This window comes from Lynx canadensis, chromosome D1 (genome assembly GCF_007474595.2).
Source record: "Lynx canadensis isolate LIC74 chromosome D1, mLynCan4.pri.v2, whole genome shotgun sequence".
NCBI classification, from domain to species: domain Eukaryota; kingdom Metazoa; phylum Chordata; class Mammalia; order Carnivora; family Felidae; genus Lynx; species Lynx canadensis.
This window is the reverse complement of record NC_044312.2, coordinates 8,571,402-8,643,490: the sequence shown is the minus strand read 5'-3', so window position 1 is coordinate 8,643,490 and position 72,089 is coordinate 8,571,402. Positions and strand designations below refer to the sequence as shown.

The window sequence follows — 72,089 nt, the reverse complement described above, 5'->3', positions numbered from 1 at the left end:
GTATGCTCAGTCTTTTAAATTTTTAAGATTTGAAAGATGTGTAGTAGTGCTGCATTGATTTTGATTGACATTTTTCTAATAAATTATGTTGAGCATCTCTTCATGCACTTACTTTTTTCCCTGATGAAGTGTCTGTTATGGTATTTCCGTTTTTTTATTGAGTTGTTTTATGGAGTCTAGGATTTATTTATAAATTTGGACATAAGTCCTTATTCAGATATGTGATTTGCAAATACTTGCTTCCAGTCTGTAGATTGACTTTTCATTCTATTCACTGTATCTTTTAAAGAAGAAGTTCTTAATTTTGAGGCAGTACAATTGTTTTCTTTTATGGGTTGTGCTTTTGGTGTCAAAGCTGAAAAATCTTTGCCTAACTCAAGGTCCCAAAGGTACCTCCTATGCTTTCATCTAGAAATTTTATATTTCTAGCTTTTACATTTAAATCTATAATCCAATTCAAGTTCATTTTTGTTCACAGAGCAAGTATGGACCACAGATCATATTTTTGCATATGGACACCAATTGTTCCAGCACCATTGGTTGAAAATCATCCTTCTCCCACCAAATTGCCTTTGTGCTTCTGTCAAAATCAACTGACCATATATGCGTGAGTCTGTCTTTGAATTCTGTATTCTGTTTCATCGATCCATATAGCTGTCTTTATACCAGTATCACAACATCTTGATTACTGTAGATGTATAATACATCTTGAACTAAGGTAGTATAAGTTCTCAAACTTTGTTCTTCTCCAGATTGTTTTGGCTATTCTAGATCCTTTGCATTTCCCTATGTGTAGGACTACAGGAGGGTGAGTCCCTAAGAATTGGTAGAAATTTTCCAGTGGACCTCCACAGGCAGCAAAACTAATGTTATTATGTTATGTTAGTATGGTAATATGTTCTAGAAAGTTACTACCTAGATCTCAAGGGCTGACAGTGCTTCTAGTGACATCAGGGTCGTAGACAGAAAACCCCTTCCAGGAAAAAGCAAGCCCCCTCACCATGTCACCTCAGATCCGGAATGATACAAGTGGCGTAAGTCTAGCCATAGCACTTCAGAAAATCTGTTCACCTCTACTCCACATGATATGAGGCCCTATAGTACTGGATCGCACCTCATTTCCTAGCAACTAATGATATGTGTGCACTCCGCCACCTTATAATCATACCCAGGTTTGAAAGATTGCCAGCTATGAAGTTGGGGAAGTCTTTTTCTTTCTCCTCCCGTTTTTCTTTCCTTCTTTTTAAATGTAAGTCCCTTTCTGATACATTGATTGATATAAACATCCTGCATCCTCCTACCCATCATCCCTCCAAGATTCTGGTGTAACCTTGGAGGACACATGCCTCTCAGTGATCACTCACACAGAGTTGCACCAGGTTCGAGGCTCACCTGTCTCTACTTGCTTCTCAAGCCGTGGAAAAGACTGCTGACTTCTGACAGTTGCAAAATTTTTCCCTGTCTGTACTTTTTTATGTGGCCAGTCTCAATTGCACAATCTCTAGGTCAGCCAGGGTAAAGGCCGTTCATAGGACAAGAATTCTGTTTTATTTTTCAGTAGTTCCTTTGCCATGGGATGGACTTTCTATAGCTACTACCTTCCTTGCGTCCATTAGGAACTAAGCCACAGAATGACAAAATTCATCCTCCAGCGAGGACTTGGAACGCTCCCTCAACAGAGGAGCAAAATGAGCATGTAAACTACAGCCCCCTAAAAAAGAACTATCTTGGCCTATGTTCCTCGCCCCTTCCTTCTAGGAATGATTTTGGTTACTTACAAAGGAAAGCATTCACCTTGCCCTGAACCTCCTTTAGGACAGGGCCCGGGCATTCCCTGGAAGTCCTCCTGCCAGGATCCAGAGCCTAACCTGAAGCCTGCAGTGTGGACACTGGTGCTTTCTGAACCAAAACACAGGAAGGAAGGTACTTCCTGGTACCTTCAGGGCGTTTGTCCTGACTTTAACTTACTCAACATTTGTGTCAGTGACTTGCTGGAAAACAGAAAATCATGGAATTAGATGGTCAATGTGACAGAAGAAAACCAGTGCTCCCCAAATATTTCTTGTTTCCCAGCCTCCCTTGAAGTTAGGTTGGGGTCATGTGACTGGTTCTGGCCAATGGGTTGTGAGCCAGGCACCTTCTCTGTCCTTTTTCTTCCCTGGGGAGGCCTCCTGTTTCAGGTGGTCCTGCTACAGGACAGAGGGGGGCAGCTAGACCCACACTGGGTTTTATGTAAATGAGAACGAAGTCTTGGTGTGTTAAGTCACTGAGGTTTAGTTAGGGTTTGTGTGTTAGGGCAGCTACTGTTAACTTTGCCAATGAACGCGGTCAACTTCTTAACGTGGTTGAGAAAAACAGTCTCTTGGTGCAAAGTGGAATCGGGGGGATCAGGGCTGTCAGCCATCAGCTGCTGTTAACTAAAATGCGGGGAGCCCCTGGGGCCACCTTTTTCGCCTTGGGTTTGTCTGACCAAAAGTGAAACTGAGCTCACAGACACCACTCCGACAACTATCCCCAAAAGGTAGTGGAAGCAGCCTTCCCGTGAATTTACTACTGAGGTCTTGAAACCGGAACTTCAGCAGTCCCTCTAAATGAGAACCTTGTCCCCTACGTGTTTACTGTGCTTTGAGGCACAGACGTGGAGGTCAGAAACCTCCGCTAGTCCTCGGGCAGAGCCCAGATAAGGACGCTTCGCCTCACAGGCTTATGGAAGGGTCTCCGTTCACGCCGAGGGGTGACATCAAAACTTCTCTCCGCAACAAAGAGAAGGCAGTGTGGTACCTGCCTGCTCACCCTGGACAGTCTCCAGCTCATCACGAAGGAGGAAGGAGCAGCCTCCCTCCGCAGGAAGGCCGGAGGTGGTATTTATCTGGTGCAGCAGTTACACCATACTGTCTCCCTCAGAAATTCCGGTGAAATGGGAATATCAGCAACACCACCAAAACTGAATAAAGAAGGAAAGCTGTCTCTGGCTCCAAGCTTACCTAGATTTGCCTCCTGGGACCACAAGGAGAAGGTAGGAGACTCCATCAGGGTGGGAGTCCTCTTTAAGAGGAACAGATATTCATGTACAGAGAGAACTTGACGTTGCAGCTTGACCATATTTCCTTTTTTACAGGACTGCTCCCTTTTTTGGAGCAGCAGTGACCCAATCCATTTACAGCTAATTGCTTTAATAGCAATGTGAGCTCTGGGAAAAAAGAAAAGGAATTTTTGAACAGCACAATAGTCTCAGAATGGCAAAAGCATCCATGTCTAAAGGAGGAAAGATAAGGGCACCTGGGTTGGCTCAGAGAGTTCAGCATCCGACTTTGGCTCAAGTCATGATCTCACGGGTCATGAGTTCAAGCCTTGCATCGGGCTCTGTGCTGACAGCTCGGAGCCTGGAGCCTGCTTGGGATTCTGTGTCTCCCTTTCTCTCTGCCCCATATCTGCTTGCGCTCTGTCTCAAAAATAAATAAAAATTAAAAATAAATTAAAAATTACAAAAATAAAAGAAGGAAAGATACTCAGGACAGTTGTCAGCTCACTTTAGAGCTCAGGTGTTTTAGAATTCTTACAGTTTGAGGATACAAAGAACTTTTGACAATGAGCCAAAATGACAGCCTCATGTGACAGGATCAAGTGATAGTTTGGTCAAGAATGTTTTGTGGTTCTTTGCTGTTAAAGGAGACCAGTTCTAGAGGGGTCTTGGTGGTCTTGGAACAGTCCCCAGGAAAGCATGCTGGTTTCTGCTAAGCAGCTGTGGCAGTGTGGCATGGGGACAGTTTCAGGTGTGGAGGCAGGCGTGTCCCGGGAGAGCCCCTGGCTTGGTCCTGGCCCGGAGTAGTCATCGCAGGCATCCAGATGCAATCAGTCCGCACAAGGCCGAGGCCAAAGAATTTCCTATTACGCTGCCCGTTGGCCCGGCCTTCTCAGGTGGCGAACAGGGTACCTAGCCTTGCTCTTCCTCCAACCCCAGTGTCACTTGCAGCCCATGGTTTCAGCTCATCAGGGGGCTGGGAAAGTGGGTCAGAAGCCGAAAGACAGGATGGCGACAACAGGCAATGTGTTCCGCTGTGTTTCTTGTCCGGAACCAAGTTTGCTTACCTATTAAAACAACAGCAGACGAAGCTGCCAAAACGTTATAAAATATATTGACAGATGACGTGAAATTGTATCTGGGGTTTGCTTGAAAAGAAGCAGGGTGTGGGGTGGGCGCGGGATGAGGGGGATGGCAGGGGTTGAGGTCAGAGAAGAAGCAGGGATCGCTAGGAGCTGGTATTTGTTGAAAGTGGGTGGTGGGTATATGGGGTAGTATTCTCAGAGGACGGCCGTCTAGCTATGGATGCACAGTGCTCAACAAACAGTCACCTTTACCCCCACTTTACACTTGAGGATGTGACTCTCGGAGAATGAAAGTCACTTGCCTGAGGTCTCATCTCTAGGAAGCAGTTGAGCTCTGTCTCTGAATCACACCTATCCCATCCCAAAGCCTGTGCTCTCAGCCTCTCTTCTTCTTTCTACCCTACCTTTTTTCCCTCTCCCCTTTTACAGTTTTCTGTGGTTTACCCCTAGTTGGCTCCTGTTTTCCCTTGCGGAGTTGCATGTGCTTAATCCCCCGCTCTCCCGAGAGCCCTGAGTGGACCCAACCCTGGTTATAAAGTCAAATTTCTCAATAACTTATTCAACTGACAGGCATAGAATGCGGTGCTAGGGTGGATGAGGAGAAAGACCCAGCTCTCAAGGAGCTCACAGTTGTGGACAGAGGCTGATCAGTAAAGGATCCTGGAGCACCCGCCACACGCCAGGCTTTCTGGCAGAAGTCTCGGACGGGCGTCCACAGATGTAGAGCCTGCAAGATCCCTTGCATTCAAATGAGGACTCCAAGGTGGAGGTGAACAGGACGAAGCAGAACGCGGGATGGTGGCAGGTAAGCCAGTAACTGTAACCAATCTTGGCGGGTGCCGTTCCTGCGTTAGAAGCCGGGGCAGGGTCTTCAGAAACACAACGCAGGGACACCTGAACGGAGTCTTAATGCACGGGAAGCCCGGTGAAGAGGGATGTGCGGCCTGGAGGGTGGGGTGCAGAGCCATAGGCAAGGCCCTGGGGCAGGCACCACAGTGGGTGCATGTGGGTGGTATGTCTGGAACCAAAAGTGTGAGCAAGAAATGGTGGCATCCGAAGCAAGGTCACAGAACCTTCGTCTGCAGTCCTAAGGTGCTGAGGCTCTACCGTGTTGGCCTGTGCATTTCCTACACTCTCCTGACAAAAATCACGCACGGCGATCGTTAGAAGCTGCTTTCCAAGTTCAAAATCAGGCCTACTGCATCCCAGTCTTGGGAGGAGAGGCTTCGAATGAGCCATTTTTAACAAGCCCTCAGGTGGTTCTCGGGATCAGGCAAATTTGGGAAGACAGCCTGGAGGTGATGTTGGACAATGGAATATATTGCTTCTCCTTCTTTTTCACATTTTTTCCCTCTCTTTTTATCAGGTTACGAGGGCTTGTGTTTGTTTGCATTGTGCCCTAGCTGTAGACCGAATGCCGTGACGGTAAGTGGGGTGGAAGGAAAACAGAGGATGCGTCCTGGAGGGTGGGAGTGGGGAACAGAAATTTTTACGGGTCAGAAAAATTATGTTTGCAGCCATCTGGCAAGCGGCACTAGAACATGCCTTGATGAAGAGACGGATACCGTCTCCTCGCATTCTCAGGAGTGCTGGCAGAGGCTCTCACTCAGGGAGAGTGGTGAGTGATTTGACAACGCGGATTCCACACATGCGGTGTATAAGTGGGCTAAGGATTAGGCTTCATAATGCCAAGTCAGGGCTGCTAAAGCTTCCCGGGATGGAAAAACGCTCCCTATGTTAAGTATCTTGGCTTTGGACAGTTCAGAAAGGATTAGAGGGAAATTCGACTACAATTCAGGGTTGATACAAAAAAAAAAAAAAAAGAGAGGGTGTGGGGGAGGAGGAGTGGGGAGAGACAATGCCAAAAAATGAAAACTCATTTTAGCTCTTCTATTAAAGCCAGATGTATTTTAGGCCCTGTTTCTAGGCAACTGCATAATGGTAATATTCTCGAATCCTTTTTTAAAAGATTCACAACTGTCAGAGTCAGTAAAGGTCGGAAGGTAATTATAAAGCAATATGGACGACATACTTGTGGCCGGATCACTCCAGCATCGCTGGGGAAGTGGTGACGTTTTATATTTTACATTCATTTTCAGAAACTCCAAGGTCTTCCTTGGTGCACTTTGGCATGCCCCTTCGGCAAGACCGCTGACCCAATCAAACTTGAATGTGACAGTGGCATTTAACCTCTGAAATCATCCATCCGGCATTGATGAAACCCCCACACCCACCCGCCATGTGCACAACCTTCCGTGGGTTGTCCAGAGGGTGTAACAAACGTGTAAGACAAAGTAGAACCAATAAGGAAATTTCTAGCTGGAAATTGCCTTAGAGGGCAGTCCAAGAGCTCAACATAAAGATAAGGAAACTGAACCCAGAGATAGAAGGCAGAAAAGGAGAGAAGAAACTAAAATCTGTTAAGTGCATGGATGTGCTGCTGGGTGGTCACCTTCTATCTACTGTTGCCTTCGTTCGTAATTGTGTGTGTGACCTTGGGACAAATTAGGAAATTAACATTTATTGAATTTCACATACATTAGCATCTGATTTTCACAATAATTGCATCGGGTTTATAGGTATCATCCCTGTTTTAAAAAAAATGAAGCCAGGGCTTACAGAGGTTAAGTCTTCCTGGCTCCCCAACTGAATGCTTATTTGATCTTGGAGAAGGTCGTGTAAGTCTGGGTAAATAAGGTTGTGTAAGTTTGCACCGACAAAGTGATGATAGTAGCCCACCTTGCAGGGTACTTTCCGAGATTAAGTGAGGTAGCTTATTGAACACCTAGTACAGCGCTGGGCATTTGCTAGGTAAAATTGCTGATCTCAAAACCTTCCATTCCACGGGAGGAGAGCCGAGACCTTACCATGGCCCTGCGGGGCCTTCACCACCTGGAAACTCCCCTTCTCTACTTGCTGACCTTTCTGACCACCCCCCCCCCCAGACCTCCCCTGGTCTCTGCCTGCTCCCTAGGCCCTGTGGCCCCTGGCACGTGTTACACCTCAGAAACCACCTAATTTAAAATCGGGTCCTTACTCCTCCCTCTCCCCCGTTCAGCACCTTTATCCCTCCTCTCTGGGTGACGGATCTCCAAAGCACTTACCATAGAAAATACACTATACCTTCATGTGTTCTCTGTGTGCCCCACCAGAAAGTAAACTGTAAGGACAGTGATGTAATTGTTTTGTTTTGTCTTTGCAGAATCCCCAGCACCCAGTAGGTGCTCAATAAATATTTGCTAAATAAATAAATGGATATTACCTTCCCCCTCTCCTTCCTCTTCCAAGGTCGCACACTTTATTAGATCAGAAGCCTCTGCCCTTCCAAAGTATGAAAAAAAGTAGAAAAACAAACAAACACAAAAACTTAACTGTAAGGAACTATGAAGCACATTTAAAGGTCTCCAGGAGAAAAAACATGTCCAAACCAGGGACAAGTAATGTTACAAGTAAGGTTATCCACGGTGTAACTCCTTCCTGAGTTTGGGATATCTAGGACTTTATGTTCGGGGTGTGTGTGTGTGTGTGTGTTCCCATGTATTGTCCCGTGGGCATGAAGACACCTGCTCTCCAACATTCTAGTACAAGTATCTCTTGACTGACTAGGGCGTGTTGAGCACCAGGCTCTGGGCAGGATGATACACAGGATGTGTGTATAGCTCGGTGGTGGACACAAAAGCCAACAGCCAACCTCACTACACTCTAATATGGTACATGCTAAGAGGGAACTATATTCTGGGGGGTCCAGAAAGGGCGCATTTCACCCCAGATGGGACTTCAGAGAACATTTCCCAGAGAAGCCTAAAAGAGGATCAAGAGTTAGCCAAGCAGGGAAGGGGCAGGAGCATGATCCAAGGATCGGGTTAAGCAAACACAGAGTTATGAAACTGCACGATGTATTCAGGGAACTGCAAGGCTTTTTGTGTTACTACATCATAAGACATGAGGTTCAGGATCTCTTGAGGCTTGGACTTCACTTGTGGAATGCGAAGTGATCCAATTTGTTTTCAAATAGATCATCCTAATGGAGGATGGCTTTAATCCAGGCTTAAAGGTTTCTTCTGTCTATTAAAGCAAGGCTTGGCGAGATCTTGGACGATACACCAGACCCTTTCCATGTGGTGACGGGAGAGGATACAGACCCTTCAGAAAGCCTTGCAGCCTAGAGGCTATCTGAAAATCAGGCAGATACCCTGGAGAGGCTGGATGATCTACTCCAGTCCCGGGTCAGTCAACAGGCTCACCCCAGGTCTGGCCAGCCTCCTAAGCCCAGAGAGCCCTTTAGCAGGTGAATGAATTTTGAGGTACCTTGAAAGTCAAAGTCACTGAAAGAGACCCAACTGGACATTTCAGAGCCTTCTAAGTATAAATGAAAGTCCTAATAATCTAGGACTCAACTAACCCACTTCTTGGGTCCTCTAAACCAGAGGATCCAAGATGGCAGCCCACTGTATCTGCTCATGGCTCTTTTATCCATCCCATATAATATTAAAAACAAACTAAACTTAAAATCCTTGCAAACATAGAACAATCAGGAGATCTCACATAAAAACTTGGGTCCCAGCTTCTCTTCAGGAAAAAAAAAAAAGTCTGAAAATACTGAAAATGCCAGGCCCTACATGGAACTTTACAGGTAACCCCCAAGTCTTCAGAAGCTGACCCTCAACATTTCTGAATGTGTCCTCCTTGTTTAAAACCACAGCCCCTCCTCTCCAGTCTGGGTTTATCAGGCGACCAAATGAGCACATTCTTTGAAGACAAATGAGTTCCACCAACAAACTCTCTCCTGCTAATTACTCCGTGCTAGTGTTTGGTTAGGTGTGGAAGGTATCTTGGAACAGAGGGACACAACAGGTACCACACAAAGGGGAAGACAGAGAACAGGGTAGTGTCAGGTGAGGAGTGGGGGGAGACAGAGCACTCCTGAGAATCAGAATTCTTTTTAATACTTACCCAGTTCTTTCAAGGCTGCAAGGCTTCAAGGCTTGAAGGAGCTGGGTAAGTATGAAAAGGGAAAGACATGAAAGGGGGAAGGGCAGGACAGAGGGGAGGGGCTAGAATGGAATGAACATCTTGGCAGGACCTGTGAGAGGGGTAAGGAGAGATTCCTCTCCTTTTCAAGGCTCATGGATAAATGTTTAAAAGAAAAACATTAATAGCCATGCACTTCTAAGTTTTATTGCTAATTAGAATGTAACATGCTTGGAAGTTTTGAATGAGGTGTTAAGTGCAAAGTATGCTACCTTGGGCAGGGGTGAGCTTTTTCTAGCTCAAAACTAATGTCCCTACAAAAAAAATTAAGGCTAATGGAATGCTTCACCCAGATGGTTTGGCTCTTTGATATCTACAAACATTTTGAAAACACTTAAAATATTTTTGAACTTTTCTGTGCAGTTGCATTAGGTGATGACTGTTGGCTTACTTATTTCCTGTTTAGTTTTTCCTTTGCTCTCTCTCCAAACAACTTTTGGTTTGGAAGACTAGTCAGTTCACAAAATTGGACTTGTGGCATAAAAAAGTTCTGTAATAATGGAGACACATGAGTGCCAACAGGTGGCTTCATAATCTAAGGCCTTGTGGTAAGTTCTGTTACCCTGCTGCTTGGCACGAATTCTGAGCTTGATAATGGATATTTTGAGGTGTGCACATTAACCACATCAAGATGAGGCTCTCACCCCACTAGGATGGGGTTTCACTGGGGCTCTGGCAGAGCCCCAAGGCTGTGCATGATTCCTGCACAAATGTAACCAGCTGGTTGGCCAAAAGCTCATAGAACAGTTAGACGAAGATTTTAGTTCCTGGTGGAGTACAAAAAGGCCAGAAAAATCTGCTTTCTAGGGCTACCCTCGCTTTGCCCTTTACAATAAAAGAAACCTCCCTACTCTAAAGGTCTGATCATCAAGCATTGCCCTCGACACACAAGCAGAAGCTGGTAGACGTGAGTGCCAGGTCAAAGTATGCCCACCCCACTGCTGGGTACATGAGTGCTTTGTTTTCAGTTTTGTGAAATCTAGCAGCATTCTCAAAAGAAATAATCATTTTGTCCTCTCAAGAGTTCAGCTGTCTGGCAAAAGTAACAGTGACTTACAAACACTTGAAAGTTTGACTCCTCATCACCCTGATAAGAGCTATAACCCAAGACTTTAACCTTGGAAGCTGTTGATGGTATAAAAACCTTTGATTTTCTTTATTTAGTTTAGCAACTCATTTCACATAACTATGCTTATTAATCCAAAGCTCTAACCCGAGATTTTCTCCTCTCACAAGCCCCTGCTATTTTATCCCACAATCGGGAGACAGTGGTGGGCAGGCCAGTAGATTTATTTAAAAATTTCAGCTAATACTGACTGACCACCTACTGTGTGTCAGATACTTCTCAAGGCATTTGGAAGATGACATGAATGAAAGAGATTGGATTTTAATAAAAGACCACAGGAACTGTCACTTTTGATTTTGTAATTCAAATCTGATCGTAGGTATACCACATCACCTGAAATTACTATATACACAGGAATCTTTCTAGCAATTTCACTTGGTTGTACAGCACACAGCTCACCACTGAGCACCCAGAGCATGCTACTTCCCCAGAGCAGAACTATGTTAAATGGACCTTTAATGGGATTATTAAAACTTCCTCCAAAGTGTTTCAACTTGTGCCTCCAAAAAGGCATATCTATCATGCAAGATCTATCGAGTGATCACTTGAAAAAAATCAGGTTGGGCTGTCAAGAAATACGTAAAAAAAATTTTCTTTTTGAGCTTGATTAATAAAATATATTTAAACTCGGAGAGGGGAGTGCTATTATCCTTTCAAAACAGATTTGCAAAGGGCAGTGTGTTCTGGAGTATCACAAGGAACCGTGCTGTGTGGAAGGACGGACATCCTCGAAAAAGGAAACGGTGTGTATTTCCATTTTCAGCCACAGGTATTTCCCTTCTTTGCTTTTATCAGAATTGCTCCTTATTTTTTTCTTTCAATAAAAAGGCACTGAATTATTTCCAGCCCATGTTCAAAGCTGTATTATTATTTGCTTCCTTTTGTAGTTAGGACAGTCTAGAAATATCCAACTCATTGCTACTTCTGGAAGATTTAACAGAGGTGGTTATCAATAGACCATTTCTCTCACATAAAAGATAAAGCACATTTATTTTAGTGCATTCATCAGATGGGTAGTTAGGCTTAAGATTAAGCCCTATACACATCTGCTTTTTAAAAATAACTATTCTAAATAGGAAAGTCAAAGAATCGAGTCTCAGTCTGCAATTCTTACATAACAAGTATTCTACCCGTACTTTATTACCTAACGTCTAGATTTCGTCAAGAAGCAACAATCAATAATGGCATAATGCTCTACAGTTAAAAATGTTTCCACACACCACCTTATAATTGAAAAAGCTATAAAACATTGTCCAGTGGATATGATTACATGGATGAGACAGTAGTTTGGCTGAGGTACTGGGTCTAATTATCTCTACTTAACAGATATGTAACCAGAGGCTTGACTACCTCAAGAGAAAACATTTGTGAGGAGGCACAGAGGGGCCTCAAGAGGCCACTATGTAATTTTCTATGAGTTATAAAGGATTCTCGTACAAATACATAGTGAGCCTGTGGCAAAGATTTACTTAACTCATGAATGAGGGGACCAGCAGAAGGACAAAGTTGGTTCAGAGAAAGACATGAGGAACTAACACACAAACACACACACACACACACACACACACACACACACAGTGGAAAAAAGAATGCTGTAGGAAGACTGCAGAGATAAACATCAAACAGGATAATGCCCTACAAGGCAAGAAACCATAACTCTCAGAGTCACCTTTCCTACCGCAAAGAAAACCTCTACAACTTAACAAGCTTTTCGAAGTTACTTAACATCTAACTTTAGAAGGACTGGGTCCAGGTCAATAATAAGTACCAAGTCAAAGTTACCTCTCCTAGAGCATGGGTCAACAAACTTTTTCTGTATAAGGCAAGACAGCAGATATGTTAGGCATTATGAGCCATTTGGTCTCCGTCACAACTACTCAACTCTGCTGTTGTCAAATGAAAGCAACCATAAGCAATAAGCTTGAGGTGGGCATGGCTGCAATTCCAATCAGGCTTATTGACAGAAAACAGGTGGCAGGCTTGATCTGACCCATAGGACATAGTTTGCTAATGCCTCTATCTTAGAACATCAGGTGATCCTTGGGTGCCCAGGTAGACAGTCCTCTAAGTGCCACCTCAGAGTGACCTGCAGGAATCTTTTTGATTTCCAAGTTTTAGATAATTTTTAAAACAGTACCCAGGTCTTCGAACACTAAGTCCCATGCTTTTCCCTCACTATTTTGCTATCTCTCTGAGGCTTACTCAGTCTTTGGAGTTCAGTTAAGAAACAAAAGACTCTACTAAAGAAAGGACATTAAAACAAAATTACTAATCCTTCTCAGTCTTTTGGTTTGCTTGGTTTCACTGCCCTGAGGAATTCTCCTTAGGACCAGTGGGAAGTCTAACGCTGATGAAAAATCACTGAAGCCTGCAGAAATACATGATGGCCGACACTTCCAAGATGGAGGAGCACCCATTTGGAGGCTTGGTCATGACAGTGTCACGTGACTCATGGGGCCAGAGACCATCTATCACCCTCAGGACCTCAGCACTATGTATTTGAAGAACAAAGACCGGCAGAGGGACCTAACTTCGGCTCATTCAAAAGCTGTTTCATTCAAGGTATGTTTAAAAAAGATGACAAGTTGAACACAGTCCTCTTTAATAGAGTGGAAATTATCTGACATCTTAGGAAAATAATCCTGTGTGTCCTGATTTCTGTTAAGTTGGAGTTAGGAGGTAGGCTCAATACATGGGCTTATCCTGGGCTCATGCAGTCTCATCTGTAACAGACTACCACAGAGCAAGATGCTAGAAACATATTTCTTATACGACCAGGTTTTGACTAACTCAGGTTTTATTGTATACTTATTGTGGGTAAATACCATGATAGACACTGCACTTACAAAGTTGAACACAACCCAGTCCTGATTCTTAAAAAGCATAGTCTGTTAGGGAAGAAATGTAGTCAGTGCTCCATGTGATAAGCACTATATAAATGCTATAGGGGCGCCTGGGTGGCGCAGTCGGTTAAGCGTCCGACTTCAGCCAGGTCACGATCTCACGGTCTGTGAGTTCGAGCCCCGCGTCAGGCTCTGGGCTGATGGCTCAGAGCCTGGAGCCTGTTTCCGATTCTGTGTCTCCCTCTCTCTCTGCCCCTCCCCCGTTCATGCTCTGTCTCTCTCTGTCCCAAAAATAAATAAACGTTGAAAAAAAAAAATTAAAAAATTAAATGCTATAAAGGGCGGTCCGGGGCAAAGTACTTGGGCAGATGAGGGAGGGATGGAGACTACTGGGTAAATCAAGCTGAGCAGTCACGGTTTTGGTAACGGCTAGCAGATGAAGGGGACCGGAAAGTCACAGAGGCTGTGCTTAATTTTATAACATCAAATCAAGTCTAAAAATAAGGAAAGAGGAATAAAGGCATTGATTAGAGAATGTATTACTGCCAGTTTCTGCAGAAGTAACACCTCTCACTACAGACATGTTTTCCGTCCACTTCTCTCCTCGATGGCCTCTAGTAGATTTAAACTATCTTATAACTCCTTGTTTCTGTTCTGAAATAGGAACTTTGTGTCTGCAAGTGGTCATGTCTTCCCCTTGCCAGCTGGTTTTCTAATTGTTAAGTTTCTAGAAACTTATAAACAAAAGAAAATCTGATAAAAACAACTTGATATCATGTGATGTGTTGACACATAAAAGGAATCCTGTTGTTGCTTAACCAAGACCATCTTTCTATTCTTAAATATTTCTCTAATGGGAAACAAAGTATGCGTGTAATGTTTGAATACCTTTGAATAGTTTACACTTAGAATAAAGTTTCATATACTATTTTTGGAAATATACATACAACACATTATTTCTATTTTTTAATTTATAGGGTGATAAGTTATCCTATAAATAAGAAATCCATCTAAAAAATTCTGATCCATAATATGGTTTAACACAAAATTTCAGGGAGTTTAAGGGCAGGAAAAGCATTTAACAGAGTTGTAAAAAAAAAAAAGAAGAAGAAAAAATGGGAAAATAAATAATGAATCTAAGTTCCCCTTAGAAAACATTTTTTTCAAGCAAAACGTAATTGCTCTAATGCTAAATGACTATGATAGAAACCACATGGATCACCATGTGATACTTAAATATTATAAGGAAAATAAGAAAACTTTCCTTTAAGACAAAAATTAGACAATATTTTCACAATGAAAGTTAGGCAAAAGGTTCTCAAAATTCTTAGAATCGGTCACTTGAAAAACTAATTCAGCAGTTTTGAGTTACTTACATAATTATAGGTTGGTTTTATTTGTGAAAAGCAAATACAATATTAAGTATTAGCATCTAACCAACAATTACATAGACTATTATACCAAAGGAAGCTGCCTTTCTTGATGGAAAAATGCAGAAAAATGTAAACTAAAATTATACAACATTGAAAAAGAACCCACCATTATTCCCTCTGATTTTAACCGAATGTCAAGAAGAAAACTGTGGGAGTTATAGAATAAAACCAATGAACCATCATAAAAAAGAAGACACCAGAATCTTTCAAAATGCAGTATGAGAACGAATCCAGCCCTTCTCAAAAAAGTTTAGAACACTGTTGGTTAAAGAGACAATTTTCATAGGCAATAATGTGCCTGCCAGTAAGCTAACCTGAAAATAATGGTTATTGTAGTGGCGTTAAGGCATGTCTGCAAATTCTCTGACACCCCTCCCTTCAAGTGATGGGCCTGACTTAGTGCCTCATTTCTAATGAAGAGAACAGGCAGAAATGATGCTGTGTGACTTCCATAACTGGGTCACTGAAAGGATACAGAATCTACCTGGCACAGGAGCTCACTCTTACAGCACAGGCTCTCAGAAACCAGCACTGTGCTGTGAGGAAGTCCAGATACTTTTCAATGAATCAAAATTCTGAAATACTATTTAGAAGGCAATAACTAGTTATCTTTGAAATGAAGCAGTTTACGGAGTGCTTAGTTTTGTCCACTTAATTACTGATATAAACAAGATATTCATAACTTCTCTAGTTTCAATCTGAACATATATGTTGGGTTAAGAAGATGTGGGTTCTAGTACATACCTTCTAATTTGGTCCATGGCCCTAGATAAGCCATCTAGGGGCTCTGTCTTTACCCACATCTAACAGGGAAAATATCTTTTTTTAACCTAACTTACAGGTAATTAAGGATAAAATTTATGTGAAAACATGTTGCTAAAGTTGCTAAACAAACCTAAGGTAAAATATGTAAGGTTTTATAATATTAACTATTTTTCTAATATTTGATTTGCTTTTTATAATTTAACCAAAATAAGGATTGCATACCTTTAGAACTACAAAATGCAGTAGTTATGTAAGGTCAATTAAAGTAGTAAAGCTAATCATCATAATAAACCCCTTCACCCATGTTCTCATTTCATTACATTAAGAAATAATAACTATAAAAATAGGTAGAATTTTGTGAAAATATTCCAATTTATTCTAGCTTAGGAGTTCTTGCCCACATCAATGGATTGCCTGGCATCGGCCACCACGTCAGGTACTCGAACGGTCATATTGTCCATAGACTTTGTCAAACAGATTTGGCAGCCCAACCGAGATCTGTGTAAGAGAGGGAGAGATGTGGTTTAGGGTCAAGTATAGATTATTCACAAGGCAGTGCAGCTGGTTGGATATTTTCTTACCCAAAGCAGTTAGAGATTCACTTACCTTTTAAATTCCCATTGCCTCAAAAAGACATACCCAACCCTTTCAAAGCTAGAGGGTATAGAGGGTAGAACGTAGATATGAAAAATGAAAAGCGAGGTGTTGCCAAAGCACTTTAATCTTCAGTTTCTGTCATCTACTACAACCACTGGTTTATGCTGAGAGGGCTGGCAAGCAGTGAAATGATCAGAAGGCACAACATTGGTGGAAAGAATAGAAGTTTCAGCAACACCAAGAGAATGACTGATCAATCCCCCAACAGTTAAAACCATATAGACTATAAAATAAAACTACACTTTTTTTTAATGTTTAGTTATGTTTGAGAGAGAGAGAGAAAGAGAGAGACAGAGCATGAGTGGGGGAGGGGCAGAGAGAGCTGGGGGACATAGAATCCAAAGGAGGCTCAAGGCTCTGAGCTGTCAGCACAGAGACTGATGCGGGGCTCGAACCCACAAACCGTTGAGATCATGACCTGAGAAGAAGTCAGACGCTTAACCGACTGAGCCACACAGGCAACCCAAAGCTATACTTTTTAAAACAAGAAATTTGAGATAATGCGTAGACTTAAGTCATCAATTATGAGATGCATATTTTTTGCCACATTTTTGACATCCCTGAAATTGAGATGCATCTAACCATCATAGCCGTGCCAGGAGCTGTGTCACATCACAGCTATGAACTCAGTGACAATGTTTTATAGGTGTCTCTTCAACTGAGTTGAGGGAAAGATGGTAATACTACATGTGTGAATTTAATTACCACTCAAAATGAGTTCAAATGGATTATAAAAGTTAAGAATACAGAAACATACACAGCAGGACATAAATTTGATATTAGTAAAGCAAATATGTGTCATCAGAAGAACGATAATTCCATTTTTAAAAAAAATTTTTTTTAACGTTTATTTATTTATTTATTTATTTTTTTAATTTTTTTTTTCAACGTTTATTTATTTTTGGGACAGAGAGAGACAGAGCATGAACGGGGGAGGGGCAGAGAGAGAGGGAGACACAGAATCGGAAACAGGCTCCAGGCTCTGAGCCATCAGCCCAGAGCCCGACGCGGGGCTCGAACTCACGGACCGCGAGATCGTGACCTGGCTGAAGTCGGACGCTTAACCGACTGCGCCACCCAGGCGCCCCAATATTTATTTTTGAGACAGAGAGAGACAGAGCATGAACCGGTGAGGGTCAGAGAGAGGGAGACACAGAATATGAAACAGGCCCCAGCCTCTGAGCTGTCAGCACAGAGCCCGACGCGGGGCTCAAACTCAACGGACCGCGAGATCATGACCTGAGCCGAAGTCGGCCACTTAACCGACTGAGCCACCCAGGCGCCCCCGATAATTCCATTTTTTTTCAGGATTACTACCAATTTTATTTTATTTACATCTTACTTTTTTTTTTTAATTTTTTTTTCAACGTTTATTTATTTTTGGGACAGAGAGAGACAGAGCATGAACGGGGGAGGGGCAGAGAGAGAGGGAGACACAGAATCGGAAACAGGCTCCAGGCTCTGAGCCATCAGCCCAGAGCCCGATGCGGGGCTCGAACTCACAGACCGCGAGATCGTGACCTGGCTGAAGTCGGACGCTTAACCGACTGCGCCACCCAGGCGCCCCTACATCTTACTTTTTTAACAGTGATGTACAAATCTATGCTTAGACAAATCTATGTCTAGCTCTTTTGAGATGCACAAAATGCTGAGTGATAACTGTGTACCGTATTTTAATCGGCAGTGCTTTTTGCTTTCTTAGAGGCACATAAAAATATTAGTCTTGCAGTCAGATTGTCTACAATTTGGTGGAATGTGGCATGCAGGTCTTTGTTTGGTTAACGCAGCCATCGAGCACTTACTGAGCATCTGAAGGCACAGCACTAAATGTCAGTGAGTAAGCACAGAATAGCAACTCACTTCAATCTGTGTTGGACACTTTTACGTCCTAGGTACCAGGGCCGCAGTACAGAGGCAGCAGTGGGGTTAGAGCCAACCAATCAGTGGTCCAGGATCCAGCACTGAACGTGGCATGTTCACAGGCAACTTTCTTAACCTGCCAGACATTAATTTCCTAGCCTAACCCTAAAGATGAATAATAAATGAGCTCCTCACAGGGCTGCTGTGGAAATGATTTACCAATACCAGTATTGAGGAATGTACTCTCAATCAAATAGAAGAGAGGAGACACATTTGCAGATAATGAACATGGGAGATTGTGACCAATACCACAGAGAGAGAAAGCCAAAAATTCTGAGAAGGAAGCACTTAATTCTGGCCAGGGGAGATGGTGTTTAGAACAGGCTTTAAGGACGGGGAGGAGGTAACGTTTAATAAAAGATAAAGGAGAAAGGCATTTGAGGCAAAGGTAACCAGGATTCAAGGCACATCTGAGGTGATACGGGTTTTTAGCTTGGCTCGGCTGCCATGAAAGTAGGGAGATGGGTTGGAACGGCCACCAGGCCACAGGCAGCTCTGAACACCAACAGAAGAGCTTAGGTTTTAACCAGTGAGCAATGAGGGACCACTGGGAAGTTTTTGATTAAGGGAGTAAATATAACCACAGGAAATCTTGATTTCTCATAGAAAAAAAAAATCCCCTTCTACCAAAAATTCCTATTTGTTGACTGCAGACGCCTTCACGGTACTCAATTATGCATTTAGCTCTGTCTGCAAGAGAGAAAATGTGGCAAGCCATCTTAGACCAATTCCTCAGGGCTGTGGAGAGTCCTACCTAGAGAGACTGCTGGTGATTTCCCGCTGTTCATATAAAGAGAAGATAATGCCAGTCTCCGGAGGCACTTTTAATTTAGTAAGAGAAACAGAGATGGAAAGAGCGGTCAGTGAAAAGGGGCAGAATACAAGAAGTGCCGTGGAAGTGCAGGAACAGGAAGTGTGTGTTATGGGAACCCAGAGAGGATTGGCCCTGGAAGACCGGGCAGTGGGGGCCTGTGGCTGTTTTCTCAGTCCCTCCTTCCTCTACCCCCTTGTTCTAGGTCTCCCCAGCCTAGAAAGTATCTGGTACCTGCAGACAAGGACAGATAGCAAGGCAGCCTTGATTTCACTATTAGTTGCATAAAATTCTGACACTGTGCCAACCCTGAAGGTATTTTCTCCAGTCACCTTTGCCATTTTTACCTGACAGTGCAAATATACTGGGGTATTGTATTTATACTTTCCTCCTAAGGTTTGGTTTTCAATTCAGAGAAGCAGCTTGAAACAGTGCAAGATCAAGGGCTTTGGGGCCCAACATAACTGATTCAAATCAAGGCTGTGTTATTCTCTAGCTGTGGGGCCTTGAGAAAATCTCTGATAATTAATTAAACCTTGTTTTCCCCTATGAAATGGTGACGATACTGTCTAACCCTGAAGGTTAGAAATCGCCTCTGTAAAGTACCGAGGCATTATAGTAAGTATCTGGCATATAAATTGGTATTTTTATCATTACAGTGCTAAAAGCTATTTAATGAGTGCTTTCCCCCCCAGACCCTGTTCTGAAAAGTTCACAAACAACCCTACCAGGTAGGTACTAATATTATCCTCATCTCACAACTACAGAAACTGAGGCCTCTAGACAAATTATCCCTGGAAATTGGTGGCAGCGAGCAATGACTATCATCAAATACAGATTCACAGATAATTCCTGAATTTCTCCTTCTATCGACCACTAATTCCACAAAGAGCTGGTGAGGCCCTATTGTGAATCGGACACTGGAGATACGGTGAAGAAACAGACACGGCACCAGCTGTCACACGAAAAGAGAGACAAGTAACCACTACGGTAAGGGCCAGATGAGCCCATGTGTCACCAGTGGGTCAATAATCGTGGGTAAGGACACCCTACAATAAACATTAAAACAGTGGTGTTTTAGCTTAAAAATTTAAGACATTTACAGAGCACTTAACTTTAAAATACATGTATGAACCAAAAGGCTGAACTTCCTTGTTCCTCTGTTTTGGAATCCTTTGTATATGGTACCCTAGAAACAGTTTCTGTCTATGGTACTAGGTTTGAACAAAATTATTTTCGTTCCAGATGTGTCCAAGTGTTTTATCACTGCTACCTGTGAGAAGCATCCTACTCTTTCCCCACAACAGTCATTGAGTGTACTCTATGTGTCACTCTTCGTGGGGGAGAAAAAAGGTGTTGACAGAGAATATGGCACCTGAAGGTGTGAAGGGGGACAGGACGATGGCAGCCACAGCCCGCTCTGCTGTGAAGTCTACAGAGATACTGCTTTCCCGGCTTCTCACTGCCACCACGGGAGAAATGAACCACAATGGAATAAGGTGATTCTTCACCTCTAAATAAATACTAACGAGCTAAGCAATTTTGTGAGTATTAAGTAAGATGATCTACGTTAAGGAATTAACACAATTATGGTTATATAATACACAAATCAAGCTATTATTATTACTATTACTTTTAATTTTTTAAACAACTGTTTTTCATTAGGGTCGCCAAGTTATGGTTAGACACCAAAGCCAACCTGAATTAAGCCAGCCCTCATTATGTTGTCCTTTGAAACAGTAACTCAACTAGCTACCTCCTCTAACTCCAACCAAAAGACGAGGTAATTTTTTTAAATAGATATTTTTTAAAAATATCACTTGATATCACCTGTTACTATAAATCTGACTACCTTTGAGAGGAATTCCACCCGTTAATTAATTAACAAGAATAAGCTCTGAATAAATTACTATCAGGTACACTTAGAAACAGGACTATTCATTTTAATATAGTTGTTATTATACATTAAGTTTGTTTTAAAATTCTGTTCTTTGAAGTAGGTAAAACTTCCCATGAAAATTTCACCCAATTTTCAAATCTGTCCTTCAAGAACACTGTAAAAAGCATTAAATTGAATCCCAACTCATTAAATTGTGAAAAATATTAATCCCTGGGATAAAAAACTGACTAAAGTAGATTTATCAGAATCTAGAACTTGTATCTCCAATACATTCAATTGTTTTTTTTAATTTTTTTTATTTTAGCAAAATGGAAAGTTTCACAAGGGTGAAAACTGTAGAATAGTGAAAACAAAAAGAAATGTCACATATTTGATATTCAAAGTTCGTGTCTGTCATCTATCTATGCCAGGAGATCACTCTTACATGCATGAGGCTGGTCTTAGGTAGATATGAACTACTAAAACCTTTATCTTCCCAGATTATTAGTACAGTTGAAGTCATCCTAAAATCTTACCTATCCGTTAGCCCGTACGCCAGATCGAGCATGTCATTCTCCTCATCAGTGACAGCATCTAACTTCTCAAATATGTGGTCTTCAAAGATGAGGTGACACGTAGAGCAGGCCAAGGTTCCTTCACATGCACCTATAAAGGCAACAGACATTGAAGACACTCTCCCCTCCATTACACAGAATTCGAATCTAGTTTTAATTAAAGTTAATTATTTCTAAATTTTAGAATCCACATTAGTATACAGACTTTGTTTCTGAATAATAATGAGTATTAGGGACTACCCTCCCCAACCCCTCTACCTCCCAATCCCCCTTATCCCTCTCTCTCCTCCCCCCCAATATAAAATCACTTTCACATATTGTTTCAAAAAGGTTCTGGGTTACATGCCATGAAGAGAAACACAAAAATACAAGATCCTGATATCAAAGAGCTTACAAGTTAATAAACTCAGACATGCATGCATATACCAATATGCATTTTTAAACTTACATGGTAATAATTTTTATGATAGCTATATAAGTTATTTACCTTTATTCTGGAGAGCTCAACACAATTTATGAAGCCTTGTGGTATATGAGAAGATTTAGAAAGCAACCAAACATATGCCTATATCAAATTAAATACTCTTCTCTATCTTTCCCCGTAATTGAGAGAGAATCAAAGAAGTCATTTTAAGAGCCATTCGTTTTTGAATAATAAGATAAGAATATTTCTCTTGTTCCATTTCTTTTAATTTTGTTTTTTGTTTTTCTAATGTTTATTTTTGAGAGGCAGAGACAGAGCGCGTGTGGGGGAGGGGCAGAGAGAGAGGGAGACACAGAATCTGAAGCAGGCTCCAGGCTCTGAGCTGTCAGCACAGAGCCCAACGCGGGGCTTGAACCCACGAACCACGAGATCATGACCTGAGCCAAAGTCTGACGTCCAACCAACTGAGCCACCCAGGCGCCCCTTTTCACAATAATTTTTAAAGCCTTTACACAACTTTAAAGATTATAGAGTCCTAGGAGTAACTTACTTGGATTTAGATTTGGTTTTGGTCAATAAACAGTACATTAAATACAGAACTATTATCAATAACTAGTAACCTTCTTAATTTTCCTTGAATGAATTAATCATTTTAATAAGAGTTATTCCCTTATAATTTAAACATTTGTTAATCACACTTTATTATCTAAAAAATTTAACAGAGGAATGAGAAACTTCCTTAAGTGTTCATTTTTACTAAATCTAATTCAAAGCAGTAACGGGATTAAGAGAAGAGAGGGCACAAATTATGGAAAGAGCCTAAATGTCCATCAGCTGATGAATGGATAAGTAAGTTGTGGTTTATATATACAATGGAATACTACTTGGCAATGAGAAAGAATGAAATCTGGCCATTTGCAGCAACATGGATGGAACTGGAAGGTATTATACTAAATGAATTAAGTCAGGCAGAGAAAGACAGATACCATATGTTTTTACTCTTATGTGGATCCTGAGAAACTTAACAGAAGACCATGGGGGAGGGGGAAAAAAAAAGTTAGAGAGGGAGGGAGGCAAACCATAAGAGACTTAAAAAGTGAGAATAAACTGAGGGTTGATGGGAGGTGGGAGGGAGGGAAAAGTGGGTGATGGGCACTGAGGACGGCACCTGTTGGGATGAGCACTGGGTGTTGTATGGAAACCAATGGACAATAAATTTCTTATTAAAAAAAAAAGAGAAGAGAGAACATTCAGTGGAGCATAGGAGTTACAGGTGAGTTCTGGAGCCAGACTGTCAGGCTTCAATCCTACCTGCACTTTGTACTAATGGCATCACCTTGAGCTACTTTAACAGCCCCCATGCCTCAGTTCCCTCAGCAGTAAGTATACCAACCTCACTCGGTAGTTGCAAGAATTACATGAGTGTTTACTTAACATGTGTATTGTAACCATGACTGGTAGGTAGTAAGCCGGATACAACTGCATTATTGTTGTTGTTATTATTATTCACATATTAACATTATTATGTATTAATAGTATTATTTGGAAGTTACAAATAATCGTAAAGTAATTCTACTTTCTTTTTAAATACAACAGGAAATAAACCCAAGAAATTAAATCAATAGCCTAGAGGTCATATTGCTAGTTAAGAGAGAGTCAACGGCTTCAGCTGAGTTTCCCAGTGTCGAAGATAACTTGTTCCTACCACTCCATAATTTAAGTCACCTTACCTAAATATTAAATATATAAAAATATATTTATATACAAATGTATATATATATATAAATATATATACATACACACACACACAAGTATATACACACAGCAGTTATTTGAACAATAGTTTCCTATTCTATTTTTGTGTAAATTTGAAACATTTCACACAAAAAAGTAAATGGATATATTTTACTTAAAAGGGAGGGGGGCTTCATATATACATCTCAAGTTCAAAAAGTCCTGTGTTAAAAGGAAAATTGCTGTAATGGGACCCTGAAGACTTAAGCACACTGTCTCCTGTGTCCCAGGCAAGTCTCACAAGGGCCTCGGTTTTTTTCTCATCTGTATAATGATTGAGGTAGATGATCTCTAAGAGCCTTGTGCCTCCAATATTTTATGACTCCACAGAGAAGAATTACAATTCTTTTTTTTTTAATTTTTTTTCATGTTTTTTAAAGTTATTTTTGAAGGAGACAGAGCATGAGCGGGGGAGGAGCAGAGAGAGAGGGACACAGAATCTGTAGCAGGCTCCAGGCTCTGAGCTGTCAGCACAGAGCCCGATGCAGGGCTTGAACCCACAAACTGTGAGATCATGGCCTGGGTCAAAGTCGGACGCTTAACCAACTGAGCCACCCAGGCGCCCCGAGAAGAATTATAATTCGTAATGGGCTTGTTCACTAGTATCCAATAAACATACACTAAATCTTGATCCCTATTTTCATCTCATCAATACCCCATCCAAACTCGAAACTAAAATGGCACATCCCTCCAGAGATACTGTAGGACAAAAATCGGGAAAGCCGGCCTCCTTGGGTCTTTAAAATGTACGTCAAACAATCCTTACAAAGTATTTCAAACCACTCTCTTAATTTAAAGAGCTTATACTTGCCTTCAGAGTTTTGCTATTGAGAAAACCGAATCCTGAGAACTGTGGGCCGTGTGTGACAGAAGACGCGAGGAAGAGAACCCTCGCTTCTAGGCAGGATGGGGTGTTCGGGGGCTGCACAAGCAGGGGACCAAGCCTGGAGGGTCTCCCATGCTCTTCTCAGGAGCAGAACTTGTTCCATAGGCCCATTATTTTCTACCTTGTTTCCAGACATGCTGGGTGGGTAATTCACACACGCAGGCAAACAACCATCTCTCAGGTTGGGCTGCCACAGTGATGGGAGTGGCTGGGGGGGTGGGGTACGGACACCCATCACTCCTCCTCTCCTTTCCCAGATCCAGCCACTGCAGAGGTGGTGGTCCTGAGCCCCTGCTGTAGGCTACAGGAAGCAGCTGAAGGATTTTGAGCAGGACGTGACATGGCATGTTTTACTTTGGACGGATCTCATTGGTGGTTGTGTGGAAAGGATGGATTCGAGATGAATAAGACAGAAGCAAAAACCATGAGATTTCTCCAGGGGGAAGGGTAAAATGATGGAAGGAAGCAGAGACAGCCAAGGAGAGACCCCCTCCGAGAAAGAGAGTCAAAATAAGAATGTCCCCAATGGTAGAGAGCGAACCAGAAAAGTGCAATATGAGAAAAGCCCAGGGAAGAGGACAGTGCGTACAATATGGTCTCAATCATCTTGGAATGGAGACAAAAGGTCGTCACATGCCCAGTAAATCTCTCTGGAAAAATTTAGGACAGTCCTTTTTGCACCCCCTGGTCAGATGAAATGAAGAGTTACCATGCATGTTCCACCTCTCCATGTGCTTTCACCTCCCTTCCCTAGGAAACCTCAATTCTTCCAACCTTCTCTTGAAGGTTTTATTTTCATTCTCTCCTCTAATTTCCATTGCCTTCTCAGGAAACCTGCCAACTGTTTCCACATCTTGCTTACGTTGCCAAGCTCAGAGATGAAGAGGATTCTAATAGGGATTTGACAAACGTCGAGTATAATACACAGAAGGTTAACTTTTGGTCCGTACAAGTTAAGCTCCTATTATACATTCTAGTCCCGTGTTTACTCTGGAAATGGATGTACTACATTCAGGATCACCCTTTATTTTATGGTCCCTTTCAAACTTTGTCTGCCATAAGATGTCAAAAGGTATGCTTTTCTTATTCTTTGTAATAGGAAGAATTCAAATACAATAGAATGTCTCAGAATGAAATCAATTCAGCCTGTGTAAGATGGCTAACATTATACCAGAAAAACATAACGGTCATATTTTGGTACCAGTGTCACTTTAGAAAAAAATCTGCAACAAAGATTTCTAAGACCTCATGAATCACACTTATTAGAAGAAACAATCTTACAAACTCCCCAAGATAATAAGACAATTTGAGTGGTATTTTTGTTTGAGATTTAAGCTAAAATTTTTCTAAAAATTTTTTTCTAAAAAAAAAAAAATCAGGAGGGCTTTTAGAAAATAGTGAAGACAGGTCTCTGAAAAAAGTACTTAGGAGGAAAAAATACATTTTTTCAAAGAGCCTAAAACTGTGAGAAGAACAAGAGGCTATTTCAGGAAAAAAGTTACTCATTTTTTTTCGTTTTTCATCTCATAAAACATTATTTCATGATGGCTATTTCCTCCTGGTCTTATAGTTCAAGATTGCCCCCCAATTAGCAAGCACATGAATGGATGTAGTTCTATGTATTTTAACACCTGTATACATTTGTGCGACCACTGCCACAATCAATACAGAACAGTTTCATCACCCCCAAAATTCCCTTGGGCTGTTCCTCTGGAGTCACACCCTCCCCCATCCCTAACCCCCGGCAACCATGGATCTGGTCTCCATCCTATAGTGTAGTCATTTCAGAACGTCGCATAAATATAACCATACCATACGCAACCTTTTGAAATGGGCTTCTTTCACTCAGCAGAATGCCTACAAGATTCATCCAAGTTGTCATGTGCAGACGTCCACAATTCATTCCTATTTACTGCGGACAAGTATTCCACTGTGTGGATGAACTACAATTTGTTTCCAGCAGGTATGTCGTGGTATTGCATTGTGGTTTTCATTTGCATTTTCTCCAAAAACTGAAGACGTTGGATATCTGGGGGTTTGTCTGGGGGTGAGGGGGTGGATTTCCATCACTTTTTCTAAAGCCATTTGGGAGAATGGCATCATTTTGTCTCTTATACCACTAACAGAAAGCTTCAAATGGCCCAGAGTTGTATGTATGTGCAAGTTCAAGTCCAGATGCCCATGAATATATTTTTATGTGCTTATTTGTCATCTCTATATTCTCTTTGGTGAAGTGCCTGTTCATATCTGTTACCATTTTTTAATTGGGTTGTTTGCTCTTTAGTGTTGAGTTTTGAGAGTTCCCTACATATTAGCGATACTAGACCTTAACTGGACACGTGATTTGCAAGTATTTTCTCATACTCTAGCTTGTCTTTTCATTCTCTTGACTGTGTCATTGGCAGAGTAAAAGTTTTTAATTTTGATGAATTCCAATTCATATATTTTTTTCTTTAGATTGTGCTTTTAGCATCCTATGTAAGAACTCTTTGCCTACTCTAGGTCCCAAAGATTTTCTCTGATGCTTTGTTTTAGGAGTGTCATAGTTTAACTTTTACATTTAGATCTCAATCAATTTTAAGTTGATTTTTGTATAAAGTGTGCAGTTTAGGTCAAGATTCCTTTTTATTTTCCATATGGATGTCCAATTGTTCCAACATTATACCCTTTGTTGAAAAGAGTAAGTATCCTTCCTTCATTAGTTGCCTTTGTACCTTGGCTATAACCAAGAAGTTAAAATAATCCAAATATCCACGAAGGGACGAAACTGTAAACAAAATGTAGTATATCCATAAAATGGAATATTATTTGGCCATAAAAATGAAGTACTGATATATGCTACAACATAGATGAACCTTAAAAATATACTAAATGGGGGGCACCTGGGTGGCGCACTCAGTTGAATGTCAGACTTTGGCTCGGGTCACGATCTTGTGGTCTGCTGGTTCAAGATACACGTTGGGCTCTGTGCTGACAACTCGGAGCCTGGAGCCTGCTTTGGATTCTGTGTCTCCCTCTCTCTCTGTCCTTCCCTGGCTTGTGCGCGCACTTTCTCTCTCAAAAATAAACATTAAAAATGTTTTTAATATACTAAATGGAAGAAGTCAGTTACAAAAGATGACTTATAATATGATTCCATTTACATGTAGTATCCAGAATAGGCAAACCTACAGATATAAAAAGTATATACGTAATTGTACAGGGGGAGGGAAATGTGGGGTTGGGGAGTGATAGCTAAATGGTATAGAATTTCCATTTGGAGTAATGAAAGTGTTTTCAAATTAACTGTGGTGAGGGAGTGGTATCAGCAAGATGGACAATAAAGACATGTCCCTATCATATCCCAGCTTCACAACGATAACTTGGCACCCACCCACAACATGGTGAGAGCTGTGGGATACAGGCAGGAGGCTGAAACTTTGGTGTGGCCCAAGAATGAGGAGAGCCATTTTGAGAAAATGCTGCCAAACAGGCCTCTTGCCTCATCCAGAGTACTGAGTTTGAGCTGAACAAATAGGTGTCAGTGAGTGGCTAGGAGACAGCAGCCAGGGCTCACAATATATCAGAGAGACGTGAGTCTTACTGACCATGTCATGTGCTCTAGTAGAAGTCCCTCCCATGAGCACTGGGAATGCCTCACCCACAGATTCAGCCAGCCAGCCCAAAGATACATCCCCCTTCTGAGCCGGTGGCCAACTCCCCATGCACACTCCCAAGGGAAGCAATGCTGAGCTTATGTAGATGACTAGTAAGAATGCGCACGAACCTATGGGCCTGGGAGAGACTGCCCTTGGAAAAGTAAAAGGAAGGTTGTCAGTACACAACCTGGCTCTGCAGAATCCAGAGAAGACACATAAGCTTCAGAACCTGCCACAAGAGGAAGCAAGAGTACAGCAGGTGAATCCACCGAAGGCCAGAGAAAGCCTCAGAATCCCTAGTAGGGCTGACAAAAAGTATTTCCCTCCCAAAATCAGTCAGTGAAGACTGGAGGAGACGACTGCTACTACAAATGTGAAAACAGCATCATGAGACTTCAAGGCACATGAAAAATGAAGGAAACATGACACCACTAAGAGAACACAATAATCTTCCAGTAAGCGACACCAAAGACATGAAGATCTGCTGTTTACCTGATAAAGAATTCCAAATAGGGCTTTTAAGGAAACTCAATGAGCTCCAAAAAAAGAAAAAAAGAAAAAAAAAACACACAGAAGGATAATTCAATGAAATCAGGAGGAAAAATGCATGAACAAAATGGTAAGTTTAACAAAGAGTTTTGAAATCATAAAAGAGAACCAAAAAGAACTTTTGGAGCTGAATAATACAATGAATGAAATGGAAAATGTAAGCAAGACCATCAACAACAGAATGGACCAGGCAGAAGAAAGAATCTGTGAATTAGAAGATAGGATCTTTGAAACTATTCGGTCAGAGAAAAAGAAAAAAGAATGGAAAAGAGTAAGAAAGCCTATGTGATCTACTGGTGTTTTGACGATCAAAACAAACAATCCATGAATTACTGGAGTGCCAGACAGAGAATAGAGGGAGAAGACACCAAAAAGCTTATTTAAAGAAATAAGAAAGGCTGAGAATTTCCAAAATCTGGGAGAGATTTAGACATGCAAATTCATGAAGTTCATAGGTCCCCAAACAAACTCAACTTGAAAAGATGTTCTTCGAGACACATTACAATAAAACTGCCAAAGATCAAAGACAGAGAAGGAATCTTAAAAGCAGCAAGAGAAAAGCAGCTTGTAATTTACAAGGGAATCCCCATAAAGCTATCACTGCATTTCTCAGCAGAAACCTTATAGGCCAGGAGACACTGAAATTACATACAAAACATGCTGACAGGAAAAACACCAACAAAAAACACTCTGACAAAGCTGTCCTTCAGAAATGAAAGAGACACAAAGACTTTCCCAGACAAATGAAAGGTGAGGAAGTTCTTCACCACTAGACCTGCTTTATAAGAAGTGATAAAAAGAATTCTTGAAGTTAAAATGAAAGGAAGTGGGACATCTGGCTGGCTCAGTAAGAAGAGCATGTGACTCTTGATCTCGGGGTCATGAGTTCAAGCCCCACAATGGGGTGTAGAGAGTACTAAAAAAATAAAATTAAATTAAATGAATGGATGTTAATTAGTAACATGGAAATGTACAACACACTGGTAAAAGTAAGAATGCAGTCACATTTAGAATATTCTAATACTGTAATATGGTGGGGTATTCACCACTTAACTCCAGTATAAAGATTAAAGGACAAAAGTATAAAAATAACTATAGCTACAACAATTTGTTAATAAATATATAATATAAAGTGATTAATCAAAAACTGAAAGGGGGAAGTAAAAAGGTAGTTTTGTGGCATGTGATCAAAGTTGTTATCAGAATAAAACAGACAGTAATTATCTATAGATGTTTTATATAAGTTTCATGGTAGTCACAAAGCAAAAACCTCAGCAGATACACAAAGGATTAAGGGAATCAAAGATACCACTATATAAAATCATCAATTTACAGAGGAATACAGCAAGAAAGGAATAAAAGAATATGGGAGCTACAAAACAGCCAGAAAATAATGAATAAGATGGCACTGGTAAGTCCTTACCTATCATAATTACACTAAATGTAAATAGATTATATTCTCCATTCAAAAGGAATAGAGTGGCTGAATGGATAAAAAACAAGACCCAACTATATGCTACCTACAAGAGATTCACTGCAGCTTCAAGGACACAAAAGCTCAAAGTGAAAGGTTAGAAAAAGATACCCCATGCAAGTGGAAACCAAAACAGAGTTCGATATACTCATATCAGACAAAATAGACTTTAATTCAAAAGCTGTAATAAGAGAAAAAGAAGGCACTTATGATAATGATAAAGGAGTCAACTCATCAAGAAGATGTAACAATTTTAAAAATATGTTCACCCAACATGGGAACACCCAAATATATTAGGTAAAGACTAACAAATCTAAAGGGAAAAACAACAATAGTAGGGGACTTCAATACCCCAATTTCAACAGTGGATAGATCATCCAGGCAGAAAATCAACTGGGAAAAATTAGGCTTTAACTATGCTTTGGATCAAATGGACCTAATAGACATTCCACCCAACAGCACCAGAATATATAATCTTCTCAAGTGCACACTAAATATTCTCCAAGATAGGTCCTATGTTAGGTCATAAAACAAGTCTTAAAAATTCAAGAAGACCGAAATCATACCAAGTATCTTTTCCAACCACAACAATACGAAACTAGAAATCAATAACAGGAGAGAAACTATAAAGTTCACAAATATGTGAAAACTAATAATACACTCCTGAACAACCAATTGTCCAAAGAAGAAATCAAAAGATAAAAATAGTAATAACAATAATCCTGAAACAAACAAAAATGGAAACACAACAACTCAAAACTTATGGAATGCAACAAAAGCAGTTCTAAGAAGGAAGTGTATAATGATAAATAGCTACATTAAGAAAAAAGAGAGATCTCAAACTTTAAACCTCAAGAAACTAGAAAAAGAAGAAAAAACTAAGCCCAAGGTTAGCAAAAGGAAGGAAATAACAATGAACAGAACATAAATGAAAGAGACCAGAAAATAATAGAAAAGATGAATGAAACTAAGAGTTGTTTTTTTGAAAACATAAAACTAACAAAAACCTTTTGCTAGACTAATAAAGAAGACTCAAAAATATACGTATCAGATTAAAGAAGAGATATTACAACAGCCACCACTCAAGTACAAAGGATCATAAGAGACTACTATGAAACAATTATATACCAACAAATTGGACAACCTAAGATAAATGGACAAATTCCTAGAAACATACAACCTACCAAGACTGAATCATGAAGAAATAGAAAATCTGAGCAGACCAATATGAGTAAAACGATTAAATGAGTAATCAAAACCTCCCAAAAAAGAAAAGTCCAGGACCAAATGGTTTAACTGGTACATTCTACCAAACATTTAAAAAAGAATTAATGCCAATTCTTCTCAAACTCTTCTGAAAAACTAAAGAGAAAGGAATATTCCCAAACTTATTTTATGAGGCCAAAATTAACCTGATACCAAAGCCAGATAAGGACACTACCAGAGAAGTTAACAACAAGCCAGTACCTCTGATGAAAATAGATGTAAAAATTCTCAACAAAATATTAGCAAAATATTCAACAGCACATTAAAAGGATCATACACCATGATGAAGTGGAATTTATTCCTGGGATGTAAGGATGGTTCAACATATGCAAATAAACCAATGTGATACACCACATTAATAGAGAGAAAGTTAAAAATCATATGATCAACACAACAGATGCAGAAAAAGCATGACAAAATTCAACACCCATTTCTGATAAAAACTCTCAACAAGTTTACAATATAGAGGAACATACCTCAACATAATAAAGGCTACATATGACAAGCCCACAACTAATTGTTAAAAGTTGAAAGCTTTTCCTCTAGTATCAGGAACAAGATAACAAATCAATGAGAAGAACTGACATCTTTACTATGTTAAGTCTTCCAATCCACAAAGTAAGCTTCTCCACTACTTTGGTCTTTCTTTCCTCAGAGTATTATAATTTTCAAAAGATAGATCCTATACATATTTTGTTAGATTTAAACCTCAAAATGACGATTTGGGTGGGAATGCAAGCTGGTGCAGCCACTCTGGAAAACAGTATGGAGGTTCCTCAAAAAACTAAAAATAGACCTACCCTAGACCCAGCAATTGCACTATTAGGCATTTATCCATGGGATACAGGTGTGCTGTTTCGAAGGGACACGTGGGCCCCCCCCCACCATGTTTATAGCAGCACTATCAACAAGAGCCAAAGTATGGAAAGAGCCCAAATGTCCATCAATGGATGAATGGGTAAAGAAGATGTGGTACATATATACAATGGAGTATTACTTGGCAATCAAAAAGAATGGAATCTTGCCATTTGCAACTACGTGGATGGAACTGGAGGGTATTATGCTAAGTGAAATAACTCAGTCAGAGAAAGACAAATATCATATGACTTCACTCATATGAGGACTTTAAGAGACAAAACAGATGAACATAAGGGAAGGAAAACAAAAGTAATATAAAAACAGGGAGAGGGACAAAACAGAAGAGACTCATAAATATGGAGAACAAACTGAGGGTTACTGGTGGGGCTGTGGGAGGGGGGATGGGCTAAATGGGTAAGGGGCATTAAGGAATCTACTACTGAAATCATTGTTTCACTATACGCTAACTAATTTGGATATAAATTGTAAAAAATAAAAAATAAAATTTAAAAAATGTCAATTTGGGGTGCTACTGTAAATGTTCTTTATTTTTTTTTTTAATTTTTTTTTTCAACGTTTATTTATTTTTGGGACAGAGAGAGACAGAGCATGAACGGGGGAGGGGCAGAGAGAGAGGGAGACACAGAATCGGAAACAGGCTCCAGGCTCCGAGCCATCAGCCCAGAGCCCGACGCGGGGCTCGAACTCACGGACCGCGAGATCGTGACCTGGCTGAAGTCAGACGCTTAACCGACTGCGCCACCCAGGCGCCCCTGTAAATGTTCTTTAAAAAAATTTTCAGTTTCCAGGTGTTCATTGCTAGTATATAGAAATACAATGGATTTTTGTGTGTTCATCTTGTATCCAGGGACTTTGCTAAATAAACTCACTTATTAGTTCTAAGATTTTTTTGTACATTCCTTGTGATTTTTTTAATGTAAACAACAATCATTGTCAAAACCAGACAGTTTTATTTCTTCCTTTTCAATCCATATGCCTTTTTAATTTTCCTTTTTTTTTTCCACCATAATAGACAGGCTAAGACTTCCAGCATGACATTAAACAGGAATGGTGAGGCTAGTCACCTTTGCCTGATCTTAGGGGACAGGCATTCCATCTTTCACCATTAAGCAGGATGTTAGTTGTAGGTTTTTTGTCGATACCCTTCATCAGCACCTGATTTTGCACAACCAGAGCCTACTTGTTTTCAGTTAAAACATGGAAGCTGCTCACATCCTTAATGAAGATTCCCGTAGCTCCCAACTCCACTAGAGTCACAACCCAAACTGCCAAAGGCTATGGGCAGGAACAAAGTAGATGACAATCCTATTGGGCCTCATCTTCTAACTCCTCTTTAAGCATCACGGCATTCCCAGGCTCCATTCCTCCATGAAATCATCTGTATTGAAAATCAGCTGTGCATGTGTTCCCACTACCAGAATGGGGTACAAAGTGGAGAAAGGAGTCTCTAAAGTGAATGTGTGTGGTATGGGGTGTGTGTGTGTGTGTGTGTGTGTGTGTGTGTGTGTGTGTAGTAGATGGATCCAGGGAGTTAAGTATGTTTTCTTGATCCAGAGTTAGAAATTGCAATGCATAATTTTCTCATAGAAACCAGGCTGTAAATGGTGATTAAGTTAGTTATGAAGAAACAGGTTCTGTGGGTTGGCTTGGAAATTGAGCCACCATGTATATTATTTTCATGGAAAAACAGATCCTAAATGCGAAGCAGTTAAATGATCTGAAAATGGATCTGGGGAACAAAACACTATTCATAAAATGGGGAACAACTATCATGTTTTAATCTTATCACACACACGGGGACCAAGTCTACAAAACAAAGGCTGGAAGGCAACCTATAAAAGGATAAAGGATACAAAAGTAACAACAACTACAGCACCTTCAATCTAAAAGTGATAGCTGATGAGAATATGGGTGCACTAATATAATGACACATGGAGGGGCGCCTGGGTGGCGCAGTCGGTTAAGCGTCCGACTTCAGCCAGGTCACGATCTCGCGGTCCGTGAGTTCGAGCCCCGCGTCGGGCTCTGGGCTGATGGCTCGGAGCCTGGAGCCTGTTTCCGATTCTGTGTCTCCCTCTCTCTCTGCTCCTCCCCCGTTCATGCTCTGTCTCTCTCTGTCCCAAAAAAAATAAATGTTGAAAAAAAAAAATTTAATATAATGACACATGGAAAGAGATGGGACTGAAAGGGCAAAAGTTATGTGACACGCTCATATACAACCCCACAGTAATATCAATGGCTGTCAGTTTTTAGTGTCTTTATAAGTGGTTGGTTATATAAATTAATGGAGGAAATGTGTGTATGTGTGTACATATAAATATGTATGTATATGTTATCTGTATTTTTTCTTTTTTTCTTTTAGAGAGAAAATGCAGGGGAGAGAGGGAGAGAGAGTGAGAGAGGGAGGGAGGGAGGGAGACAGAGAGAGAGACAGAGAGAGAGAGAGAGAGAGAGGGAATGAATCTCAAGAGAGAATGAATGCTCAGCATGGAGCCCAACGCAGGGCTCAATCTCATAACCCTGGGATCATGACCTAAGCCAAAATTAAGAGTCAGACGTTCAAGCAACAGGGCCACCCAGGTACCCCATCTATACTCTGATATAGATATAGATATAGATATAGATATAGATATAGATATAGATATAGATATATAGATATATACACACATATACACGTAAGTATAAAATGATCACACTTTATGAGGGACATATTCTCAAAGGTTTTGGAAATTGTTGGTCTCATAATTCAACAGTTATTTTCCTGGATGAACCAAAAGGTAAAATAGGGAGATGGGTTCTAATTGTTCATAAATCTATAATATTCTTATCACATTTTTGTGTTAAAATATACTTAGGTAGAACAAACATTTGAAATAAGATTTTTTTACATTCCTATGTCCACCTTTCAAATAATCAAAAATACTTAGTAGAGACGATAATTGGACTTAGAGACACATTACAGCCACACCATATCCATCGTTCTTGCCTGGTTATGCAATAATTTTCCTGAAGTTAAAGGTATGTATGCTTTACTGCTGCTTTTACTTTGCCAGCTCTCTAACAATTAAGAATTCTCCTAAATTAAAAGTAATATGTATCACAACAGATTTTTGCTTTCTTCATAGCTTTTTGTCACTTCTAACCTCTATTCCCAAATAACTGATCTTCAGATGCATTTTTCGGCATTAGCACTTAATGAATGCTTGGCTGGAAACTGTTACAGGCTTTAAAAATAGTAAATTATAACCAGGGTTGAAAATATCAGCACTATAATCAACAACATCATACAGACATTCAGATGTCTGTAAATAGCAGTTGACATGATGGTGACAAAGGATGGCACGTGTCTGTTTGCCACTTAACGTGACATCGCTTTAGCCGATGTAACAAATGTAAAGTTGACAGTTTATACAGCCTGTCAGCTTGTAACTATGGGATTCTTGACCAAAGTTTCTTGACCACATACTTCTGATTTTGCTAGAGTAAAGCATTTCAAATTTGCAGAACTGAAAAATTACCTTAAGAGTAAGTATGGTTATTGGCTCATCTGAAGGCTGGTAATAAATAAAACATCTCCAGACTGAGTTTTTGGGGGTTTTTTGTTTGTTTGTTTGTTTTTTAAACAAGGCTAATGATATTAAGTTCGGGGGAAATGCTCAGAAATCCTTGCCATAAATTCCCAGGAAAGGATAGAGATCTACAGACTGTTGCTCCTTTCCTTTCATGTAATTTGAGTGTTTGCCAACAGGAAAAAGATCATTTTGCACACCTGTGCGCCTGTATCTTATATTAAGATTTTGTTGGGGCGCCTGGGTGGCTCTGTCGGTTAGGCATCTGATTCTTGATTTCAGGTCAGGCCATGATCTCAGGGTTCACAGGTTCCAGCCCCGTGTCAGGCTCCGTGCTGTCTGCACTTGTGATTCTCTCTCACCCTCTCTCTCAAAATAAACAAATTAACTTAAAAAAATCATTTTGTAGAGATATTATGATGCTGACAAGACAGATTGCCCACCCTGACCTAATGCCTTTCCCCCCAAAATCCAGAGGATAACGGCATTAAAATATTATATATTAAAAATGTGAAACTATATATAAATATAAAATTTAATTTTCTAAAGTTTGATGTAGCATAGCCTGTAATACAGTATACCAACAGAGAACCAATAAACATGACAGGAATACATATAGATTTATGTGAACATGATCAGGATCTCCCAATTTGAATACTTTTCCTCAAAAGAGACATATGAAGGAAGTAGATGATACAGCAGAAAAAAACCAAGGTGTGAGGTAATAAACTAGGTAAACTTGATCAGAGAGGTAGAACTGCCCCCTAGTGATGAAATATTACAATGCACTCTGAAAACTTAAAAGATCCTCCGAAAGCTCTAGATCTTATAAACGTTGGAAATAAGCAAGCTTATAAATAAATGTGCTCCTTCCAAAATTTACCCATTTTCCTTTTTACTCAGTTATTCACTCATTACTTCATATTTAATGAGGAATAAAACAGGAGGAAGTTGTTATAAAGAAATATATAATGGATGAATCATGATGCGTGCTATGAAAGAAACAAATAGGACAATAGGGTGCCGTGATGGAGAATGACGGGTTCGGGGCAGCAGGAGGAATCCTACTGGGTGGTTGGGCAAAGCCTCACTGAGGAAGTAACATAGAAACTGAGACTAGATGGATGAAAATCCGTGTACAGGAGAAAGGAGAGAGGGAGGTGTCCCAGGCAGAGAAAAATGTAAAGTGTGTATGAAGTCTCAAAGTAAAAATTCTGGGTGAGTTCCACTCTTGAGAGAAGGCCAGTGTGGTCAAAATGAGAGAGAGGATGATGAGAAATTCTGGAGAAGAAGAAGGGCATTGGGGCCTTTTAGGCTCAGGGTAAGGAATGTGGATTTTGTCCTGAGTGAAATGGGAAGTTTTTCATGGTTTTAATCCGGGCACATGCCTGACGTGCGTTAGGACAAATCACTCCAAGTTCCGGGCTCAAGAGCAGAAGCAGGTAAGCACAGTTCCTAGTACACCGTGGCTAGCCAGCCCCAAGCAGTGCCTGCAGGGACGAGGGGAACAGGACACAATGGAGACATACTTTGGAGGCGCAAGTGACAGGAGCTCCTGATGGGACTGGAGGTAGGGACTGGGGGAGAAGGCAGAATAAAAGACACTATCCGGCTTCAGGCTTGAACAGTTGGGCGATGCTCACTGACAACAGTAAAGGCCCTAGGAAGAACAAGTTTCAGTGGGGGGAAGAAAATCAAAAGCTGTTTAGTTATGTTGACTTTAAAACATCTGTGCAATTTCCAAGAAGGGACGTGAAGCAGAAAGTTGGATGTTTAAGTCCAGGGCTCAGAGGAGAAGTGAGTTAAAAATGGAAATGTAACAATTTATGGGCATCTACATGGGATTTAAAGTCACAGAAGGGATGAGATCACCTTGGGAGAAGTTGTTAAGAAATCTGTCTACTTGGTCAGGCTCATTTGAGTAGGACTTATAATAAGAGCTATATTTAAAGGGTCTCAACTTTAGGAGTTAATGAAATAGCTGCCCACATAAAGCTGTTATAATGAGTTCTTCTTTATAAAAATAACATTTTTTTCAGTTCATTTTATTTAAGTTTAAGGTTTTTAAGTTTATTTATTTATTTTTGAGAGAGAGAGAGAGAGAGAGAGAGAGCAAGTGGGGGGTAGGGGCTGAGAGAGAGGGACAGAGAATTCCAAGCAGGCTCCACACTGTCAGCAAGGAGCCCACCCCAGAGCTTGAACACACAAACCGTGAGATCGTGACATGAGCTGAAATCAAGAATTGGCCCAAATGACTCAGCACCCCAGGTGTCCTAACATTTCAGACTTCTTGACCTCATTGCTTTCATCTTTATTCTACAAAGTGGCTTAGGCTTAACTCTTATCTTTTGTGAACCTAGTTTAGGTAGGTTATATTTACATGCCAAAATTTCTGGACATGTTAGATCATTAATCTTTAAAGCTTCTCTTCTGAGACTACATAAGTGGACGCATAATTCTCATCAAATGACTAAAACTTGTGTGGGCATTAAATTTTTATATTCCTAGGGTATTAAGGAGAAAAAAGATTCTTCTAGTGATTATCTTGGTGGGATGAGATTATGGGAAACAGTTTTTAATGTATTTAAAATTTTTCTATGATGAAAAATGAGCCTGTATTAATCACTATGTTAACAATAATAGCTGATGTTTACTTTAAGCAGTTGCTTAGATTAATTCATTTCATCGTCACAGCAGCTTCATAAGGTAGATACACTATTCCCATTTTACGCTCAAAAAGACAAGGTGTGAAGGAGGTGAGGTACCTAACCCAAGGTCACAAAGCTGGAAAAGTGGTAGATCTGAGACTCAAACCTTCACAGGAAGACTCCATTCTTAACATTCCAACTAAAGCCTTTCCAAAAAAACCCTTTTTAAAATTGTGACTCACAGTATGAATTTCTATTCTACACCATGACCCAGGACACATATACTTTATAAAAAAGCTAAACAAATAGTTCATGAAATAATACCCGTGCGAAAGATGGTGTGCTTTTATATATTCTGTTCTTTCTGATTTCCTTAAAATCTTGCTGGGAGCTACCCAATTGGTTTCACAATCCACTAACGGTTGGAATCTGCAGTTTGAAAAACACTTTAGTACAATACATACTCATTAATGATGAAATATTTTAAAAATTTTCAAAAGATACTTTGATCACAATGACTATGTGCAGTAAGACCATAATACTTAGGCTTTCTTTAATTTAGAAAGAATTAGTGGAAAGCAACTCATGAAAATCATCGACAGCAAATAGAGTATTCACAATGCTTTCAGAAAAACGTGGCTTCAAGTAAGAGGCTGAAAATCATTTAACTAAATGTTTAAAATTAGTTTTCATTTTTATGATTTTTTTTTTTTTGGTCAAATAGCACATTTAGAGAGATTTTGCTAACCAAGAAAATAAACAATACCTCATCAGAAAAACAGGCAAATAATTTGAGCAAACAACTTATAAAACAAACTTTACCAGGTAATTCTATCCCTAGTAATTTATTGCAAGGAGATTATAAACCACATACCTAAAAAAGTATTTCTGGGCACCTGGGTGGCGCAGTCGGTTAAGCGTCCGACTTCAGCCAGGTCACGATCTCGCGCTCCGTGAGTTCGAGCCCCGCGTCAGGCTCTGGGCTGATGGCTCAGAGCCTGGAGCCTGTTTCCGATTCTGTGTGTCTCTCTCTCTCTGCCCCTCCCCCGTTCATGCTCTGTCTCTCTCTGTCCCAAAAAAATAAAAAAACGTTGAAAAAAAATAAAATAAATTCCTAACTGTAGTTTAAAAAAAAAAAAAAAAAGAAAGTATTTCTGAGGATGTTCGCCTTTAAGTTATTTAGAATACTTGAAAACTGGAAGCCACCTAAATGTCCAAAGAAATGGATTAAATAAATCATGGTATATCTATATGAAAGAAAACTATAGAGACATTTTAAATGATGTTTACAAAAGTATATTTAGTGTCAGATATTCTCTCCTGGTACGTTCAATGGGCGGAAAAAACGCACTTAAAACCAATGATCTTTTTTTTTTTTTTTTTATCCCAGGGACACTACTCCCAAAATTCTCACGTAATTCAAAACTCAGGTCTAGACTAATTTTGTCAAGGGAATAAAGGCAGAAAGGGGCGGGGCGGGAGCGCGGGCCACCTCCGCATTTCCGGCCCCGCCCACCTAGACAGGAAGCGGGCCTGCCTGCTGAGGTCCAGGACGCATGGCACCCACCTGCTTCTCCAGCACCAGTCTGGATTTCCCGGAGATTTTTGTGAGCTTAAAAATATTTTTGCTTTTAAAATCCTGTTTTCTAAGCACCTATAGCGTATCCATTCCTAAATTAACAGCACACACTGTCAGGGGGATGGTTCAACCGTCAGGGCATCAGGTCACATTTAACTTCTATCCCAAAGTTACTGGTTTGGGGAAGGGCGGTTATTTCAGCACTACACCATCACCTGATGAGTCAGTGCATGGTCCACCTGCTCTGGTCAGAGATTAGGAAACACTTTTTTAAGTAGGCTTGGCGCCCAGCATGGAGCCCAATGTGAGGCTTGAACCCAAGACCCTGAGATCAACGCTTGAGCTGAGATCAAGAGTCACAGGCTTAAGCGACTGAGCTGCCCAGGGCCCCAGGAAACATTTCTATCTATCTATCTATCTGCTAACGTGGCTCCCCCATAATGGCATTAGCACAAACATAGTCTACAATTCACCATGACTGTCAGTTTCAAAATTAAGTGAATCTCTTCACATTTTAAAAATGTGGGCACTTGGGTGGGTCAGTCGGTTAAGGGTCTGACTCTTGATTTTAGCTCAGGTCACCATCTCAGTTTTTGGGAGTTTGAGCCCCGCATCAGGCTCTATGCTGACCAAGCCTGCTTGAGATTGCACCTCTCTCTCTGCCCCTCCCTTGCTGGCGCTCTCTCGGTCCCTCTCAAAATAAATAAACTTAACAACAACAACAATAAATGTGGATAGATTCACACAATTTCAAACATGATACAGAATATGCAACTTTAATATTTTCCTATCACCCTTATTTCATGTCATTCATGTTTGCATAAAATGTCACCACAAGATGGGTTTTAAAAAGCACATGGGGCGCCTGGGTGGCGCAGTCGGTTAAGCGTCTGACTTCAGCCAGGTCACGATCTCGCGGTCCGTGAGTTCGAGCCCCGCGTCAGGCTCTGGGCTGATGGCTCGGAGCCTGGAGCCTGTTTCTGATTCTGTGTCTCCCTCTCTCTCTGCCCCTCCCCCGTTCATGCTCTGTCTCTGTCTGTCCCAAAAATAAATAAACGTTGAAAAAAAATTTTTTTTTAAATAATAAAAAAATTAATAAATAAAAAGCACAGAAATGTGGGCACCTGGGTGGCTCAGTCCGGTAGGCTTACGACTCTATTTTGGCTCAGGTCATGATCTCACAGTTCATGAGTTTGAGCCCCACATGGGATTCTTTCTCCCTCTCTCTCTGCTCCTCCCCGCCCCCCCCCCAAATAAACAAACTAAACTAAAAAGAAAAAAGCATGGAAAGTTATTAGTGGTTATGGAGAGTAGAATAATGGATGAATTTTATTTTACATGCTTATTAAAATTTCCAAAGTTTTCTACAATGAATAACATGCACTGATGTTTTTAATCAGGAAAAATATTACTTTCTGTATTTATACAGATTTTATTTTTACCCCAATTTTTTACTTGTAGTAAAAAATACATACCATAAAATCTACCATCACTAGCCACTTTTAAGTATACGATTCAGCGGCATTAAGTACAATCATTATGTTGTACAAGCATCACCACCGTCTATTTCCAGAAGACACTCAACATCCCAAACAGGTTCTTCCCTTCCGTTAGTCTCTGGGAACCTCTGGTCTACTTTGTCTCTATGAATATCCCTGTTCTAGGTACCTCACGTGCGAAGAATCAGAGAGTATTTGTCCTTCTGTGTCTGGCTTATTTCACTTACACAATGTTTTCCAGGTTCCTCTACACTGCAGCATGTGTCAGAATCTCATTTCTTTTAACGGTTAAATAATACTCCCTTATATGTATATACCTCATCTTGTTCCTCCATCCATCTGTTGATGGACAGTTGAGTAGATTTCTACCTCTGGGGTACTGGGAATGATGCTGCTATGAGCAATGAGGTACAACATGTCTGAGTCTCTGCTTTCAGTTCTTTTGAAGCTCTACCTAGGAATGCAACTGCGGGACCACATAGTAATTCTGTGTTTAACTATTAGCGGCCCTGCCAAACTGTTCTCCACGGCGGCTGCACCATGGTACATTCCCACCAGCCATGCATCTGGCCTCCAGTTTCTCCTCATCTCTGTCAACACTTGTCATTCTCTCATTTTTCTGATAATAGTCATCCTCGTGGATGTGAAGCAGTATCTCACCATGTATACAGATTTTTATATAATAAAATAGACTAATGCAAACATTTCTAACACTTTTTTCATGTCACATATTATTCCGAAGAAACATACTTTTTTTTTCAATGTATGAAATTTATTGTCAGATTGGTTTCCATACAACACCCAGTGCTCATCCCAAAAGGTGCCCTCCTCAATACCCATCACCCACCATCCCCTCCCTCCCACCCCCCATCAACCCTCAGTTTGTCCTCAGTTTTTAAGAGTCTCTTATGCTTTGGCTCTCTCCCACTCTAACCTCTTTTTTTTTCTTTCTTCCCCTCCCCCATGGGTTTCTGTTAAGTTTCTCGGATCCACATAAGAGTGAAAACATATGGTATCTGTCTTTCTCTGTATGGCTTATTTCACTTAGCATCACACTCTCCAGTTCCATCCACGTTGCTACAAAGGGCCATATTTCATTCTTTCTCATTGCCACGTAGTACTCCATTGTGTATATAAACCACAATTTCTTTATCCATTCATCAGTTGATGGACATTTAGGCGCTTTCCATAATTTGGCTATTGTTGAGAGTGCTGCTATAAACATTGGGGTACAAGTGCCCCTATGCATCAGCACTCCTGTATCCCTTGGGTAAATTCCTAGCAGTGCTACTGCTGGGTCATAGGGTAGGTCTATTTTTAATTTTCTGAGGAACCTCCACACTGTTTTCCAGAGCGGCTGCACCAGTTTGCACTCCCACCAACAGTGCAAGAGGGTTCCCGTTTCTCCACATCCTCTCCAGCATCTATAGTCTCCTGATTTGTTCATTTTGGCCACTCTGACTGGCGTGAGGTGATATCTGAGTGTGGTTTTGATTTGTACTTCCGTGATGAGGAGCGACGTTGAGCATCTTTTCATGTGCCTGTTGGCCATCCGGATGTCTTCTTTAGAGAAGTGTCTATTCATGTTTTCTGCCCATTTCACTGGGTTATTTGTTTTTTGGGGTGTGGAGTTTGGTGAGCTCTTTATAGATTTTGGATACTAGCCCTTTGTCCGACATGTCATTTGCAAATATCTTTTCCCATTCCGTTGGTTGCCTTTGAGTTTTGTTGGTTGTTTCCTTTGCAGTGCAGAAGCTTTTTATCTTCATAAGGTCCCAGTAGTTCATTTTTCCTTTTAATTCCCTTGCCTTTGGGGATGAAGACACATATTAACTTAACCATTATAAAAGTCCTATGAAGTGAGTATTATTATTAACTCCACTTGACAGATAATGAAAGTGAGGCAGAGGGGAGGTCAGTGACTTACTCAAGGTATTAAAGTAAGTCACTACAGGAAAAGTTACAATACAGGGAAAAGTGGAATGAAAATGAAAAACTCACAATCAGATCAAGAAGAGACAACCAGCACTGAATGCCTTCTAAGACTGTTTTCAGTACATTCTGAAAAATCAAAAGCAACTAAATACATTTGTCTTTTTCACTTATAAACATCTACCTGTGTTATTATAAATACATTGTGAATGTTATTTGTAACGGACACATACTGTAATTTAAAAATGCCATCCTGGACTTAAACAATTCCCATTATGAGACATTTAGGTTGTCTCCTCTAATTTTTTTCTTAGATACATTTTTCAAATAGGTGACGAGCCAACAGCCTCTTCCGTGCTGTCCTGCCGGCTGCTTCCCTTATCCTGTATTCAATAAACTTGTATCTCCTTTAAAAGCGAATTGATTAAATAAAAATAAAATAGGTAACACATTCACACCATCCAAAACTCAGAAAGTATAAAAAGTGTTATAATGAAAATCTCCCTCCTACCAACAGGTAACCACTGATCTTTGTTTTTAAGACTCCTTCCAGAGACTTTTTCTAACACGGCCATATAATATCCCACTGTGTAACGACACACCAGCCCTCCACTGATGGGCATTCGGTTGTTTCAGACTTTTTGCTGTTACAAGTATCTCTGCAGTGAAGAGCCCAATACACATGCCTCGTATATACAACTGCCTCTGTGGAGACATGTAGAAAAATAGATGCATGGGTCGCAGCCTCCACGTCAGCTTTCTCAGAACTCAAAAGATCAACTTTCTCAAGGACACGAACAGTGTTATTTCATCTATGTATCCTCGCTCAGACTGGTAATGGCCTCCACAGTCAGCCGTAAAGATGACAAAGACACAGTTCTGTCACGTAAGTTTCCTTCGGCACTGTGAACTTTTATACTGGCTGATGCTACGTCTTTGCCTTCTAAGTCCAATACCTGGGCCTCCTCAGGGGAGTTTCTATAGACTATTTTTGTTCCTGAGTACGAGCCACACTTTCCCATTTCTCTGGATGTCTTGAATTTTTTTTCATTGCAGGTGGACACTGTGCCTAATAAAATGTGGCGACCAGGGAAATCAGGATTCCAACCCTGTGCCTGTTGTTATTTGTTTCTCCAGTGACTTTCCTGTTCTAATGCTCCAAAGTCTGTTTCCCCCGTCGTGTATGGCCTCTGAAGTCTCTGCTCGGTTAGCTCAGCGGTCAGCCAGATGACTGGACAGGGTTTCCTTCAATGCATTGAATCACTAACTCTTCCACACCTTTTGCTGACGAGCTTGGCGTGTGACTCAGTGCTCCTTCAACGTTCAGTCCCCGCACGGGACTCCAGGTTAGCCAGGGATGAGAGGCCAGGGCCCTGACACATCTTTCCTGCAGGGTCGCACGTCGGGCATGGCCGTCTAGATCCCCAGCACAGTCCAAAGCCCACTACAGACATCTCATTCCTCAGATCTTCCTTTTAAATTTTTGGCCAGGCTCCAGTTTGCCCAACTGGTATCACAGCCTCAGCAGTTGTGTTAAACAACCGCACGTGACTGTTTTAGACTGAAGTCCTAGGGGTAGATCTTTTTCCAAGGAGCAATCTCTGAGGCAGGTCAGGTAGCTCCCTGGGCTGGAGCTTTTCTGGAAAGCTGTGAGACAAGTGACCACGGTCTGGAGATTGGACGTTCTGAGGGATTCAAGCCCCATGTGTCCCTCCAGTGGCCGCAAGGCTGCTGGGTTTCACAGCTACCGTAGTTCTGAAGCTGCGAAGTGTTAAGACTACTGTAGAACTGGGGATGAGAGGATGAGAGAAGGCCAAGTTTAAATGCCACGAGTCCTGCCATGCTTACCAGGGTCAGTACTGTGCTAAGCACTTCATTTCGAATATCCCGTTTCACCTCTAACAACCCGATGAGGTTAGAACTATTATAATCCTAGTTTATAGAAGAGGAAACTGAGGCATGCAGACTTTCAAGTGGCTTGCTCCCGGTCTCACAGCTAGTAAGAGATAGGAACCATAATCGGTCTGATTCCAGAGTCTTATTCTCAATGACTATGCTTGTACTACTTTTCATCTGTGAGAGAATAATCCAGAGAAACTAGGTTTAGTTAAAAGTGTAGCTGGAAACAAAACAAAACAAAACAAAAGGGGGCGCCTGGGTGGCTCAGTCGGTTGGGCATCCGACTTCGGCTCAGGTCATGATCTTGCGGTCCGTGAGTTCGAGCCCTGCATTGGGCTCTGTGCTGACAGCTCAGAGCCTGGAGCCTGCTTCAGATTCTGTGTCTCCCTCTCTCTCTCCCCCTCCCCTGCTTGTGCTTTCTCTCTCTCTCAAAGGTAAATAAACATTAAAAAAAAAAATTTGAGCACCTGGGTGGTTCAGTTGGTTGAGCATCCAACTTTGGCTCAGGTCATGATCTCGCAATTTGTGAGTTAGAGCCTCGTGTCAGGCTCTGTGCTGACGGCTCAGAGCCTGGAGCCTGCTTCGGATTCCATCTCCTTCTCTCTCTGCCCCTCCCCCACTTGTGCTCTATCTCTATCAAAAAAAAAATTTTTTTAAGTGTAGCTGAATATGAATGCATGAGGAAGATCAATTACAGATAAATTTTATAGAATATGTATTATACTTAAATTTTCTTTTAAGTATTTTCATTTCTTTTAAATGAATTCTTTCCCTAAATTAGTCATTCTTAACTATGGTGTGGATCTGAACCATGTGGAACTTTGTAAAAATATACCTACACAACTCCCCTCTCTCCCTGTACTATTTATGATGAAACGCACATGTGTGCACTTTTAAAAGTTCTGTAGAGATTCTGAAACTCAACCCCAGCCAAGAATCACTGCATGAGACTCAAAAACTCCTTAAAATTAGAACCGTATCAACTATTTCACCACCTAATTTCTGTGACAGGTGTTCACACAGGAAAGATGCTTCTTAGGGGAAATGGCATAAAGGAAAAAGCAGACCTTTGGGAGTTAAGAGACTTGAGTTTGAGTGCTGGACCTCTCACTCGCTCCTTGTACGACCCAGGGAAAATTAACTTCTCTGAACCTTAGTTTCTTCATCTATAAAATGGAAGTTTAAAAAACAAGTCTACAAGAACAGGTAACAAAGGCTGGAATGTACTATGCGTGCAAATGGTCGTTGTCATGATTAACCCTGACTTAGATTTAGAAATTCAGCAAATGTTATTCACTATCAGCTCTGGACAAAACCAACTCTGTGAGCTCCCTGAGTAAGAGCTCACAATCTAACACACGAGTACGGGAGAGGGGCATTCTCCCTAAAAAGGCAAACTGTGATGAGCATTGACACATATATTTATTATATGATGGTAAAACGGTGGAAGAGAAATAGTTCTGTGCTGGAAAAGGCCCCTAAAAGTGTAATGTGAACCGTGCCTAGAACGAATGAGAGTCAGACAGGCACAATCATAGTCTGCTTTGCTGCAAACCAGTGGTTCTCTAACATACAGCAAAGTCAAACGAGGACTTGTGAAAACACACACTGCTGGGTGCTACCGCAAACACTCTGATTCAGCAGATCTGGAGTGGGGTTTGAGGATCTGCATCTCCCAAGTGACACGGATGCTAACACTGAGAACCACCACTCCAGACAGAGAGAGTACTTGAGCAAAAGTGACAGCTGACAGAACGGGTATCCCTGACCTAGAAGATAGCAGTTTCTGGGACACAGGCTTTGTGTGAGTGGTTACAGAATATGGTCAGAAATCTAGAAATAAAAACTTTCTAAATAAAATACGTCCTTCTCTAACAAGAGGGAGATAAACTGCACATCCGAGGAAGGGGAACAGACATTCGAGACTCTGTGTGGTGACGGAGGTTAAGTGGACATGTGGCGGTGGCCATCTGTCAATATATACAAATATCAAATCAATATGTTGTACACCTAAAAGTAATATGTTAAATGGCAATTATAGCTCAATAAAACAAAATAGAAGAGTACGTAAAATAAAACTCACTTAAAAGATGCATAAGCTCAATCGATACAAGAAAACACCAGTCAAACCCAAATTGAGGGAAATTTTATAAAACAACATACCACTACTTGTCAAAAGTGTCAAGGCTGTGAAAAACGAAAAAGAGTAAGGAAATGTCACAGACTGAAAGAGTTTACGGACGTATGATAACTAAATGTAATGAAGTCTCCTGGATTGAATCCCAAAACAGAAAGATATTCATGGGAAAACTAGGAAAATTTCATGAAGTCTATAGTTTTTTAGTTATTGCACCAACATTACTTTCTGGGTTTTGATTATTACACCATAGTTCTGTAAACTGTTAACAGTAGAAGAAGCTGAATGAAGATTGTATCGGAAAGTTCTGTACCGTTTTTGCAACCTTTCTGTACATCTAAGGATTGTGCAAATACAAAGTTAAAAAAAAAAAAAAAAACTAAGTCAAAACTAACTACTCCTGTGTGATAGGACATTTAACATCCGTAACCTGGTACCTTTCAACTCCACTTGCTACTCCCAGCTTTGCATCACACAGGTCATCAGTAAGGTAATGAGGCAAGAAACTTTGGGGTAAAGGGTTAATTAAATGTACAAAGGACAGAAACAGTGTCACTCATTCTTTATAAAAGAGAATGTAACACTAACACATCCTGAATTTTAGTATTTATCTTAGTATGCTAGACATTAAAATTCTGCAAAAAAAAAAAAAAATTTGAAACCTATTGAATGGTTTCATTTACGAATTTTAACGAATGTTTCATACTCACCAAAGCCATCAATATCTAGGTTATTCTCAACCACAACATCTAGTAGAGAGTCACCGACTTTCCCTTTGGCTGTCAATGTCTCCCCATCACGGTTTACAAAGTGGACTGTTATTTTATCTTCTGAGCTGGAAAAGGAAGTAGTCCTTTATTATTTTTAGTAATTTTAAAAGATACTTTAAAGGAATTGTTTTAGGAACTTGTCAAAAACATGGGGGGGTGTGTATGTGAATGCATGCATGCAAATACGCTTTTTATAGTATTCTTTCCTTTCTACAGTTTAGAGAAGGCATCACAAATCAGAGGCATGTCTATCTACCCATTTACCAGAACGGAAGCTCTACCGCCCTACAGGAAAGGGCAACTATATTACTGTCAAGGCCACCCATTGTGTCCCCCCAGGGGTTACAGCCATCGGTTGAATCCTGTGACAACACGTAGCAACCATCCTTAGTCATGAAGTCCATTTTACTCTCACACGGCTCCCTGAAAAGCGTCATCTGTATGTAGCATCCCTAGAAGACGACACCGTGAGATCATTCTGCTATCGGTAGGGTAACAGCTGTGCGGGTGTCTGAGAGGCAGCAGTCTGTTTTCGGAGATTTACACATCTCATTTTGGTCCACATCATGTACTCAAAACTCAAAGAGGCTACGACAGGTTTTTGTTTGTTTGAATCGATGGGAAGATAAATATGATGCCTCCTTGTGTGTTTTATTATAGGATATTATATTACCCAATAGAGTCAGCGGACTTGAATTTCTTTCCCTTCTCATAAACATCACTCCAAAATCTGGGAAAAGAAATGATAGTAGCAACGAGATGCCTGTCATCCACCATTGGTCATTTTAATTTTGACCTCACATTTGAAAAGATGTACTTTAGCTTAAATTAATTAGTTGCAATTTTCACTACTGCCAATAGAGGGTAATAATCCATCAAAGAAAACTTTAATGTAGGTAAAACTAGAATTATATAATTTCAGAGCTGTAAATATATTGCAAATTATCAGGTCAAATTATCTTATTTTAGAAATGAGGCAACTAAAGCCCCTTTCAGATAATGGCCTCCTTGATAATTCAATGCTGAAAAAAGGAGAATTCTATGAATTAAAAAGTATTGCTTATGTGTGTGTGTATGTGAGAGAGAGAGAGAGAGAGAGAATGGCTCTCCAGAAGGGCCTGTGCTCTCCAACTTCTTTTCAAAGCAAAAAACAAAAAAACAAAAACAAAAACAAAAAAAAACCTTTAGAAGCTCACAGCACTGAAATGTCTTTTACATCAAACTCCTCTTCCATAAAATCAGGGTAACATTTATGTTCTAGTTTTGATTATGTACGCAAAATACCTAGAGCTCAACAAACACTGATTAATAACTTTTATTTAAAACTTCAGTCATTTTTAATTTTTTTTTAATGTTTATTTATTTTTGAGAAAGAGAAAGACAGACAGAGCCTGACATGGGGCTTGAACCCACCAAGCTAAGCAGAAGCCGATGCTTAACCAACTTACCCACCCAGGCGCCCCAGCTTCAGTCCTTTTGTTGCTAAGAAGCAACTGCTATGAATTAGAGGTGTACAGTCCCAGAAAAAAATTCTTCACAGTAAGAGAAATAATAGGTTTGTCAAAGGAGCGGAGAGGAAGCAGAAATGAGAGAGGAAAGGTAATCCTGCAATTGAAAGCGTATGGAATGTGAGAATCAGAAGATGTAGATTCTAGCTCTGGGTCTGACATACACACATTAGATGACCAGGGGAAGCCACTGCCTTATGGGTAAGATGGGGACTGTGACTTCACCAAGCTGGTGAAGGAGAATCAAAGGTACATTAGTGGAAACACTGTGTTTCTTAAAGCATTACACACATGTACTTTACCCAAATAACTTTATCCATTTGCTATTAATAATTGGTATTGGTGGGTTTTAGGTTCCCCCCCCCCCCAATTCCAGGAACTAGCAACAAGCTTTTAGCTGTTCCCAAGGAGATTTCACGCACTGAGAAATAAACACAATCCTTCTAAATCTTCTACCAACATCAATTCATCAGCGCAAACAACTATTTTCTTCACTTGTTACCTTTTACTACTGCCATTTCTTCTGCTCAACCACAGCCGATATTTTAACAAAGCTGTCTGGGGTTGCGGTGGTACAGTTCCTAACAGACTTCTCATAGGGAGGGAAGTTATTATAGCTGCTGATGCCTATCTTTTCACCATATAGGGAGGGTGGCCTGAGGCCGTTGGTTCAAGAAAAGGGTCTGGCCCATTCTGGGGCTCCCTACTTCCATAGCCTCCTTAACTCTTCCTAATGACCCTGTGGGCTAAAGAACTGTCAACCCTCATGGTGCTCAAGGAAACAAACTAAAACTGCTTGACTTCTGTTCCTAGTTTGCCAGCTACTTAATATATTTTCATTTCCCACCTCAACTACCTCCCAGGATTTTCTTAAGTGTGAAATGCAGCAATTGTTGTGAAAGCCCTTTGAAGCCTCAATCACTACAAAATAGCAAGTATTATGTTGGAGTATTTTGGAGCAAAAGCCTTTTTTCTCGCCCCCCAACTCTCAATTATTGATAACTTAGCCATACAGCTTCTAGGCTGTTCTGTCCCGTGCAACTCTGTGCACTAACAGAGATGTTCTACACCTGCAATGTCCAATAGAGTAGCCACTGGCCACACGTGGCTGTCGAGTACTTGAAATGCAGCCAGCACAACTGGGATACCGACTCTTTTAAATGTATTTAACTGATGTTATCTTAAACTTAAATGTGGTTGGTTGTAACCATAGTGGAAAACACAAGTCTGATAGAGTAAGAGGTGAAAGATCTAGTTGTTAGTTCCAACGTGTGTGATACAAAGCACAAGGCCATCAACTGAAACTGTGCCAATGAGGAGGAAAGCATGATTAGGAGGGAACAGAACAGATGTGCTTCCCTTTAAGACAACCTGATATATCCAAGTTCAAGCTTGATATATGCAGGGGAGATAACTGCCATTTACAAAAGCATTTAAGTTCCCTTGAAATACTAGGTTCGTGAATAAGTTCAATATATGTTGTCCCAATGTATACACAGTGTTGTTTTTTTTTCCAAGAAAGCATCCATTGTACAAAAACATCCACGTAGAGAGGTAGAGGCAGGGAGTGTCAAATAAACAGGGACAAATAAATCCAGCTTGCCTTCTCCGTTATCTCCCTCACACTTCATGCAACAAAAATTTATTGAGCATGCGCTACATAACAGTATTAATGGGGAAAAGATAATTAAGTCTTAGACCCCATTCTCAGGGACCTTATCAAGAAGAAACTAGAAAAGGCAGCATACAAATCCAAAACTGTCTCCCTCCAGTTCTTGCTTCCCACTACATGACAGCAAGGAGTCAGAGAACGGTCCAGAGATCTGCATTATGTAAGGCTCCACGGCACTCTGAAATTATGAGCAAATTTTATTCCCATTGTATCTAAAGGGATTGTGTCTTTGAAAAACAAATATACCCAAGAATACAAATCTTCAAAATATTTTGGGGAAAAATTTTTTTACATCACTTTCAACGTTTAATACAAAACACAACACTGTGGGCCTTAGCAGCTGCTGCCAACAGGTGGCATCTACTGAGCCCTCACCATATGCCAGACACAAGACCACCTCTATTATCTGTACTATCGTATTCTTCAAATAACCCTATGAGGCCTATGCTTGACTTATGCTCCATTTATAAATGGGGAAACTGAGGTTTATAGTGATGGAGGAAGTGAGGCATTAAGTGCCCAAGCCTAGTTTAAAACCCGGCCTTGTCAGTGCGAGGCAAGGAGTTTTAGCCCCGCATCAGCTACAAGAGAGCATACAGGCAATAAGGGGAGAGAGTGTGTGTATCCTAAACAGGCATTCCCAGCCAAAGAACTGGAGACGGAACGTCCTAAAAGAGCAGGAGAAAGGCCCAGAACCAAAGTGCTGGCCGGGACATCAACGGAGAGCGTTTTATGAAGGTCAGTGCAGGCTCCGGGCAAAGCAAAGGTCAGCGCCGAGCCAAAGCATTGCAGAATCGACGGTGGCAGAGCGCGCGGCTTCCGGAGGGCCCCGGGCGGAAGGGAGAGCGGGGTCCAGGGGTCCCGGGTCCCCGTTCCCCGCAGGCGCCCGGGCTGGGAAAGGAAACCGCGGCGTGAATGGAGGCAGACAGGGTCCCGAGGAGCGCCACGACCCAGGCGGGGCGAGAGGCGAGCGACCCCGGACAGCGGCCTGGCCGCAGGCGTCCAAGAAGGGGCAGGGAAACCAGCATCCGCACGGCGCCGGGGACCCCCGCCCGCATGCGCACGCCGGCCCGCGTCTCACCTGCTCCGCGCCGGCGCCGACACGCTCAGCGTCCGGGGCGCCACCGCGCCGCCGCCCCGGCCCGGCCCCCCGAGCCCCGCGAGGCAGCCGGCTCCCGCGCGGGGTCTGGCGTGGAGCAGCCAACGATAGGCCGCGCCGCCCAGGGCCACGGAGGCGGCGCGCAGGAGCCGGGCGCCCCCCGCGGCGGCCATGGCCGGCGGTCGGGTAACTACCGGAAGCGACGCTGAGGCCGCACGGCAGCGGCCGCGAGAGGCTCGGCGAGCGCGGGCTAGCCTAGACGCCGGGGGGCCGCGGGGAGGAGCACGGCGATCGCGGTCCGGGCGAGGGCCTGCTCCGAGCTGCGGCCGCGGGCTGCGCTCCTTCCGGGTGACCTATAAACCCTGCGGCTCCCCAAGTGCGGCCCGTCCCCCCACCCCCGCCCGTTCCCACTCCTCCCGGGCGGGTGTGGCCTTTAGGGGGCGGGGCCGGGCGCTGGGTCTGCACCCAAGGACCGCCTTTGTCTTCACCTGGCTGCTCGGTCCCCAGTGTCAGGACCGGGAATTTTAAAGAATTGCTGAACGTTCGACGGAAAGATGCGGTAAAACACCCCCAGGTAACGAAACCGCTTTCTCCTGTTCCGCACTTCCTTTCTCCTCCTCCCTGTTAAAATAAAAAGCAACGCGGGGAGATTGTCATCCTGGAGTTCCAAATAGGCTGAAAGGGAATTCTGGGCATTGTCAGACAAGGGCAGTAGGAGATTTCAGTGCCAACCAACGTGATACACAAAGGAACAACTTTGACTATGACGTTATAAATAATCGCAGTGATCAAGAAACTGGGGGCTACTGGGGAAAGCACGTGTAATAATCCACGGCAAGCACACGCGCGTCCAGTACATGAAATCCAAGAGTTTGGAAACTTTTGGATGAACTGAGATTTTACTAAAGACTTCTACGAAAATGAAGAGGTAAATTAAAAAATACACGTTCTCAAGATGAATACGTTGCCGTGGAAAGAGCATGGGGCTTTGAGGTCATAAATAGCAATGTTCAAATCCAAGGTTTGCCACTCTTGAACTCTCTGAGACCTTGGATAAATTATCCTCCCCAAGGATCAGAGTGTAACACTTTAACACTGATAAGATGTTCCGCTGTCCAGGGCCATTCTGAGGGTTACAGAAAAATACGCACAGCGGTACAGTGCGTCACAAGCTTTGACCCCCTTCCCTAAGGCCACCTTTCAAAAAAGGTCAGTATTTCAAAAAAGGTGGATATTGTAGCTATGTTAAATGCGATAAAAGATATTTTAAGGAATATTCAGAACAAGAAAGGCTAGACCTGACCAGAGTTTCTCTAGACAACCTTTGGGGGGTATTAAACCCGGAGGCAGGGAGACAGCAGTCGTGTGGCTCCCAAATTGCTTAAATTTTCCCATAAAAAAGACTTCTAGGCTGTAAAGGACACGACAAGCCCTGACAATCGGAAAGAGAAGGTTGTAAAAAAAAAAAAAAGTTAATTTTCTTTTTTTATACGATCAAATCTTCAAAGTGCGATTAATTAATTGTAGGAAGGAAACAGGGATGGCCTGGGAGTGCACACATTCCCTCTCAGCAAATCTAGCTTCAACTGGGTTTTACCACTTCCAGCTTTCTGCTTTGTGGGGTAGTTGTTCATCTTAGTAGACCCCATACTAGCAGCTCCAGGGCTTTGAGCACATCAAGTGTTGAGTAAATAGTCGTGAATAAGTTAATGTTGTCCTGTAACTTCCTTTAGTAACCATGACAGTTCATGAAGCCTGTAGGTGAAAATGAAAGATGGAAAAAACATGTTTTCCAGATCTTCAAAGATGGATCAGAGTTGATTGCAAAGGTTACAAATATCAATTCAGCAGTATTCCATATGGGATTTATAAACATGTGGGCCCTAATACATGTACAAAGTAATACAGAATTAGGAAGAGCTTTTGCTTATGTATTTCTTTTCTTCTAAAGCTCCCACCCCTCCATCCTTCACTTATGTTGAAATCCATCCATATTTGGGAGCTCTTTTCAAATTCTTTCCCTTAAAGTGGTGCCTACTTACCCCAACAGATCATCCCTCCCACTGCTGAATGCCTGACACCTTTGTCCTTTCTTGTAAAATTTGTACCTCTTCAAATAGAATAATGTTCACAAGAATGCTTTGTAAACTGAAAAGTGTCATAAAAATTCAGATTTAGTGTTTCTTGAGCACCTACTCTTGAGCTTCATGGTACCGTGGGTTCCATCACACATACTTCACATAGCTTTTGTAGATGGAAGCTTCCAAGATAAGGATGCAGTCTTACTCGTCTTCATGTTCCCAGCACCTGGCGTAGGGCCTGGCACGATGCAGCCATTTTATAACGTCTCTTAAGAATTGTATCAGGGCAGCCTTGAGGGACTCAGTTGGTTAAGCTTCCGACCCTTGGTTTCAGCTCAGATCATGATCTCAGGGTTTATGGGTTCGAGCCCCACATGGGGCTCCGTGCTGGCAGTGTGCAGCCTGCTTGGGATTCTCTCTCCTTCTCTCTCTGCCCCTCCCCTACATGCTCCCTCTCTCTCAAATAAATAAATTAAAAAATTGTGTTAGGAGCTTCCACAATTTTTATCTCATTTCATTATCATAGCAACTCTGTCTTTAATCCATAAATGTCTTTAATCCATAAATATTTATTGACATAAGCAGTATGTAAATCGCCATGCTGGTGCTAGAGAGACAGCAGTGAGCAAAACAGCCCCTGCCCGCTTACTTTGCACGTGAGGAAAGTGAGGTGTAGGATGGTTGTGCCTTCCTTAGACTCACACTGCTGGTGAGCTATAGATCCAGACTGTAAATCTGGGTCTTCCTGGTCCCAAGTCCAGGGTATAAACATAAGAAATGCTTTTTTTATTATTTTTATTATATTTTATTATATATATTTACATATGTCATCCATGTAAACTTTTTATGTATTTTTTCAGTGCCAATAAGCTTTTTATATGATTAATGCGTATTTTATATGTCATGTTTTCCAACTCTACATTCAGTAATAAATGCTAAAGATTCTACACAGCCTGTGTAATTTAGGGATAAGGTCAGAAATTATCTAAATTTTGTTGGGGTTTTTTGTTTGTTTTTAGAAATTAAGTATTTTAAAAGGAGTACAAAATTAGACCTAAGTATGTTTCATCTCAAGAAATTACTCACTCCACCCCGACCTGATTTATTTTTTAATTTTAAGTGTAATCTTTTTTAACTAGGCTTCACGCCCAGTGCAGAGCCCAAAATGGGGCTTGAACTCACAACCCTGAGGTCAAGACCTGAGCTGAGATCCAGAGTCAGACACTTAACCTACTAAGCCTCCCAGGTGCCCCCCCCACCCAGGTGATTTATTAATATGGCTAATATTGGTGTGTTTCCTAAATTTTAAGGTATAATTGATATTTAAGGAAGTTGCCATCTCTGTCTCTTTTGTTTGTTTGTTTGTTTGTTTATTTAAGTAATCTCTGCATTCAACATGGAGCTCAAACTCACAACCCCGAGATCAAGAGTCACACATTCTTCCGACTGAGCCAGCCAGGCACCCCTAAATTAATGGTTTTGTCTTAATTGATCTTCCTGCCTGTGGTCTTATCAGAATTGCTCTGAGACATCCTCCATACTGCCAGTAGGCTGATCCTATTAAAATACTGACATGATGGAAAAAATCCTTGAATGACATTTCATCATCATTTATTAATAGAATAACACAAACCGTTCAGCTGGACGCACAATAGTCCTCAAGCTCTGCCCTCCCCTGCCCATCAGTCCTGCATCGTGTCTTTCTCCTCTGCAGGGTATGTTGGCCGCCTGCTGCTGGCTCACTTCTGGCCGGCCTCCGGCACTCCTTTCAGTCCTTGGAGGAACCGCACTTTGACCCAGGCAACTGTTGGGAACCGTGCACGCTGTAAATCCTTCTGCCACAGCTTACACTTAACTTGTTATATGCAAATGAGAGCTTGGATCAAGTAACTTGCAGTTTCAGGTCCCAGTTCTCGTTAAGATTACTTTTTATGTTCTTTTAAACTTTTCAATATGCCCCCCAAATGTTAACAGCTCCTTGTCTTTTTTTGTCGTGTTAGTCACTCCTGATGAACGATTTGCTTGGGGTTGCAAAATGCAGGTGTTCTAATTTTACCATTCCTTCTTCATTGATCATCTAGACTACTTCTATAAAGGCAGACCTGGGGTGTCTGGGGGGCTCAGTCAGTTAAGCATCCGACTCTTGATTTCAGCTCAGGTCACGATCTCGCAGTCAGGGGATTGAGCCCTGTGTCGGTCGGACTCTGCACTATAGTGCGGAGCCTGCTTGGGATTCTCTCTCTCTCTCTCTCTCTCTCTCTCGCTTGCTCGCTCGCTCAAAATAAGTAAATATTTAAAAGAAAAAAAGTCAGACTTGTCCTCAACTTCTGTTCAGATCTCCCCAAAGAGAACCGGTATGGAAAAGGCAGGATAAATGCTTGATAGTTTATCTGCTATAGTTGCAGGTTTATTCACGTTCTCTCTTTATTCAAAAGCTACTCTGAAAAGTTATAATTTTCTAACAAATAGTACATTTCACCTAAATTTTCCAAATCTATTGGCATAAGTTTCTTCCCAGTATTTACTTATCTTTTTAAAAAAAATCTCTGCTAGATCTATAACTAATATTGCATTTCATATTTCTCATATTATTTTCTGGATCTCCTTTCTTTTTTCTTTGAATAACCTTGGCAAAAGTTTGTTTTATTGGTCTTTTCAGATAACAGCTTTGGACAGTGATCTTCTGTGCTTTATCTTTGTTTTCTAATCTTACTCATTTACCTTTATAATTTCTTTCTTTCTTTCTGGGTTCTTGGGATTTATTACTTTGTTCTTTTTCTAACTTCTTGATGTAGATACTTAGTTCATTAGTTTTCAGTCTCGTTTTTAAAATAAGTATTTAATTTCTCGAAGTACTTATATTTCCTCTAAGTAGTGTGTTTAGCTGTGTCACGAGTTTGAAATGTGGTATTTTCTGTATTGTTCAGTTAATTTTTAATGTCTCTTTATTTTTGAGAGAGACAGAGAGCAAGCAGGGGAGGGGCATAGAGAGAGAGGGAGACAGAATCCCAAGCAGGCTCTGTGCCATCAGCATAGAGCCCAGCGTGATGCAGGGCTTGAGCCCACAAACTGTGAGATCATGACCTGAGCCAAAATCAAGAGTCAGACACTTAACCAACTGAGTCATCCAGGTGCCCCTGTATTGTTCAGTTTAAATATTATCAGATTTCCACTCTGTTTATCCTCTGATGGTGAGCCATTTGGAAGTGTTTTAAATGTCTAAATATTCAAAGGTTAGAAGTTAGTGACATTGGAGAAGCAAAGGTCAGTGAAACTGTAAACACAGCAATAGAAAGTTTCCAGAGTGACATCCACAGTGAAAAAAGTCTAGAAAAATGTAAGAACATAGCATCATTGGCCTATGAACAATATCACATGGTCTAACATACTGCTATTTGGAGTTTCAGAAGGAAGGAAAATGAGACTGAAATGAAGTCATTTTTAAAGCAACAAAAAGTAATAGACCTATTGCTCTCAGATTCACTGAAAGAACTTACAAAGACTGTGTCTACAGTAGGCAGCTTTTGACATGGCTCCCAGTGATCCCCACCTGCTGGATTCACACCTAAGTGTAATCTCCTCCTCCTGAGGGCAGGCTGGACCTAGTGATTTGTTGCTAAAAATTGAAAACAGAAAAAGGGCGATGGGGTGTCACTTCTGCATTATGGTATAAAAGACTGCGAACTCTGTCTTTCTGGCTTTCTTCCTCTGTTGCCCTCCTGGCTTACATTCTGTGATGAAGAATCTGCCAGGTCAGAGAGGCTCAAATCGCAAAGAACCAAGAACAGCCAGCAAGGAACTGAGACGTTAGTCCAGTTATCCACTCGCGAATAACAATCCTGTCAACAACCATCTCAGTGAGCTGGGAAGCAGAGACTTCCTTAGTCGAGCCTGGGGGGACGACCACATCTCCAGCTGACCCCTGACTGTGGCCCAGGAGAGACCCTGAAGCAGCGGGCCCAGTGATGCCACACTACGTCGAGAAACAGATAATAAATGTTGTTTCAGTTCATTATGCTTCGGAACCATTTGTTAGGCAGTGATAGATAGCCAATATAATGTTCTTCAAGAATAGTGAAATTGAACCCAAAAAGAAGGGATAAGAGGCAAAAAGAAATGATACAGCAAAATATTGGCAACCATATGGGTAAATCTAAATAAAAACTGCTTGTAAAACGGTAATAACAACTATGATCTCATGAGAAGATAAAAGCAAAAGAGAATTCCATGACTGAGCCGATATATCATATAAAACAGGAAATTAGTAATCAGGGTGAAAGTGTTATTGAGAAGATCCTCTCTCCCTTTCTTTCTTCTTTTTGGTAACAGAGTATCTTGAACTTTAGCGGAGCACATGGCTTTCCAGCTAGAGACCACATCTCGCAGCTTCTTTTGCAGGTGAGTATGTCCCTGTAACAGCTCTTGCCAAAGCCACGCAAGTGCAACCAGATAACCCTTTTTAAAGGAAGCTATTTGTTTTCCTTTCTATTTTCCTTTCCCAGTTTCCTAGAAAATGGCAACAACCAGGGTGATCACGTGAGATGCAAAAATGGAAGGTAAAGATTGAAGATGACAGACTGTCAGAGCCTGTATGACATCACGTAGCAGAGCCACCCAGCAGTGTCCCCAGCCCACGGCTGCAGTGTTCCATGAGGAACAAGTTAACATTGATGCTACTTAAGGTATGTATTTTAAAGACTTTGTTACCACAGCTTAGCCTCTGTCTTGACAAATATATAATTTAAGCTCCAAAAGAATAAAAGAAGGGAAAAAAACATTTAAAAGCACATATTTTAAAAGAATAAAGTGAAATCTTGAAAATAAGTCCCAATATATCAAAAGTAAATGGATTAAATATACCAATGAAAAGGCAGACTTTGTTTTTTAAAAATTTTTTTTAATGTTTGTTTATTTTTGAGAGAAAAAGAGACAGAACACGAGTGGGGAAGGGGAAGAGAGAGAGGAAGCCACAGAATTGGAAGTAGACTCTAGGCTCTGAGCTGTCAGCACAGAGCCCAGTGTGGGGCTCGAACTCACAAACTGCAAGATCTTGGCCTGAGCTGAAGTCGGACACTTAACTGACTGAGCCACCGAGGCGCCCCATTTAAAATGCAAAAATTCTGACTCTACCACATTTAGATGAGGTATATCAAAATTGTAAAAGGTATAAAAGGATAGAAAAATACAAGGTAAGTACCTTGGTGTATTGCTGTCCAAGTAAGGGGACTTTATTTAAATCCAATTAAATGGGCCGGGAAAAAAATGTTAAACATTAAATTAATTTGGAATATCTAGCAACTCTAAACTTATAAGTATCTAAGAACATAGCATATATGTACGTTATATATTATATATAAAACAGTTTCATGGGAAAATGGGCAAATATGCAATCACATTGGGAGATTGTTAGCATACTTTTGGAAATTAATGCCTCAAACATTCAGTAAGACTCTAGTAAATTTGACAGGTGTAGTAACCTGTTCTTAGTTGAATAATCTAAATTTCCAGTTAAGTACAGAGGGAACACTGATAAAAATTGACAGTGTACTGAGTGATAAAGTATCAGTAAATCTTAACAATTTTTTACAGAGAACACCTTGTAGTTGAAAATAAAAATAAGGATTAGTTACTTTGTTCTAAAATTTAAGTACTTCACAAGGTAGATTGAAGCTTTCTAAACGGATTTATGTTTATGTTAACTACCCCCTGGAGATGTTTTTAGAATTCTGATATTTCAGTGTTGGCATATTTTGCTTTCAGGACCATACTGTGGTAGCATACATTACTAGCTCTTGATTCGCACTGTCATTATCAAAATCCACAAAGACATAAGATTTCAAAGACAGTCAAAATGAGGTGTATATGTCATCCTAAAGAGGGTAGGGGGTCTAGAACTTCAAAGGTAACGAAAGCAATTCATAGGAAGATGAAAAAGACTAAATATTTGGTGAACATGTTTTTCTGCCCTCTTCAGAAACAGTGGGATTTTGATCAAGGAGGCCTTGCTGGGCTTCTCCCCGTCTGCTATACCTACTTCCTAGTGTGATGTAGGTATCTGGTGCTGACTCTCCTCCTGGAGCAGGTCCTGTGTCTAAATTCTTTGAGGCAATAAGAGGGAAGGTCACTGTTTCTTCCTGAGTCTTTTTGGGAAGAAGGCTTGAGATAATCTGGATGTCAGAATGGCACATTTTGGCGTGAGCTGCCCTTGGTTCCTACCCAGGCCAGACCAGCATGAAAAACAACAGTAAAAAAAAACTCGAGTTAATGGTGTTGTGCGACAGCTTAAGACCAGTCTCCAGGAGGGTGTCAGTTGGTTTCTTTGGATTAAGAATGAGTAACTAGAGAGCAGGTGCCAAATTTCCTTGGACTTAGTTGACACCAAGCTTTGGGTTACAAAAAATGTTTTTCTGTTCTAATGTTAGTTGTCGCTTACAGGAGTTTCTGAATACTATTCTGTTGCATAGCCTCAGATTTGAGGTCTGCTTTGAAGAATCCAGTTTTATCAAAACTTAACTTAATTTTGACCAGCGTTTCAACTTCCCAACTCTTTTTGATTCTTTTTTTTTTTTAATGTTTATTTATTTTGAGAGAGAGAGAGAGAGCAGGCATAAGCAGGGGAGGAGCAGAGGGAGAGGGAGACAGAGACTCCCAAGCAGGCTCCACGCTGCCAGCCCTGTGTGTACAGCTGTATAGTATGAACTGATATGTGTATAGTGTTATTTATTTGCATCACTGTCTGTATTAGCAAAATATTGATAATGTGCTCCAGGGGCGCCTGGGTGGCTCAGCCCGTTGAGCACCCAATTCAACCCAGGTCATGATCTCATAGTTTGTGGGTTTGAGCCCCCTGTCAGGCTCATGCTGACAGCTCAGATTCTGGAGTCTGATTTGGGTTCCGTGTCTCCCTCTCTCTCTGCTGCTCCCTGCTCGTGCTCTGTCTCCTCTCAAAAATAAACAAACATTAAAAAAAAAAAAACTTTTAAATGCCCTCAAAGTGTCCTTCATCTGGAGGTTAAATGAACTCTGGTACTACCCTGCAATGGAATAATGCGCAGCTGAAAAATAAAGTAAATGAGGTTCTTTGTGTAGTGACACATGGTGACTTCTAAGATATTAAGTGGAAAATTGAAGTGAATATAATGTATCATCTTTGGTGTAAGAAAGAGGAGAAAATAAGTATTTATAATCATATGGCTTGAACTTGTGTAGTAAGCCCTGAAAGGATAAATGAAAAAGAAATAGAACGGTGGGGTAGGGTAGACAGGTGCAGGGCAGGGAGCGAGGCTCCCCAGTGTGTACGTCGTGATAGGGCTTTAACTTTTGGACAGTGCAGATGCGTTACCTATTCAAAACAAAACAAAGTAAGCAAAGCTTTGGAAAGAAACAATATTCCTCTTTCCACGGTTTATAGGTTTTTGGGTTTTTTTTTTTTTTTTTTTTTGAGCATGTTATACTTTTTGATAATCTTGTACGGGAACTCAAGGCATTTAGAAGCCAGAACAAGAGAGGAAAATGCAGCACAGTCTCCTGTGAGAAAAAAACTTAGAGCCAGCATATGAGAGAAAGCTGGATCCAGGAGAGCATAAAATGGCAAAACAGCGTAACTGTCTACACAAAAAGACCTAAGTGATACTGAAACCTTTGTATACACTGAGAAACTTAGGCCCCACATGTTAAGTGACTTGCCACCATCACTCAGCTTATTTGTGGAGAAATCAGGACGAGATTCCCAGGACCCCTAATAAACAATCTCCATGTTTGTGTCTGTATTTGTGACTCTATCGTGTCTATATGTCTCTATTCATTAGTCATACGCCGTTACTACACTGGCTGCACGGGCCCTGTGCCTCAGCATCTTTCCTCTGCCGTTCCCTCTGCCTGAAATGCTTTTCCCCCCAGAAAGCTACATGCCTCACTCCCTCACTTTCTTTACGTGTCTTTTCAAACGTCACTTTTTTTAGTGAGGCCTTTGCAAATCCTAAAACAGCAACTGCCTACCCCCTATTCTCTGTCTCCTCTTCCATGCTTCCTATGCTGTGCGGCATTTATCAGCCGTCTCACACGCTTTATACTTACTTATTTATTGTCTCTCTCCGTATCCACCCTTCCCCCACCTCCTGGCACACGCTCTTCAGGAGGGTAACAACTTTAATGTACTCCCGATAAGAGTATAGTAAATCCTCTTATTTAGATAAATCAGCGTTGGGGCACCTGGGTGGCTCAGTTGGTTAAGCATCCGACTTAACTCAGGTCATGATCTTGAGGTTCATGAGTTCGAGCCCCGCATCATGCTCTGTGCTAGAGCCTGCTTCGAATTCTGTGTCTCCCTCTCTCTCTGACTCAGTCTCTCTCTCTCTCTCTCTCTCTCTCTCTCTCAAAAAAAAAAAAAAATTAGAAAAAATTAAGAGTAGCTGTGTCTTTTAAAAAAATAAAATAAAAATAAATAAATGTTTTGCCCCATAGTAAGCATTTAATAAACATTAGTTTAAAGAGTTAATGAACTGAAACTACCCCTGAGCTTGAGAGTAGAAATGAAGTGAAACAGTCAGAAAAGCAATTCCAAGTGTTCGAAATAATGTGGACAACCTGGTGGGCCAGGTTTCTCTAGGATAAAGAGGCCAAAAGGACTGGAAAGCTGCATAAGCCTTGTGTTAGACCAGGTCAGCCCCTGGGACTCTCACAGTGGTAACAGTTATCAGTGGAAGGTCTTCCAGAAAGGCGACTTTTGCAAACTGAAAATAGTTAATTGAGGACCAGTGAAAATCCTTAAACAACAAAAATTCAACTTAGTAGGTTGAAAGATAAAATTGGCTTTATCAAACTATTCATGAAAGGGGCAGCAGCCCATGTAGCAAATTGAAAGGCGCTCCTTTGAGCTGCAGAAAAGGAAAGGTTTTTAAAGCAGAAAAGGAGCAAAAAAGAGGAAATTATTACCAAAGAAGGCATTGTTTCAGGCAAGGTCGCCCTCCGAAGGAGAGCAGGAGGGTCTATCGGTAAATTTCCTAGTACTAACCAGGAAATTCACGTTGACCAGTCCCAGGCTACACGCCTGGGGGTTGAAAGTGCAGGCAGGTTAGGCAAAGTAAGTCTTGGCTTACTCGCATGGAACTCTTGGCATAAGTGACTCTTTTTTAAGATTTTATTTTTAAGTAATCTCTACACCCAGTGTGGGGCTTGAACTCATGACCCTGAGATCAAGAGTCACATGCTCTACCAATTGAGCCATCCAGGCGCCCCAGAGTGACTCCACTTTAGAAGGTGGTTTTTCATTTAAACAAAACAAATGGAAGGCTCTGGCTTCTATAAGCCCACAGTAGCCAAAGTAATTAATTACTATTATGAGACACTGAAACTTTCCTGCAAGAAAGAAAATGTGCTCAGAAGGAATGATCAAAATCCCTTTAAACTCCTTCTATCCAGACATAGAGCTTGGCAGAGTGAGAATTAAGTCTAAAGTTAAGGGAAAGTGTATTCAGTCTCCACTTAATTTGAAGATTGCAAACAAAGCCATAATGGAGAAATTTAGGTAGCACTGGTCGTTTTCATTCAATAGATGGAGCCAGAGTAGAAAAGAAAGTCTGGCAGATTGTGAAACTGCACAAAGAGGGATTCAAAACTGGGAATCCACTGTGGATTCCAGCCCCTAAGGGTCCATTAGGCGTCTACCCAACCCACCCAGGGCTCTCGCCAGTTGCCAGTCGGTTGCGGGTGGGGGGCTGGGGTGAGGGGGGCTCTCGCTAAGCCGGTGATCTAATTGCCTCTGCCTTAAACTGCTCTTGGCTCCGCTTGGCTCATTCTCTTCTTCAGGCTGCAGTGAAGCCTTCCTCCGCTTTGCTAGCAGAGGGATCCTCCCTGCTATTCCCGGCCCCACATCCTATTTAGTTACTCAGGGGCCAATCAGCATTTGTAATTACATTTTGTGTATATGTTAATTATCTGCTCCCCCCTCCCCCGCCCCAGAATGTAAGCTCCATAAACAGCGCCCAACAGACAGTTCAGTTCGGAGCGCAGCGAATGTTCAGTAAATACTTGTTGAATGTATGAATTGGCATTCTGGATTGTTTGGATTGCTGGGCACTATACCAAGGCTTTTACATGCATTTTTCTCTGTCATGAGATAAACATGGACTGTGGAAAAGCTGAAGCTTAAAGAGGTTGTGTAATTTGTCCAAGGTCACATAGCAAAGCTGCGAATTAAAACCAAGTCTTTCTGATTCTAAAATCTCTGCTGTCAGCTCACAGAACTTTCATAAACAAGCAAGTGGTAGTGTATTATGGTAAAGTTTTCACGAGAAAGCCAAGGGGAACAAGTAGGAGATGCCAGAAAATTGGCTGTGGCCCTCAGTTTTGTCACTGCTCCCAACATTTGCTCGTGTGCCAGCCATTCTGTGTAGTTCAAAATTAAATATGCTTTCTGGTCCTGGATTCAGATCTCCAAGGAGAAGACCCAAGATCTCTTCACACCTCCTCCTCTTTCTTTGTCCACCGCTCATGCATCCTTCCGACTGTCACTCTCTGGGCACACTCAAAGGCAAAACATTAGACCGTGTTACTGTGTCACCGCAAGAAGGCAGATCTGGTGCCGGGCAAGTGTAAGACAATCCTACTGAGACAGAGAGGGACGCTTAGAAGGTATGAAAAGTAACAAAAGACAACACACAAGCGTCGAGGGGGCCCGTGAAGAGAGATCTAGGATCCAGACGTGAACGTGTATGTGAATGGGAGACAAGGCATTCAGGAGTGGAAGGGAGCAAGACCTAGCAATCAGGACCCACGTGTAAAAGACATAAGTGTGAAATCGAGAAGCAGCTCATTACATTAGATTAGTGCTTAGAGGGAAATGTGACTCAAATTCTGTCATTCTCTTTTCATAATAGAAATGTCACAATTAAGACTAAAAGAAACGAGGGAATACAAATAAAAGACCCAGCTTGAAATCCCAAGTTTTCAGAAAGAATGTCCTGTCTGCATCCCCTAGCGCTCCTGCAAAACATGACTCAAACCCACAAGGTCCAGAAAGGAGCTAAATTGCAATACTTTCACCTGAAACAATCTCCCTGGCGTCCTCTAAATTTTCGTTAAGTGAAAAGAAGGTTGCGACGGAAAATTCTATGCACAGCCTGCACCAAAGCCCCTGGAAGGCCATTGGCAAACTGCCTCAGGGCGTATCAGAAATGGGGTATAAATGTGGACATCTTGTACTTGTTCCTGTTCAGGTTGAGGACCAGCCAGACCTGCGGCCCCTGGGAAGTATGACCGGAGACCTAGCCTGCTTGGTCTTCTCCTCACCGCACGCACTGCAGGGACTGGTTCGCAGGCCCCAAAGTGTGTTGTTCCCTGCAGGCTGGGAGGTGAGAGGGAAGGTGAGGGTGTCCTTCCTTACACGCAGCTGTCCCACTGCTACGTGTCTGTCATGTAATGCCAGTGCCTAGATAATTCCATCCCGCTGCCTGAGGCTGGGGTGTTCTCATCAGACGAGAAGTGATTCTAGGGAAGGGCCTTTCTGTTCTCCATGCATACTCTCCAGAATCCAAAGTGAGCAAAGGCGGTTTCTTTGAGATTAAATCTATTTACTTCTTTAAAAAAAAAAAAAAATGTTTTTTAACGTTTATTTATTTTTGAGACAGAGACAGAGCATGAACGGGAGAGGGTCAGAGAGAGGGAGACACAGAATCTGAAACAGGCTCCAGGCTCTGAGCTGTCAGCACAGAGCCTGACGCGGGGCTCGAACTCACGGACCGTGAGATCATGACCTGAGCCGAAGTCGGCCGCCCAACAGACTGAGCCACCCAGGCGCCCCTATTTACTTCTTTTTAAAAATAGTTTTGTATTTACCACAGGACAATAAAACGTGTTCTAATTTTTTTTCTCTTAAGAGGAAATCACCTTTGTTTCTTCTGTATGGGGGAAATACAGATATTTAACAACTAGTGTTTCAGAGAATGGGGAAGCTCCATTACTAAAAATTCCAAATGGATGAAAGATTTAAATGTGTAAAAGGAAATCTAAAGGTACTAGAAGAAAACATAGAAAGGACTCCCATGAAACATGGTACATTGACCATATGCCTTTATCTTCTCTCCTTGTGGTGGGCAACATGATGGCTCCCAGGGTCTGTCCACATCGTAATCCCCAGAACCTATGAATGTTACCTGATTGGACAGAGACTTTGCAGATGTGATTAAGTTAAGCCCCTTGAAATATGGACATTATCCTGGATTATCTGAGGGGGCCCTAAAAGTAACAACTAGTATCTTTTTGGAGAAACAGAGGGAAGAGATGTGATCACAGAGGCAGAGATTGGAGGGATGTGGCCACAAGACAAGGAAGCTGGAGGAAGTCAGGAAAAGATTTTCTCGTAGAGCCTATGTCTCTACGGGAGTATGGCCCTGCCGATGTCTTCATTTCAGCCCAGGGAAAGTGATTGCACATTTCTGGCCTCCGGAAATGTGAGAGAATAAATTTCTTTGGTTTTAAGCCACCAAGTTTGTGGTAATTTGTCATAGCAGCCCCAGGAAATTAGCATACTTCTAGATCCATCCAAACTCCACTAGAATAAGCTACAGGTGAGAAAATGATACAGCTCATAAAGATAAGGAGAATGGCAGAAAAGGACTTCAGTAAGTGTTTGGAAGATGGAAAAGAATGAACGAGTGAAGGAGTAAATCAATGAATGAATGAGAGGAGACTATCAGAGTTGGGAACAATGCAGGCTGAACCCCCTGGAAAGGAAGATGTGATCAAGGCAGAAGACACTTCTCCCAGAGAGGTCAGACTCAGGGTCTGCAAGCACCAAGCAGGCACAGGGGTGAGGAGCAGGACATTAGAGACAGTGCAAGTAGGAACACGAGCCTTGGTTCCCTTGCCCACTCCCTTCTCTGATACTGGTTGCCAGGAGCTGGGTATATCCCTGTTTCTCACCTCCCTCACCCCAGTCCAGTCCCTTGATCCACCATCACATAAGCTGACACGGATGTTCTATTCCCGTTCCTTGTGTTGGAGAGAACTGTTGCTTCCTCGACGCGAGGGGGTAGGGCTGGGCACGGTCTTCTCCTTGTCCGCTCTGCCCCGTGGAAAGAAGACAATCTTTCTGGTGGCTACCACACTCTACAAGGCACATCATCGTAAAATTTCAGTAAACTGGGAATAAAGAGAAGACCAGGGCTTCCAGAATGAAAAACCAGGCCGCGTAAGATGCTAAGGATCAGCAATTTGACTGGCATCAGACTTTTCAACAATAGTTCAAAATACTGGAAGATGATAGAGCAACACCTCAAAACTCTGAGATAAAATATCACTGAAAAAGTTTGTATCCAACCAAACTTCTAACAAGTGTAAGGGGAAAATAAGGGTATTTTCAGACATGCAAAGTCTCAAATTATTTGCCAACCATGTATCATCTAGGTGGAAGCTCCCAAAGGGTACAGTTCCATCGTAATGTGGAGTGAACAAGAGAGGCAACATGGGATCCAGAAAAAAAACTAGAGGATGTACCCAGGAGAGTGGGCAGAGGGGAAATCCTAGGATGATGGGTATTTATCACACCTCCGGAGAACAGGGGCCTGTGTTAAGTGCCAAAGGGAGACATCTAAGGAGAGGAATTTGGAACTGACAGGTTATTTCAGGTGTTGAGAATGTAGGGGGATATTATTACTAAGAGTTTTCTAAGTCTGTTGGATCGTTTGTGGGGAAGAAGGGTGATAATCTGTAGAAAAGGAAGCAATTTGGCCAGGGCTCTGGGGGTTCGCAATTACTAACGACAGGAAGCAGGAAGTTATGCAAGAAGAAGATACAAGTATATATACTGCTTGGTTCAGCATGAATAATATTTGAGTTTTATATAAACACTGACTTTTGACTAAACTAGAGATTTTGATATCACTGTGTTGGGAAAAGGCAGGGAGTGAAGTGGGGAAAGTTAGAGTTGGATAAGAAATCAAGGGGCGCCTGGGTGGCGCAGTCGGTTAAGCGTCCGACTTCAGCCAGGTCACGATCTCGCGGTCCGTGAGTTCGAGCCCCGCGTCAGGCTCTGGGCTGATGGCTTGGAGCCTGGAGCCTGTTTCTGATTCTGTGTCTCCCTCTCTCTCTGCCCCTCCCCCGTTCATGCTCTGTCTCTCTCTGTCCCAAAAATAAATAAAAACGTTGAAAAAAAAATTTTTAAAAAAGAAATCAAAAGCCTCAACAATTTCCTTTCTGGGATTGTAAATATATGTTTTTAAATAATCTCTTCACCTAACATGGGGCTGGAACTCACAACCCCAAGATCAGGAATCACATGTTCTACCAACTGAGCCATCCAGGCACCTCTCAATCTAGGTATTTTGATACATGTACAAAGAAGGTCACCATATCATTGAACAAAAGATAGCAAAAACAGAGACAACTTGCATACCTGTCTTTGGAACTGGTTGAATAGATCACGGTTAAATGGGGTATCATGCAAGCATTAAAAAAAAAGCAAACAGTCATCCCAGTGTATGCCAACACGAACTACCTCCAGATAGTGAATACAAAAAAAGCCCACACAAACAAAATCAAGATGGAGAATAGTGGGTCCAATATACAGTATCACTATTTAGGAGGAAAATAAATATACGTATGCAAACATGCACAAACATTGAGTCTGTGTATGTACAATCTCTGGAAGGATACACAAGAAACAATTCTATGCACAGAAACTAGTCAGGTGGGCAGGGATAGATAAGAGCCCTACTTTTCTTTTTTTTTTTTTTTTTTTTTTAATTTTTTTTTCAACGTTTATTTATTTTTGGGACAGAGAGAGACAGAGCATGAACGGGGGAGGGGCAGAGAGAGAGGGAGACACAGAATCGGAAACAGGCTCCAGGCTCTGAGCCATCAGCCCAGAGCCCGACGCGGGGCTCGAACTCACGGACCGCGAGATCGTGACCTGGCTGAAGTCGGACGCTTAACCGACTGCGCCACCCAGGTGCCCCAGGAGCCCTACTTTTCACTACATACCATTTTGTTACTTAAAATTTTATGCTAGCAAATATATTACCTAGTCAAATGTTGGAGGTTTTTTTACATAATTTTTTTTTCAGGAATAGATTTTAGTGATTCATCACTTACATACAACACCCAGTGCTCGTCCCAACAAGTGCCCTCCTTAATGCCCATTGCCCATTTAGCCCATCCCCCCCCCCATCCAATATCCCTCCAGCAACCCTCAGTTTGTTCTTTGTATTTAAAAGTCTCTTGGGGCGCCTGGGTGGCTCAGTCGGTTGAGCGTCCGACTTCAGCCAGGTTACGATCTCGCGGTCCGTGAGTTCGAGCCCCACGTCAGGCTCTGGGCTGATGGCTCAGAGCCTGGAGCCTGTTTCCGACTCTGTGTCTCCCTCTCTCTCTGCCCCTCCCCCGTTCATGCTCTGTCTCTCTCTGTCCCACAAATAAATAAACGTTGAAAAAAAAATTTTTTTAAAGTCTCTTATGGTTTGTCTCCCTCTCTGTTTTTATCTTCATTTTCCTTCCCTTCCCTATGTTCATCTGTTTTGCATCTTAAATTCCACATAGGAGTGAAGTCATGTGATATTTGTCTTTCTCTGGCTGACTTATTTTGCCTGGCATAATACACTCTAGTTCCGTCCACATTGTTGCAAATGGCAAGATTTCATTATTTTTGATCACCAAATAATACTCCATTGTATATACATACCACATCCTTTATCCATTTATCAGTCAATGGACATTTGGGCTCTTTCCATACTGTGGCTGTTGTCGATAATGCTGCTATAAACACTGGGGTGCATGTGCCCCTTCAAAACAGCACGCCTGTATCCCTTGGATAAATACCTAGTAGTGCAATTGCTGGGTCATAGGGTTATCCTATTTTTGATTTTTTGAGGAACCTCCATACCGTTCTCCAGAGTGGCTAGGCCAGTTTGCATTCCCACCGGCAGTGCGAAAAGGTTCCTCTTTTCTCCGCATCCTTGCCAACATCTGTTGTTGCCTGAGTTTTTAATTTTAGCCATTCTGACAGGTGTGAAATGATATTGTGGTTTTTATTTGTATTTCTCTGGTGATGAGTGATGTTGAGCATCTTTTCATGTATCTGTTAGCCATCTGGATGTCTTCTTTGGAAAAGTATCTTTGCATGTCTTTTGCCCATTTCTTCACCGGATTGTTTGTTTTTTGGGTGTTGAGTTTGATAAGTTTTTTTTATAGATTTTGGATACTAACCAAATGACATGTGATATGTCATTTGCAAATATCTTCTCCCATTCCATCAGTGGCTTTTTAGTTTTGTTGATTATTTCCTTCACTGTGCAGAAGCTTTTTATCTTGACGAGGTTCCAATAGTTCATTTTTGCTTTTGTTTCCCTTGCCTCCAGAGATGTGTCAAGAAGTAGCTGCGGCCGAGGTCAGAGAGATTGTGGCCTGTTTTCTCCTTTAGGATTTTGATGGCTTCCTGTCTTACGTTTAGGTCTTTCATCCATTTTGAGTTTATTTTTGTGAATGGTGTAAGAAAGTGGTCCAGGTTCATTTTTCTGCACGTTGCTGTCCAGTGTTCCCAGCACCATTTGCTGAAGAGCCTGTCTTTTTTCCATTGGATATTCTTTCCAGCTTTGTCAAAGCTTAGTTGACCATACGTTTGTGGGTCCATTTCCAGGTTCTCTATTCTGTTCCACGGATCTTTGTGTCTGTTTTTGTGCCAGTACCATACTGTCTTGATGATTACAGCTTTGTAGTATAGCTTGAAGTCTGGGACTGTGATGCTTCCTGCTTTGGTTTTCTTTTTCAAGATCGCTTTGGCTATTTGTGGCCTTTTGTGGTTCCAATCGCATTCTAGGATTGTTTTTTCTAGCTCTGTGAAGAATGCTGGTGTTATTTTGATAAGAATTGCCAAATGCTTTCTTAAAGGGAGGGGGAAAAATACCTGGCAAGAGGAAAGAAACTTTAAAAAAACAAAACGAAACAAAATTAGTCCCCTTTGTATCTCAGCTTAACTCCTCAGACATCATCTTCAAATGTCATTTCATTACTTTTAGCATTTTTCCTTTAGGTGGCAGCATCCACATTTGGGGAGTACAGTCCATCTACCGAGCCTTAAGGATCATTTAGCAATAGTGTTTGGAGGTCCTATTTTTCCTTTTCATAAGAAAAAACTTCATAAAATGTTTATTATATTTATAAAATGTATGACCTGGAAACGTTCCTGAGTATTGTATCCGAAAAGAAAATAGAAATGAAAAGCAGGTTACCAGTTTGAGGGGATGTACAACAGACTGGGAAGATAATTCACCAAAATGTTGACAGTGATTTATCTCTGAGTAATAGAGCAGGAAATTGGTGAATTTTTTTTTCTTTTTGTGCCTTTCCAAATTTCCTACAATGAGCACAGTATTTTTAAAAACATTGTTTATCCTTCTGTCCATGCCTTGCCATCAGCCTCCTTGAGCCCTTGGAGAACTGAAGAGAGTTATCTGGTACCCAAATATTTCCAGTGTCAGAAAGCTCTAATTTTTTAACTGTGGAATGAAAATAATGACAGAAACTTGAAACGTATAATAGGACTAATTGAAGGAGAGATTGAGGGGTAAAGGATCTTTTTAATACTCCCCACGCCCAGAAGTCGACTTACTGTGAAGCTAGTAAAGCTTATGCTTGAGGGCCTCCCCCTC

The 72,089-nt window shown here is 41.4% G+C and overlaps 1 protein-coding gene and 1 long non-coding RNA gene across 2 annotated transcripts; one reads left to right on the top strand and one right to left on the bottom strand.

Annotated features, from left to right (window-relative positions):
- Positions 1–14,475: 14,475 nt before the first annotated feature.
- On the bottom strand, positions 14,476–52,627 carry FDX1 (ferredoxin 1). The gene is made up of 4 exons (XM_030330786.1): positions 52,352–52,627; positions 48,031–48,155; positions 21,109–21,238; positions 14,476–15,803 (listed from the first exon to the last, which is right to left on the bottom strand). The coding sequence occupies exons 1-4, from the start codon at positions 52,540–52,542 to the stop codon at positions 15,689–15,691; spliced, it is 561 nt and encodes a 186-aa protein (XP_030186646.1). The 5' UTR covers positions 52,543–52,627; the 3' UTR covers positions 14,476–15,688.
- Positions 52,628–52,719: 92 nt separating this feature from the next.
- Positions 52,720–59,229, top strand: LOC115524473. The gene is made up of 3 exons (XR_004344173.1): positions 52,720–52,943; positions 58,780–58,848; positions 58,953–59,229. It is a non-coding gene; the product is annotated as an uncharacterized LOC115524473 (long non-coding RNA).
- The last annotated feature ends 12,860 nt before the right edge of the window (positions 59,230–72,089 follow it).

What these genes read in the sequence shown, in the direction of transcription:
- FDX1 (XM_030330786.1), bottom strand. Translation starts at nt 52,542, where the DNA reads ATGGCCGCCGCGGGGGGCGCCCGGCTCCTGCGCGCCGCCTCCGTGGCC. An exon ending in TCGGCGCCGGCGCGGAGCAG is followed by an intron (nt 48,156 to 52,351) that starts GTGAGACGCGGG and finishes TTCCTTTTCCAG; the next exon opens with CTCAGAAGATAAAATAACAG. An exon ending in GCGTACGGGCTAACGGATAG is followed by an intron (nt 15,804 to 21,108) that starts GTAAGATTTTAG and finishes TCTCTTACACAG; the next exon opens with ATCTCGGTTGGGCTGCCAAA.